The sequence below is a fragment of the Peromyscus californicus genome, unplaced genomic scaffold, assembly GCF_007827085.1.
Source record: "Peromyscus californicus insignis strain IS unplaced genomic scaffold, ASM782708v3 Scaffold_27__1_contigs__length_724164, whole genome shotgun sequence".
NCBI classification, from domain to species: Eukaryota; Metazoa; Chordata; class Mammalia; order Rodentia; family Cricetidae; genus Peromyscus; species Peromyscus californicus.
The window spans coordinates 590105-657627 of NW_026294537.1; the positions used below are offsets into that span (position 1 = coordinate 590105).

General features: G+C 37.5%; 1 protein-coding gene across 1 annotated transcript; it reads left to right on the forward strand.

Annotated features, from left to right (window-relative positions):
• The first annotated feature begins 20544 nt into the window (after nt 1-20544).
• Nucleotides 20545-52568, forward strand: LOC128120196 (zinc finger protein 431-like). The gene is made up of 6 exons (XM_052753891.1): nt 20545-20613; nt 47124-47247; nt 47421-47481; nt 48802-49360; nt 50117-51825; nt 52493-52568. The coding sequence occupies exons 1-6, from the start codon at nt 20545-20547 to the stop codon at nt 52566-52568; spliced, it is 2598 nt and encodes an 865-aa protein (XP_052609851.1).
• The last annotated feature ends 14955 nt before the right edge of the window (nt 52569-67523 follow it).

Here is a 67523-nt window from a genome sequence, read left to right on the forward strand (position 1 = left end):
AAAAGCAGTTAAATTAAAGAATCTACCAGTGCTTGGAATTCTCCTGTATTTGTTATAAAAAAAGGTCTGGAAATTGGAGAATGCTGACATATCTGAGAGCTATTAATAAAGTAATTCAGCTGATGGGCTCCTTACTGACTGGGGTGCTCTTTTGCTCTCTGCTATCCAAAGAATTACCTATAATAGTTATTGACTTAAAAGACTGTTTCTTTACCATACCCTTACAAGAAAATGATAGAGAAACATTTGCCTTCACAGTACCTAATTATAACAATTCCCATCCAGTCAAGAGATATCAAAGGAAGGTCATCCCACAGGTATTGTTAAACAGTCCTACTTTGTGCCAATACTTTGTGCAAAAAAATTGGAGATAATTTGTGTAATGTTCCCACAATCCATAATTTATCACTATATTGATGATATCCTATTAGCTGATCCAAAGTTAGACACATTAAAAAACATGTTTAAAGAAGTAAAAAAATGCTTTGCCTCACTGGGGACTACAAATAGTTCCTAAAAAATACAAAGAGGAGATTCTATTAATAACTTAGGATATAAGATAGAGCTACAAAAAATTAGACCCCAAAGGGTATAACTAAGGAGAAATTGATCTAAGACTCTTAATGATTTTCAAAAGTTGTTTGGAAACAGTTCCAACTTACTGGGCATCATGGGAATACCCAAAGATGCACTACAAAATTTAGCTGTTACTCTAGAAGGGGACAAAGAATTAAATAGTCCAAGAGAATTATAAGCCAAAGCTGAGAAGGAATTGGATCTAGTAGAACAGACAATTTGACAAGCAAATGTGGATTGTGTGGATCCAGAACTTAAATGCATGTTAAATTATACAAATGAAAAATAACAAATTGAAGAAAGAAATTCAGTCCTGTGTGAATTTATTCAACACATATCTGAATTGTTCTTTAAATATTAATACTGTTTTTGAACATTTCTTTGTGGGTGTATGCATGTCTATGTGTTTGTGTGTCTTTTTGTGTGATGTGTATGTATTTGTGTGTGTTTGTATGAATGTGTTTGTATGGTGTGTGTAGTTTATGTGATCTTTGTATGTGTTTGTGTCTGTTTGTCTTTATGTTTGTGCATGTATTTGTGTATATGTATGTTTTTGTGTTTATGTGTATAGTTTGTATTTGTTTGTTCTTTGTGTTTGAGTACTATGTATGTGTTTTTGTGTGGTGTGTATTTGTGTATGTGTGTGTGTGGAGAGAGGGGTATGTGTGATGTGTGTGTCTTTTTGATGGGTGAGTGCATATATGTGTGAGACCTGATATACAATGGCCAGTGAAATTCTTGGAGGACTTGGTTCTCTCTACCTCTGTTTCCCAGGAACAAGCTCCCTGCACTAGTACAACAACATGATTTGACCTGATCTTTCATCTCAAGATCTCATTAAAATACATGTAAATAAACTTTACAAAACAATTGTTGGCACCAAAAGACAGTGCAAATATATTGTCTTGTGTGATTGCTTTTCAAACAAACAAGAACTAACTCAGGTTTACTACTGAACCATCTTAGGACAACTTTATGAGTGGAGAGATTTTAGTGCTTAAAATTATGTTGTCTGAAGCAACAGTGGCTACAATTACCCAAATTCACTATATTCACAGGTCTATGAAGCTGTTAACACTAGTGTGAAATGTCTCTAGTCCTGAACATTAGCTAGATGCCTTCACACAGGACAAAGTTGGTAACTCTAGATGCATACAAATTATAATACCATCCTTTAGTATAGGCAAGTGATGGAGAAGTCCTTAAACTTTAAAATGTATAAAATACATGTACTAGCAAATGATCACTCTAATGTGAAGATTCTACATGATGCTAACTTGAGAGTTCCTACTTCTCTGAAACTCTCTAGGACTGTAAATAACAAGTACCAACATTAACTAATTCTTATTTAAAATTCCATTTTCTAGGATCCATCTCCTAACTGCCATGATTCAGAGTAACTCAGATGGTGTTGAGTAAGCTGGGATAAATTCTTCTTGCAATCCTCACAAGCAGCCAAATTTGGTTACCATTACTCCACACTTGTTGAATACTTGTTTTTAAATCTCCAATATCTTTCCACCATTTTGTGAATGGCACAATGGATGTGAACAGAAACCCTCAGTCTCTGTAGACTCTGTTATACAGTTCTCATTGGCTGAACCACTTTGTTTTCTAACTCTACAAGAAAGAGTGAACCCAGATCTTCTGATCTAACAGTAACATTTTACGACTGATAGGAGTACATGGTACATAACCCCAGCACTCAGAAGCTGGGAGGAAAGATGCCAACAATCAGTGGCCTCCCAAGGCTAGATAATAATACAACAACAAAAATATTCCACTCAGTATATTAAGAGCAGGCCTAAGAATTTCAAGTCCTTTGCAGCTAGAAAATCACATTTATGGTACCATTTTTTTATTCCAACTTTCTTCTCTGTTTCTGAGATTAAATTTTCTATCCAAAAGCAAATGAGGTAGTAGTTTTGTTTGATACCCTTAGGCTACAGTCCCTCCTTGTGAGAGCTTAGAATAGAAATTTAAGCTAATAAATGAAGGCAAAATATTAAGGAAACATTGCTTCCTGACTTTCTCTTTTACTTTGTTACTGTCTCATGCTAAGCTAGCTCTTTTATCCAACCCAGGACCACTTTCTTAGAGATATTGCCAACTCAGTGGAAGAGCCTTCCCACATCAATCAAAATCAACACAATATCTCTCAGAATTAGCAACCAGATATTTTGGTCTAGGCACACCCTCAATTGATGTTCCCTCAGATGACTCTTGGCTATGTCATGCTGACAGCTGAGGCTAATTAGGAAAAAGAGACAGTAATATATTGGTGTTTTAAAGATCCAAATCCAATGTATTCATTAAATTACATCAATCTCTCAAGCAGCAAAAACACAAACATGAAAATAGCAGCAACCATAAAACAAACATATGCTTGTTAATGGGAAGAGGCAAGCCTTTAAGATCAAGAAGAGGAAACTAAAACTGTATCTCCACAGAAAATACACAAACCAACAAATAAACATACAACTCATAACAGGACATTTTCTGAATAAAAAATTGTTGAAGGTCCACCATTTTTCAGAGAAACAATATCACTAGATGATGATAAAACTAACAACAAAGATGGCACCACAGGAAAAAAAAGAGATGTAAACAGATACCTACAAATATATCTTGGTCCCTTTAACAAGAATGAAAAGATTCTAATCAAACTACAAGAAATTACTGACCAGCATGCATCCTGTACACTCCATTCTCTCCATTGCCAATAATAGAAAATGGGCTGTGTGAGGAGGTTGTGGCACCAAAATTGGAGAGATTCACATCAAGTATCCTCATGTTTTAACTTTGTAGAAAATAGTTAAGACTACTTAAAGGATCTCATTCTTTTACGATAAAGAAAGAATGTCTGTTAGGAACACTTAGGTCCCATTTTTTCCTTATGATTAATGATTACCTGTAAGTATGAATCAGAGTGAGGCAGTGAAAACTTTTTAAAACACAATACAAGATAAGAGATTTCTAATGTATCAGTGTACAACTAAAGCAACTTGTTTTGCTCTAATTTTAAGTCACAAGCATTTTGAAAACAAGTTTATTGCAATTTTTACCTACTTTTGTGCATGAGATTGTTTTCCATTTCTATGTAGGATCTGGAATAGTAGAGAATTCTGAGCCTCTCAAATTGAGTATTGGTATCAGAACTCAGGTCATTCTCACCAAAAATATGTGTAGAGCCAATGGCCAAATGAATAACATGTTTTATTCAATAAATCCAAAGTCTTTCACATATTAACAACAACATAAAAAACAAAACCTAAATAAATAAAGAAGCAAATAATTCATGTTTGGGAACATGATGCATCAAAATGAAGATGTTTCTTGAGTAAATTTGCAGCATAAAATGAACATAATCTAACAGCAATGTCCAACAGTTTACAACAGGAAAGTTGATTACAAAGCTGCTTTCAAAGTGAAAACACTCAGAATGATCACTGGGATTATGAAAAGATTGTATATAGATTGACATGACTCTGTACTTATGACAAAGCTACAACAATCAAGAGTGTGTATAATTTTTGTGAAAAAATAAAGAGGATAGAGAGTAAAGCCAACAATAAGGCAGAAAATAAAGTCAACAATAAATCAGAAACCAAAGGAAACTTAACCAGGAAAAGTGTCATCTTGACCAGTGTTACCCAGCCACTTATGATTCTATATGTGTAGAAATTAAATAAGCACAAATTTCACAACTACCATAAAATCAACTCAAAATGATGCTTGCACAATTGATTCTAACACTCAAGCTACTGATATTTCCTCCAAAGACAGAAGCCCTATGTGTAGCTAGAGTTTTCCTGCCTGGCCCACAGTCAGGACAAATCTCTCTCACCCGCCAGTCCCACAGCCACTCAGACCCGACCAAGTAAACACAGAGGCTTATACTGGTTACAAACTGTATGGCCGTGGCAGGCTTCTTGCTAACTGTTCTTACAGCTTAAATTAATCCATTTCCATTAATCTATACCTTGCCACATGGCTCGTGGCTTACCGGTATCTTCACATTCTGTTTCTCATCGTGGCAGCTGGCAGCGTCTCTCTGACTCAGCCTTCCACTTCCCAGCTTTATTCTCCTCCTTGTCCCGCCTACACTTCCTGCCTAGCCAATGGCCAATCAGTGTTTTATTTATTGACTAATTAGCAACACATTTGCCATACAGAACATTCCACAGCACCTATGCTATAGAGCTCTCACTACAAAAGGAGGTGATCTCTAGTGATGTCTCTGAAGCCCCTTATCCCTCCTTGTGATTTCAAGTAAACTCAGCCCCTCAGATGCCCAATCCCAAAGCAACATAGAAGAGTAACTTAAAATCTACTTTATGTCATGTAGATTATGGCACAAGATGTGAATTTGGTTCTATCTACCTGCCCAGCCCCACACACAGCTGAGAAACCTCTACAGCTCAGAAACTCCTTTTGTCCCCTAGAACTAAACTTTGTTGAATCACAACATTGCAGCTGGTGGTAGCAGAAAGTGAGAAGCATTCTAATCATGTATTCCTGAAACACAGTCCACATCACCATCTTTCTACCGGTTTCTAAACTACTGAAAACATTTAGAAGACAAACCTGAAAGTGGAATGTAATATACAGAACTTCTAGAAACCAGACATCCAGTTTTCTAATATGTCTTCCAACTGTACACCAAAAGCTTACCTGTGTGTGTGCACTGAACAGTGATATTACAAGCATCATATCCTCCCATGCTAAGACTGTAGTCTCCCCCAACACCCATGAAATCCATTCACAGTGAGGATAAAAGGACAAAGACCACTGCCCAGGTCAGCACATGGACCAATAGAACCACAATCTGGCCCATGGTTCATCCATGTAACAACAGAAATAACAGCTCAACACATCTTCTCTGAATACCCTATACTCACCATGGCATAGCTTATGGTCTTTCTTACAACTCATTGCAGGAGAAGTAGAGGATAATCCAGGAAAGAATCTGCAAACTACCTGCCCCTCTTACTACTGATTTCAAAGCATTCTTAGAGTCCCTCCTTGGCTAGGGCCACCCAGCTGGGCCTCAGAATATTAGCAGCTCACCTACTTGGTGAACAGAGATCAAAGGACTCAGAAAAAACAGTCTTTCTAGGTCTGCCCTTCTGGCCCAGCAGACAGAGACCTAGTCTACAAAATTTCCATTTCTTGTAGACATTCTTCTACTCCCCTAGGGCATATCCTGTTTCTCACCCAAACACAGATTTTTCTGTGTGCACAATCCATTATACACCCAATGTGCAATGCACCCAACCATTTGCCTCATAGCTTGGAAATCATGTAGCCAAACAAAGGCCACATTCACACAGTAACTGTAGTTAGTGTATAACTGTTGTTAATGAAAAACAGCTCCCCTCCCCAATAAAATAAGCCATGTATTAGAAAACAATGAGTGCTCATGGTTTGGCTTGGAGGCAAGAAAGAAAATGTGGATATGATGCAGTTATGATCTTCAAAAATTATTTTGTAAAGTTGAAACAGACTTTATGGCCATGTGCTCCATAGTCTAAGGATTTGTATTAGAGCACATGAAAGATTTCTTAAACCTTTTATCTCTGTGTGTATATCTAAAACCTAAAAAGTAACATTAGGCATGGCCACACCGTTTTACCCACATCTATTTTGATTGAACTATTGTAACTATAGCAATTTGGTTTCATCACAAGGTCAGTCCTTTATCCAGATTCTTGATTGCCCTTGTCTGTGGACCCCAATACATGGCCAATCAGGACATTTATGGACCATCTGAAATTGATTACCTAATTCCACATTGCTAATCTCATCTACTGTTGAAGCAGGAAATCTCTCAATCCATAAACTGCCTCTCCTTTTCTGCACTGTTACCAGCTTCAAAATTGGTCAATGAACTCAATTCTTGCACAGGTCCCTCTTCATTTGTAACTCTACACTAAAAGCCAGAAAGATTGGAGGTCACACATTAACTAAATGGTTTATTTTTCCTTCTCACTGACCAGTCAAGGCTCAGAATGGAAGGGATTGCAGGCCTATCTTCCCAGCACTGGACAGCAGAGGCAGAATTAGGTGTTCAATGCAATTCTCAATTATGTAGCATGAGGCAAACCTAAGATAAGGAGACATTGCTCTACTCAGAAATCAATAATCAACATCATGTGAGAGAAATGGAATGAAACTAGTGATTACCTAGAAACATTGCAGAACAGAAACAAATAGAGATAAGAGCATTAATGCACTAAAAGAAAGTATTAAAAATGATACCAGTAAGTAATCTTTAAAATGATAAAAAAATGTATTTTTAAGATAAACAGGCTTAGCTATATTGATTTCAAAAAAGAATAGGTACTTTCCTATTAGAGGGAATGTCATTAATAAGCAATAGATTAATCTTGCCCATATGCATATGTTGGCTGCTGAGATCTATAACTTGACACATAGAGTTACAGTCAATGGCCTATTTTTCAAACCTCTGAGCTGACAAACCTTTTTCCTGTGACTGCATTGTATAGTCAACTACATGACTCAAATGGATAATTTTAAAACTCTGAGGTGGAACAGTCATTTAATTTAAGAATTTGAAGGTGTAGTATAGAGGACAGCGAGATCATTGCCTGGAAAGCAACAGAATAGAAGCAAGACCACTGGAGTTAGCATAAGAGAGCTTGCCTCAGAAACATTTTTCTAACAGGATGGAAATATAGCTGTTCTAGAATTAAAATTACTTCCCAGGGAGAAATTATACTTAGGATATTAATAAAGAAAAGTATCTTTAATAATAATATGCATCCATCTCTGGCAAATGCTCACAGAGGAGACATCCTTGACATATTTTGCATTCAACATATGCTGTCATCAATGAGTCTTATAGCTTCATGATCCAGATTGTACTTTGAACAATTTTAATAGAGACAGGCAACTTGTAGGTCTAGCCATTTGGGCAGATGGGTGAGTTAGACAGCAAAAATATTCCCAGAGTTGTTTCTTAAATATACCAGAAACCTGAGACAAGTCATTCTTTAGTGACATTGTGCTGGGGTGAACCTGACAGGGGATGAGAATGATAGGAAAAGTTCAAGGTAGTAAAGGTAAGAGCTAGGTTGGGGAGGTCTTGCACAAGCTATGTTGCATGTCATGTAAGCTTCTCAAGAAGAATATCATCGTGTATACTACTTCTAGGGGTGAAATGGAAGGGAATGGATGACTTCTATGAAGTCAGCAGAAACTATCATACAATGATAGACAGACTCAGGTGGAGGCTAATCAAACAATGCCATAAAGGGGAACACAGGGCATCTCAAGAACATTACTGAGTAAGCCCACCAGTGGTCTTGGGATTGATAACCACAGCTCCATGTGGGATATGAAGCAACCCCACCATAAAGGCCCTTGATCCATACCATTACCAGTTCACCCAAACATATTCCTGATTTTAGGGAAAAAGCTCTGTTTTATTGTCAATAAATCAGGCACTTAGGGAAACCTCCCAAGGACTAGGCCCCATGCTGTTACTAGCTTTCTCAAGAATGTTCCTTCTCCTTTACTGAGGGCCTAAATGAATGACTTGCTTGATCAAGCCAGTCCTTAACACAACAGTGTTTTTCTTTTCAAATAATTGTCACCTGCTGTCATATTGCCCATCTGTCAAAAATATGCTTTTCTCAAGAAGAAAATTGCAACTTTATGGAACATCAGGACATTAGATTATTTGTGACCCTGTAATGCCTCAATAAGCAGCTTGTTAGAATCTCATTCTGTGATAAAGGTTTGGGCCTAGTTGCTGGTTATATATCAGCAGTGGCTCCTTTGTAATGTTTTGGAGTCAAATGTCTGGACAATCTTGATGAACAAATATGTATCCTACTGTCCTAAACTCTTAGAGGCCTGGCTAAAATAAATCTATCTTTGGGGTGTTTTAGAGGCAGTCCTCCCTCCACTGAATTCTTTTTTTTGAGACTTACTATCTCCTGAGCACTATCAAATCCTTTAAATCACCAATTCTACTCATCAGCATGACATCTTACTAGTGGAGTGTTACCCAATGTATGAGATGGCTTTTACAACCCCTCACAAAATTAACTATAAATGGACCTTACATGTAAAAATTAAATGCAAAATACTGAACCTCCATATGGTACCAGAAGGTACTCTCCAATTTTGGCAACTTGCTTTGAATGGATACACCAAAAGCTTGTTGAAGTTCAAAGAATTTTGTTGTTGTTGTTGTTTTTTGGGGATTTTTTTTTTTTTGAGACAGAGTTTTTCTGTGAATTTTGGTGCCTACCTGGATCTCGCTTTGTAGACCAGGCTGGCCTTGAACTCACAGAGATCCACATGGCTCTGCCTCCCAAGTACTAGGATTAAAGGCTTGGGCCACCACTGCCCAGTTTATGAATCATCACTTCCCGGCTTCAAAGATGTTTTAAGCACAGCTCCGTACTTACAATTCTGTAAGTAGATACAGCCCACAGAGCAAAGTTGTTCAGAGGCCTGTACCTGGTTCCAGGGAGATTCAAGTACCACATGGGACCTTAAGGACAGGAATTTTGCAGTCAGTTTCCCACCCATATCCAGGGAGGATTCACCACATTGGATCCTACACCTCACCATCTATCTGCTCCATCCCATCTGGAGACAGCAACCCATCACTCACCATGTCATGGTTTCCAGCTTAGTCATGCTCTCTGCTCAGCTCCCTGAAGTAGCACTCACAGCACACAACGCAAAAGCAATAGCACCAGCTCCTCTTCAAAGACAAGTCTAAAGCCAGTGGCAGCAGGAATGACCCTGCACAACTCCTGACTGGCACATCACCTGGAGGACTTGATTGGCTAGTGAGACCTGAGTGACAAGAGTACATCCAATAGGGTTTCAACGTGCATAAGAAAACAGCACAATGGTTCCTGTCCCTCACTTCTACCCCAAATACTTTTTCTAGACCAGCGTAAATATGCATATCAATAGCACTTGCCCCTGACTGCAAAAGCAGACCCTGATCTCTACCTGCTCTCCATACACACTTCTCCTTCTTCCTCTTGGAGACAATGTGGCTAGCTATCTCATACAGACCAGGGGTGGAGTGATTCCCTGTCACACAGGTAGAAGGGTGTCTGGAATATTAACAACTAAAGAGACATTTAAAGACACATAAGGAGAGTGTTAGTTGTGTGACTTAACACTGACATCAGGTGAACTGAACATATTTTTTACCTAGTTGTCACAGGGATTTCAGACAACCAGCAAAGAAAAGCAGGAACTTTTTCACAAACAAGATAGTAGGTCTTTCTCCCATCAGAAAGCTGGAGGATGGCTCCATTGTTTTAGGAGTTTTATTCCTGAAATTCAGAGCAAACTGTGGGCAAATTAAATAACTATAAAGAGTAGTCTTCATGAAAAGTTGAATGCTTAAAGAATAATGGATTTAGAAAGAACACATTTATGAGCACGATTGTTAACACATCTTCCTCCATAGGCAGATGAAAAAAAAACACAACTGTATTATTGAAGCTTCTCTACATGATCAGGACTAGTAGAATAAATCTCTCCATGTATGTTGAAAGTTGATTTCGTAGATTGTCTTACAAGCATGCAGGATGGGAAGGAGATCATTTTAACTAGCCCTGCCTGCTGTCTGTCTCAGAGCTGTGACATCATTGCAGAGAATTCTATTTCTAAGCTTTATTTTATTTTATGTATATGGATGTTTGCCTTCAGGAATCTGTGCAGAGTACTTGCAGAGGCCAGAAGAGAGTTACAGGAGATGGTTAGGTATAATGGAACCTGTGTCTTATGTAACTACACCTGGTGCTGCTTTTAATTGTTAAGCTATCTACCTATGCCACTTCTTTATTTAAAATTTATTTTCATACATTTTAATTAATATGCATTAAATTACTTTCTCCCTTCCTTATCCTCTCTCCATCTCTTCCAAATTTTTCCCTTCCAATTTCTTCCCTGTTAAGCAGGTGACAATAAGTATGCACAATTATATGAATAAAACCTGCTGAGTCCATTTCTGGTGGTTGTGTTTATAATGATTCAAGGATGAACATACTGTACTGGATATGCAATTAGGGAGCTCATCCCTGCTTGACACTAATTCTCTCACCTGCAGGAGAATTCCACTATTTAATGAGGAACAGGAGTCTAATCTCCAAGTTATCTAGGTGCTATGGAAGCAAACATTATCAAGAATAGATAATATTATCAATAATAGTAAATTTGAGGTGGTCAGTACCTCTGCTAACAATTGCTGGTGCCATGGCCCTGAATTTCTGGAGCTGCTGGGAAGACTTTGGACATTGTCCTGAGCCAATCACATTCTCCTTTTGTGTGGTGGTCCTCAGACCATAACCCATTGACCATTCTCATTTTGGATAACTTTGACAACCTGAAATTCCTACCTCCACATTCAAAGTACCATGATTGCAGTCTTGAGCCACCATGTTTAGCATAGGTTGCTTCAAATGCATTTAGTAAGACATTAGAATGATGGGATCAGTTACATGAACAATTACACTTAACTATTAAAAAAACTACTTATCTCTGTGAGCCAAGGTTTCACCATCTGCAGAATAAAGAAAGTAACCTTCCCAGGTCACTGATGAATTATAACTGACTCAATAATAAAGAAAACATTTTTTTCAAAGGTGGAAGACAGCAGACATTAAGGCATGAAAGCTACATTTGATAGGAACTGTCTTCTGTTATTGAAGACTGGACCAGAACCTGTGCCCTGGCTACTCTAACTAGACAGCCTCAGCCATTCATCCTCAATAATCCAATTAAATGAACTAAGTTATCCAGTGAGTGACATGCCCACCTATAATGCAGGTACTCTGGAGGCAAGATGGACAGATCTCTCTGATGACCCAGAACAGCCTAGTCTGTAGTGTGAGTTCCAGGCCAGCCAATGACTCATAGTAATACTATTCTTTACAAATAGATAACAGAAAAGAGGGGCTGGAGAGATGGCTCAGAGGTGAAGAGCACGGGCTACTCATCTAGAGGAACTGATTTCAATTTCCAGCACCCACATGGCAAGCCACAACTGTCTGTAACTTCAATTCCAGGGGATCTAACACCTTCACACCAGTGCACATAAGATTAACTTAAATAAATTATTTTTTAAAAAAGAAAAGAGAAAAGGGGAAAAAAAAGCAAATTATTAATGAAAATTTAAAACATGATATTTACTCAAATTGACTAGTTTGGAACTACAAAGAAAATACAAGATAAATAACCCATGCTTGAGGTCTTAAGAGTTTTAGATAGAAAGCAAAAATATGTAAAACTAAATAATCTATGTAATTAATTTTTCTCATCTCTAAAACCCTCCCACATTCTCATCTGGAGGATTCAAGTCTTTTCCCACAATGAGATGCCCAATGAAAATAGAATTTCATGTGGTCACTATTTCACTAGTTGTTACAGGGAATGATAGGGTGGGGACTGAGGAGCTTTAAGGTCCAAAAGAGGACCACAAAGTTGGGGCTGTAGGAAACTGTCAGTGAGAGCTACATGTACTTGTCAAAAACCAGAAAGAGTGGAAGACGTGGAGTGAACTGATTCATCACAGCTGAGTAGATAAAGAGAGCACAATAGAAGCCAGCTTGCCCTCAGGTATACCCCAAGCATTCCTCTCTGGTCATTTGATCCTGGGCTTTCACACCCAAAACTCCTGTTCTAATGATGTTTTCATGCTCCATAGATCTTTATAAATGCATGATTTCCCCAGACTTGGAGTCACATCTGTTTGACTCTCAGGAACTCCTGACAATGTCATCTGAAGTCACCATCATTTAGAGCTCCTAACTCTAAGTTTTACAAGCACCAAGAAAGCAGACTACCATCCCATTCAGACAAGTCAGTCTTCATGCCTGCAAGTTCCTCTTCTCTCTTTACAGAAGGTATAAACTCCAGCATGGGTCCACCTGACAATTGTCCTTGTGGGCTCACATTGCTGTTCATTTTTTGGCATTGGAGATAAACTCAATCTTCTGGCTTTGATCAAGCCATCAGACACTTTAAAGACTTGTCAGTTTCTCTCATGATCATTTTTGTACTCCTCCCTAATTTTCTGGAGATTTGGGCTTAGGAACTTTTTTAAGAACCATGTCTGTGTTAGGTTTGGATGCTGTCAACCTTGTATTTCTTTTGGGTGATCAGGGCTGAGGTAAAGATGAAATCAGGATCATCCATCACACCTTACTGTTGTCATGAAATGTTCATGGGGCTGAATGGATTGTTCAACAACTGAGAGCACTGGCTACTCATTCACAGGGCCTGATTTTGATTCTCAGCACCAAAAAGACAGCTCACAACTATCTGTAACTACAGGCACTGGGGACCAGACACTCCCTTTTGTCATCTACTGGTACCTGGCATTCACTTGATATACACACAGGCAAAACTCATACACATAAATTAAGTTTCATACATTTTGAAAATAACATATACAGTGTCCAGTACAGCCAAAACTTTACTTCATAGCTGGAAAGTCCTGCAACCAAAGGCAAGTCACATTCAAATGGTAACTGTTGTTAAGCAAAAAGAGGCCATGGATTAGAACACAATAAAGGGCCTATGGGAGGGCTTACAGGCAGGAGAGATACTGAAAACAATGTAATTATAATCCCCAAACATTCTGTTAGAAAGATGAAACAGGTTTTATGGCCTTTGCTTCAGAGACTAGAGATTTGAGTTAGAACTCCCCAAGTTCTATTCACATCATTGCTCTTGGGGTATGTCGGGTATTTACACACCAACTCCACAGTTCCTCAGAATTTTCTTGAGTGTGAGCAGCAGGAAATATTAGGTAGAAAGATTTAGATTGTGGAGATAAAAAGATAGAAAATAAAGGATAGCCTCGAGAGGGCCTGGAACCTATTCCAACAATCCCTGGCTGTCTCTGCCCTAAGGCATTTATAGAAAAATGCCAAGGAGTAGAGCAAAAGACCTCCCCACAGCACAGCCAATTTCTGACATTGCATTTCTGACACCTGCACTGAGGCTGGTCGTCCTAATCATCCTCTCTATGCAGACCTGCTGGGTAAAGCCACGAGGAACCTGAAAACGGGCTTCCACAGGGGTATACATCTTAAACCTGGAAAATACAGTCATATTAGACAGCATCACACCATTTTACCCCATTTCTTCTATTCTCTTTGAACTAGTGTAGCTACAGGAATTTGGTATCATGAACATTCAGTTCATTGTCCAGATTCTTGATTGCCTTTTCTGTGGACCCAAGAAATGGCCAGTCAGAATATTTATTTATGGTCTAAAATTGATTACCTCACTACCCATTTCTCATAGCAACTACTGTCACAGAAGGAAAGCTTTCACCCTCTTTCTTGTTCCTCCCTTTCTGTGCTGTGACTACACCTGCTTTAAAGTTAGCAAGTGAACTCAATTCTTACACAAGTCCAATTCATTTATAAATTCACAATAAAATCTAGAGAAGTTGGAGAATACTTATTCACTGATCTATTTTCCTAAAGTCCAGTCAAGGCCCAGTCAGAAATGAGTTTCAGGACTGTCTTCCCAGCACTATGCCCCCGAGGCAGGAATAGGTGTTCAAAGCAATTCTTAATTTTATGGTGTGAGACAAGCCTGAGCTATAGGAATCAGTGATCTAAACAAGTGGTTCTCAACTTTTCAAATGCTGTGACTCTTCAATACATTTCCTCATGATGCAGTTATGCCCTTAAATAAAAAATTATGTTCACTGCCACTTTATAACTATATTTTTGCTACTGTTATGAATTATATAAATATCTGTGGTTCCCAATCATCTTAGGCCAGTCCTGTGATATAGCCATTTGATCTCCCAAATGGAGCCATGACCAAGGTTGAGAACCACTGCTCTAAACTGATATAAATAAATAGATAAGTAAACAGCACTTAAAAAATGGAATGAAATTCTTAAACTGAGAAACACTGAAAAATAAAAAAAAAACAGCAATGCATTTAAAGAAAATGAATTTTTTAAATGGTATCAATAATTGATGTTTGAAAATGATAAAAAATAATTGGAAGAAAACTTAGCTATACTGACTTTGAAATACAGTAGGCACCTCCATGGTAAAGTGAATACCTTTAATAAGAGATTGTATGACTTTGTAATATGTAAAGTGTTAGCCTCTGCTAACACATGGTGTTACAGCCATTGGCTTATGTCTCAAAAGTCTCAGCTGACTTAACTGTGTCAACAAGGATTGTACATATCTGCATAGGAGATTTTGCTAACTGGAAACTGAATACTTAGTAGTTCAAGTTATTCTCCCTAAACTGTACATCCACCAATTCTATCTGTTTTTATTTACATGGAAGGAATTAATACATGCAGGAAAATTACAAAGAAAGTCACTCTCCATGTCCCATCAGTCCTTCTATGTAATGAAGAACCCTGAGGCTCACTCCCTTTAATTTCAGTTGTGATCTAGCTATTGTCTAGTCTGTTTCCCCTGCTGTTTACACAATGCACTATTCCCCCTCTTCTGGTCTGAGGGGAAAAGCCATAGGCAAATACTTCATGTTCTGCAATGAACAGTGCACTATGTGACTCAAATGGCTACTTTGTGAATTAAAGTCTCCTAAAAACTGGTAAGACTTTTCCCTATCAATTCTACTCTTCAACATCACAGTTTAGCAGTGAAATGCTACTTTACATAGGTGGTACTGTTTTTGATCTCCACAGAATTAACTCCAGATGGATTCTAAATTTAAATATAAGAAGTTCAAAGTGCAGTACTTCTGGAAGCTATGGGACTATTGTTTTCTGAGTTAAGCAAAGCTGGGCTCCATAGTGACAACATAAGCACTGATGTCACTGACATTTCACAGTGATGTCAACAACAAAGTTATTTCAAAGCACAATCCCACTCCCAATGCTCTGCATAGATGCAGCCAGTGGAGTGAAGTGAAACAGGGGCTGCCAGCCAGCCCAGGAATTGCAAACACCATCCAGGACCACACAGAACCACTCTGGAGCAAGCAGGATGAGCAGAACAATGCTGGACCATGCAGGACCATGCAACAACATGCAGAACTCTACATCCAGCCACTGGCTCCCACCCAGCCAGGGGAGGATTCATCACACTGTCTCCCATGACTCAACTGATCACTCCTCCCAGTCTGGGGACAGCAGGTCCTCACTCACCATGTTGTGGTTTTCCAGCTTGCCCACCTTCTCTGCTCAGCTTCCTGCAGAAGCAATCACAACACAGCACACAAACAGCTGGCACCAGCTCCTCTTCAAAGCCACGCCTAAAGCTGGTGACTGGAAAGACCCTGCACCACTTGTGACTGGCAGGTCGCTTCGAGTGCCTCATTGGCTAGTGAGACCTGAATGACAAGAACACCTCCCATAGGGTTACACCATGCTTAAAGAAACAGCACAAGTGTTCCTGACCTTTTCTTCCACCCCAGACCCAGACCTGTTCTGAACTACAAGAGATTTGCATTTCAATAGCACCTGGCCCCTGGCTCAAATATCAGACCCTGCTCTCTTCCTGCCCTACATTGGCACTTCCCCTTTATGCTCCTGGACACCATGTGGCTAGCTAGATTGTACAGCTCTGGTTGCTCTTTGTCTCAGGGCTATGACTTCACTGTAGAAAATTTCATTCTTCCATTTTTCAAAAAATTTTTTGAGACAGGGTTTCTCTGTGTTGCATTGAAGCCTTTCCTGGAACTCACTCTGTACTCCAGACTGGCATGGTCTCTCTGTAGATCAGGTTGGCCTCAAACTCATAGAGATCCTCCTGCCTTTGCCTCTCGAGTGCTGGGATTAATGGCATATGCCACCACCACATGGCCCATTTTTCTAACTTTTAAAAAATTAAATTATATCTGTGTTTTCCATGCATGTGTCTGTGCACAGTACTTATAGAAACCAAAAAAAAAAGGCAGGAGACACCTGGAAATAGAATTACAGCAAATGGTTATGTACCATGTGGGTTTTAGAAATAAAACCTGGATCCTCTGTAACATCTCCCAGTGCTCTTAATTGCTGAGCCATCTCTCTAGCCCCTCTTTTTATTTAAAATTTATTTCCATGAATTGTTAATTCAAAAATATTATATCACATTTCTTTTCATCTCTTCATTCCATCTCTTCAAAAATCTCTACCAACTTTTTCCTTGTTAGGTATGGGTGAACAAGTATGCTGAAATACATGAATACATTTGTGCCCAGGTCACAAGACCACCAAGCAAGACCACCACAGAGTCATTATCCTATGCAAGTAAACAGAGGTTTTAATTAACAAAACAAGCAAGCTTGGTCTGCCATCCAACATCTGATACAGCAGGTGGAGGAGAACAGTCCCAAGCACTCACTTTAAGGGGTTTATATAGGAAAAGTTTACATGCAGCTTGGGATTGGATGAGGGAGCTAGGGGTAAGGTAAGCATAAGGTTAGTAACTGCTAAGAGGATTCAGAGTATCTATGGAGACATACATTTTTATTCCCTATGTCCTGCTTTTGTTGACACATTCAGAATTATTAATACAGTCCTACTTTCCTCTAAGGTCAACTTCTGGTCAATTGAGTCCATTACTCCCGATATCTTGTTTTATCAAGTCGAGGATACCGAGATTTATTATCCCAGCCTTATAAGTTCAATTTCTGATCACTTCTAAAACTGCTGGTCAGCAAATGCCTTTGGAGGAGGCGAGGGGGCATGTGCCTCTCAAGATGGCTACTGATTTTTCCTTTTCAAATACAACCTGCTGTGTCCATTTTTGTTGTGTTGGGCAAATTATTAGGAAAAACCATAAGCTGACCCCACCCAGTGGAAGTACCTGACATTCTGAACATTTCACTATACCCCTAGACAAATGTCAGCCAATCATGGTCCTGAACCCTAGAAATCCCCTCAACCCAATCACTGCTGTGATAAAAATCCCACCCTGCCTGGACACAGAGCTCTCTGATCTTACTGCTGCATTAAACAGAGAAAGAGGACAAGCTCTGAGCTTGAAAATTAAGGCTCTTTGTTCTTATATACAGGATTTGGTCTTCATGTTGTTATTTTGGGGGTCACCAAAATCTGGTCATACCAGTACAAAAAGCAGATACCAGAATAAGTATCCACTCCAGTAAGGACACAGAGTTGTCCTTTCCATGAAGGAAGTGCTAATTAAAAAGTGGAATTATCCTCTTTTTGAGAGAATTAACCTCAGGCAGGGATGAGCTCCTAATTGTTTATCCAGTACAATGTGGTCAGCTGATTATCAATATATGTACAAATAATAAAAGTGGACACAGCAGATTGTATTCATATATTTCAGGAAACTTATTCATCCATACCTAAGAAAGAAGTTAGAGGGGATTTGTGAAGGGATGGAATGAAGAGATGAAAGAAAATGTGATTTAATATCTTTTAACTAAAAATTTATAAAAATATATTTTAAATAAAAAGGAGGAGCTAGAGAGATGGCTCAGCAATTAAGAGCACTGGCTGTTGTTACAGAGGATCCAGGTTTTATTTCTAGAACCTACATGGTAGCTAACAATTTGCTGTAACACAAATTACAGGCATCCCCTGCCTTCTTCTAGCCTCTATCATTATGTGCACAGGCAAAATATCATATAACTAAATTTTTAAGTTAGAAAAAGCGAAAGAATGGAATTATTCACAGTGACATCACAAACCTGAGACAGACCAGAGACAGGGCTAGTTAAAATGAAGTCCTTCTGATCTTACATGGAGGCAGCTGTGGCCTTGTGTCAAGCCAGCCTGCTCAGAGGCAAAAGTACCCTTGTTCTGAGGTTAACAGAGATCATCATAATTCTTCATCTAAGAGCAGAATATACAGTACAGTTAAGTGACTTTTCTAGGGTGTTTTCAGTATTTGTGTTCTTTCTCTTTTGTATCTGTGAGAATTGTGGTATTGGTACAGTTATCTTTTAGATCCACCATCAAGATTGACAGGTCACCTATGCTCAAGAAAAAACTACTTTCACTCTGCCATTTACCTGATTTTCAGCTAAGACCTTGTAATACAAGATGAAAATCCCAGAAGCATTTCTTCTTATCATTTTTATAATTTATGTAAGTTTCTGCATTACTTTGAGGTAAGAATTCCTCTAAATGTCTCTGCTTTTGCATTGTGATCATGTTCAAAAAATGGCTTTGTTAACCTAGCCTGCTTAGGAATAGGGAGAACTCTACATGAATGTGTCCAGACTCCCTAAGTAAAATGAACATGTTCCATTTGTTTAGGAAAAGCATTGGAAAAGCATCCATTACTCTACTGGCCTCCTACTCATAAGAAAATTTTCTCCTTTCTTCTGTCTTGGCTATTTTGACTGCTATTCTTGGTAGTCAATCTGACTACCTCTGAAAATAAGTAAAACTCAAAGAGTTGCATAAACCTGTGAGGGGTATTTAAAAGGATTTGAAATGAAAGACCCACCTTTAATGTGGATCATTTGAGGTGATATCCTCCTTCAGCTACTTGGTGGCTGTGCACACCTTCAACTCCAGCACTCAGGAGGAAGAATCAGTTGGATTTTCTGAGCTTGAGACCAGGCTTGTCTACAGAATGAGTTCCAGGGCTACACAGGTAAATACAGTCTCAAAACACCAAAAATAAATAAATAAACAAACAAATAAATAAATAAATAAATAAATAAATAAATAAATAAATAAATAAAAGTATAAGCTTCACCTTTAATCTTGATCATACGTTCTGGAGACAGCCTACACATATAAAGGACACTGAAGGAGGAAGCTGTCTCTTTGTCTGCTTGTCCTACCTCTGGCTACCACATTCATTCCTTTACCAGCATTAGAGGCTACTTCCTTAAAATTGTGGTGTATACTGAAGACCAGCTGAGATATATAGCCTCATAAACTGAACAAATAGTGAATTCTATGAATTTCTATTAGTAGGCAGTCATTGTTGGACTACATGAACCACAGTTTGTGAGACATTTTAATAAAACACTTTCTGCCAGGCAGTGGTGGTACATGCCTCTAATCCCAGCACTTGGGAGGCAGAGGCAGGTGTATCTCTGTGAGTTCTAGGCCAGCCTGGTCTACAGAGTGAGATCTAGGACAGGCTCCAAAGCTACACAGAGAAACCCTGTATCCACTTTCTTCATATATGGAGAGATTTGTTCTACCAGTTCTGATCATGTAGAAAATCTTGAATAAAGCAATTCTATTTTTTTTTCACCTGCCCACTGAGTAAGATGTGCTGACTAATAATAGTGCTCATAAACACATTATTCCTAGTTCAAATATTCTCTAAGTATTCAACTATCCACGATGAGTATTCTTTACTACTACTCATTTGCCAAAAGTTTGCTCTGAATATCTGGAATAGAAATCCTAATGCAGTGGATCTATTATGCTGGTTGTGATCTAGTTCCTGATTTTCTTTGCTGGTTGTCTGAAGTCCCTATGACAACCAGGAAAAAAGTACCTTCAGTTCACCTAATATCAGTGTTAAGTCACACAACTAACACTATCTATGTGTGTCTTTAAATCTCTCCTTAGTTGCTAGTAGTCCAGGCACCCTTCCACCTGTGTGATAGGGAATCACTCCACCCTACACAGTATAATGGTCTGTACAAGCTAGCTAGCTACATTACGTCCAGGAGGAAGAAGAGGAAGTACCTATGGAGAGAAGGAATAGAGCAGGGTCAGCTATTAGAGGCAAGGGCAAGTGTTATTAATATGCATATCCCTGCTGATCTAGAGAAAGTCTTTGTCTGTGGTGGAAGGGAGGGACAGGAACCATTGTGCTGTGTTTTTAAGCACATTGTAACCCTATTGGAGGTGCTCTTATCACTCAGGCCTCCCTAGCCAATCAGATCCTCCAGGTGACCTGCCAGTCAGGAGTTGTGCAGGTTTCTTCCGGCCACCAGCTTCAGTCTTGGCTTTGAAGAAAGGCTGCAGCCAGCAGTTTTGTGTGTTGTGCTGTGGATGCTCCTGCAGGGATCTGAGCAGAGAGTATGGCCGAGCTGGGAAACCATGATTTGGTGAGTGAGGGGCTGCTGTCTCCAGAAGGGGTGGATCAGATGGTGAGGTGCAGGATCTAGTATGGTTGGTCCTTCTTGGATCTAGGTGGGCAACTGCCTGCAGAATCCCAGTCCTGTGAAGTCCCATGTGGTAATTAAAACTTCCTCGACCCAGGGGCAGGCCTCTGAATAACTTTGCTGTGTGGGCTGAATCTGTTCACAGAATTGAATGAAGGAGCTGTGTGTAGAAACATCTTTGTGCTGAGTGAGGGTAGCCCATGCCTTTAATCCCAGCACTGGCGAGGCAGAATCAAGCAGTTCTCTGTGAGTTCAAGGCCAGCCTGCTTTACAGAGTGAGATCCAGGTCAGGCACCAAAACTACACAGAGAAGTTTGTCTCACAAAAAACCAAGAAAAAAATAGAAGGAAAAAAGAAAAGGAGACACTTTTGCAGTGAACTTTGACATGGTTTTGGTGCACCCATGGAAAGCAGGTTGTCAAACATGGAGAGTATTTTCCAGTACCTTTTAGAGGTTCAGGACTTTGCATTTCACTTTCATGTGTAAGATCCTTTTACAGTTAATTTTGTGGAGGTTGTAAAATGCATCTCATGTGTTGGGTAGCACTCAACTACTAAGGTGTGATAAAGAAGAGTAGAATTGGTAATATAAAGGATTTATTAATCCTTTGGAGATATTAAGCCTCCCAAAATAGAATTTAGCTTAGGGAGGGCTGCCTCAAAAACAAAAACAAAAACAAAAATGAAACAAAACAAAACAAAACAAAACCCCTCAAAGATAAGTGTATTTTAGCCAGGCCTGTTAGAGATTAGGACAAGAGGGTACACATTTGTTTGGCTCCAAACCATTACAAAGAAGCCACTGCTAATTTGGAAAAAGCCACTATGCCTAACACTGTATCAAAGAATTGGACTCTAAGAAGCAGCTCATTGAGGCATTACAGGGTCAAAACCAGCCTTAAGTCCTGGCATGCCATAAAGTTCCAGTTTTCTTTTTGAGTAAAGCATTATTCTGTAGGATGGGCAATATCACATCAGGTGTCAACTAATTTGAAAAGTAAAACACTAGCCAGGTGGTGGTGGTGCACACCTTTAATCCCTGCACTCACTCAGGAGGCAGAGGCAGGTTGATCTCTGTGAGTTTGAGGCCAGCCTGGTCCACAGAGTGAGTTCCAGGACAGGCTCCAAAGATACAGAGTGAAAATCTGTCTTGGAAAACCAAACATAAAAAAAAAAAAAGAAAATAAGAATAAAAGAGAAGTAAAACACTGTTGTGTTAAGGAATTGCCTGATCAAGCAAGGCTTTCACTTAGACCATCAGGTAGGGATTATGAAAATTCTTGGGAGAGCCGGTAATAACCTTGGACCTAGGCCTAGGAAGCTTTCCCTAAGTGCCTGATGTACTGATAATAAAACAGAGCTCCTTTCTGAAAACCAGGAATATGCTTTGGAGAACTAGCAATGGTCTGGAACCAGGGCCCTTGTGGTGGGGTTGCTTCAGATCCTGAGAAACCAACTCTTTCCACCATAAGGGGCTATAGTTATCAGTCCACAGTTCACTGTGGGGCTTAGTCAGTAATGTTCTTGAGATACCTTGTTTGTTTGATTAGCCTCCTCTTTGAATCTGTCCTATTGTATGATACTTTCTGCTGACTTTCTAGAAGTTCCCCCATTTCTGTTTATTTCACCCCTGGAAGTAGTATCCAAATTCCTATTCTTCTTAAGGAGTTTAGATAATATGAGACACAGCTTGTGTAATGCCTCCCCACCCCAGCTTTTATCTTTTCTACCTTATACTTTTCCTTTCTTTCTCATCTCTTGTGACCATCACCTCAGGACTCTGTCACTGAAGAAGATCCTGCTGTTTCACATAATTGGGTTACATATGAAATAATTTTGGAAATGTCTTTGCTGTGTAAGTCTCCCCTCTGTTTAAGTGATTAGACTTGTAGTCTTCCCTCCCTATTTAAATTGCTGAAAGTGTAACCTGAAGACTTAACCTAAATGTCACAAGGATGATTAGCATATGTGGGATGCAAAATCTCTTCTAGGCTGGCTCCTCTTTTAGCATTAGCTGGGGATGAATACATACTATCCTTAAATAGATTTTTCTTTTATTATCTCTGAAGTGTGTCTACTGATTTCTCCCTCCAAAGGCATTTTAATTCTAGAACAGCTGCATGTCAATCCTGTTTAAAAAAATGTTTCTGAAACAAGCTCTCTTATGTTGACACAAGAGGCCTTGGTCCTAATCTGTTGCTCTCTATGGCAATGACTTTCCTGTACTGTATATTACACATTAAAAATCTTAAATTAATTGATTGCATCACCTCAGAGTTTCAAAATTATCTATTTGGGTCATACAGCTGCATATCTATTGCAATAAAAGGAAATGGATTTGCTTTTAGAGCATGGTTTCTACCTTCAGACCAGAATAGATGGAATAGTTTATTGTGTACACTGCTGGGGGAAACAGGGTAGGAAATTAGCTACTGGAGTCACCATTATGAAAGCAAACCTGATTAGAGCAGGGGGAGTGGTTTTGTAATTTCCCAGCATGTACTGATTGATGACTTGTGAATGAAGACAGAGCAGACTGGTTTTTGTACAATTTGGGAAGGTCAACTTGCACCAAAGGATATTGAATTTTCAATTAGGTAACTCTCCTATGCAGATATGTTCAGTCCTGCTTGACACAGTTATGTCAGCTCAGAGGTTTGAGAAAAAGGTCACTGACTGTAACTCTGTGTCAGGTTACAGATCCCTGCAGCCAACAGTATATTTGGGAAGATCAGCCTATCTGTTATTAATGATATTCCCTCTACTAGAGAACGTTGCACTCTTTTTTTAAAGTCAATATAACTAAGGTCTTTTGTTTATTTATTTATTTATTTATTATTTATTTATTTATTTATTTATTTATTGAGACAAGATTTCTCTGGAAATCACTCTATAGCCCAGACTGGCCTCAAATTTATATAGATCTGCCTGCCACTTTCTCCTGAGTGCTGGGTTTAAAGGTGTGTGCCACCACCACCTGGCGTAGCTAAATTTTTTATCTTGAAAAATACATTATCACTTTAAAATATCACTTATTGCTATTATTTTGAACATTTTTAAGAGCATTATTGCTTTTATCTATTTGTTCCTCCTCTCTAATATGTCTAGGTTATTAATTGTTTCATTCCTTTTCTCTCAAGAGCTGTTGATCATTGAATTCTGTGTAGAGCAGTGTCTTTTCTAGCCCAGGCTTGCCTCATGCTATGTAATTGAGAATTGCATTGAACACCTAAACCTGCCTCTGCTGCCCAGTGCTGGAAAGATAGTCCAGCACCTCCTTCTAGGATGAACCCAGTGAGAAGGAAAATTGGAGTAGTTACTGAGTGTCCCCCAGTCTCCCTGACTTTTTGGGGGGACATAAAGACAAAGAGGGACCTGTGCAAGAATTGAGTTCACTGAAAATCTTTGAAGCTGATGTATTGAAAGTGCTGAAAGGGAGGGACAGGACAGAGGGTGAGAGCTTTCCTGTTTCAACAGTATTTGAGAATAGCAATGTGGAGTAATGTAATCGATTTTTGATGATCCACAGATGTTCTGAGTAGCCATTTCTTGGGGTCCACAGACCAGCACCTTCAGTAATCTGAATAAAGGACTGACCCTATCATGAAACAAAATTACTGTAGTTACACTGGTTCACGCAGTATAGAAGATCTGGGTAAAATTGTGTGGCCCTGCCTAACAGGACTATTATTTTCCTTGTTTAAGATGTGTACCTCAGGAAAAAGAAATGCATTTGAGTAATCCTTCGTTTGTTTTCATACAAATCCCTAGTATCTGGAACACATGGCCATGAATTCTGTTCCAACTTTTCCAAATAATTCTTTGAGATTATGACTATGTCATGTCCACAGTCTCTTTCCTACCTATAAGCCCTACTATTGACCACTAATTATTTTCTAATTCATGGCCTGTTTTTCTTTAACAGTTATATAGTAACAATAGTTACTATTTGACTGTGACCTGTGTTTGACTGCAGGACTTCCAAGATATGAAGGAAATGATTTGCTGCACTGGACATTCAGTGTGTATTTGTACACAAAGGACTGTGTGCTTGGGAAGGGGAACAAGAATTACTCTGGGAGATTGGAAGAATTTCTAAAATACAGATTTCCCAGATTAGGGTCCTGTCTGCCCCTAAGGTGGAAGGGCAGAGCTGAGAAGACCTGTGCTGTCTGTGTCATTTGATCTCTGATAACCCAGTAGGGGAGCTGCCTCTGTCCTGAGTCTGAGATGGGTGGCCTTAGCTAATGCGGGATCTCAGGAAAGCTTAGCATTTAGGAGCACCAGTGGGAAGGAACTTGAAGGTTCTGTCAAAGGATTCTCATCTTGCTCTGCTGTAGGGAGCTGTGAGGGAGACCACAATCCATGCCATGGTGAGTGTGGGGACCACTGACCCCAAACCAATAGGAGTGGTTCTGCTAAGCTGTCAGAGCTTCTGTGACTGTGATGGGCCATGAGCCAGACTGTGGTTCTGTTTGTCACTGTGGTGATCTGGGATATGGCCCTTTTTCTCTGAGACTCTGACTGTGGGTTCAATGGGGAGTGGGAGGCTCTCCTTGCCTGGCTATGAGAGGCTGTCATACTTGTAATATTTTTGCATAATTACAGGTGAGTGGATAGAGCAGATTTTAGATCACGTGTCATAACCCATGTGGCAGGATATAGACAAATGATTCTTCTACATTGTTTTCTGATTGGGCATCAGTGGGACTGGGTTTGCCTGAAACCACAAGGGGACATGAAACCACAAGGGCACATGAGAGTTCACAGAGCCATAGCATGCAATTACCTCCATTTGCCAAGAAAGCTTTAGAGCTTGAACCCTCTCTGTTTGGAGAATAAATATTCATAGCTACAGGGTCAGAAACAGCATTTAAAGGTAACTTTGAGTTAATTTTGTTGGAGTTGTGAAGTTTGTGTTTATTTAATTTCTGTACACATAGAATATAGGTAGTTAGATAACACTGGTCATGATCCCACATTTCCTCTGTGAGCTTCCTTTGGTCTTTCGATTAAAAGTTGACTATATTTTTCTGCTTTTATTCTTGGCTTTCTCTCTCTACTTTACTCATTCACAAATATTGTACATGTTCTTGATGGTTGTAGCTTTGTGGTAAATATAGAAATCACATTGTGTCAATATGTGTACTACTTTTTCATAATCCAATGAGCCTTCTGAGAGTTACTACTTTGCATTTAGCTTTGGAATCAGGTATCCTGTTTTAAATTGTTGAGGAATTCCTTTGGATTGTATTCAACTCATGCTACAAATTTCCCATACCCAGTATCTTATTATTGATTAGTCATGTTGCTGATAAATCATTTATTAACTTCTGTATTTATTTACACTTTGTTGTTCTTGTTGTTAATCTGTGATAGACCTTTAGTTTATTGGATAGAATGTACTATGGGGCTTGGCCAGTGCCTCAGCATATGTTTTTGGAGACAATCTGTGTTCATATCCCAATATCCAAGTTGGGAGGTTCAAAGATCCACCTGTACATACTTTGAAGAAATTCATTCTTTCACATATTAACCTACATATAAATATGAGGATAAACTTGTTTTCAATAGTTCTTGTGACTAAAGCTATTAGAGCAAACTAAGATGTTTTAGATGTATAATATAAAACATATGCTCTTGACTTAATAAATTGTTATCCTGTATTTGGTTTGGAAAAGTTTTTATTTGCTCACTGATTCAGACTCACATCCAATCATCAAGCATAGGAAACAAATTGGTGTCTCCTAGAAAATATCATTTTTTTATCATAAGAGAATGAGATCTTTTTAGTAGTCAAAATTATTTTCTATAAAGTTAAAATACCAGAAAGCTTCAAGTGAATCTCTCTAATTTTGGTGAAACAGCCTTCTTCATCCAAATCATTTTTTTTTTATTATTAGCAAATGAGAGAACTGGCATGCACAATATGAGTGATAACCAGAGATTTTTTTTTAGTCTGATTTAGATTATAATCTTATAGTTCTTGTTAAAGGACCATGATATATATTTGTAGGTGTGTCTTTGTGTCTTGATTTTTTTCAGTTGAGCTATCTATGTTTTTAGTTTTATTGGCACTTAATTATATTGTTTCTCTGGAAAATTATGAGCCTTCACCAATTTTTGTATTCACAAAAATTTACTATATTATGTTATGATTACCTTGATGTTTTTTGTTTATTTGTGAAATTTGTTTACAGGGACACTTAGTTTTCTTGATCTTAGAGGCTTGTCTATCCTCATTTCTAAGCATGTCTGTGTTTCCGGTTGTTTCTATCTTCATATTTAATTTTTTTCTGCTTAAATTATTGATACAGTTAATTAATACATGGTTTGAGGTTCTAAAACCTTCTAGGTGTCATTGTCTCTTTGTCTTAATTAGCTTTTGCTGTCAACATGATGTGGCCTAAAGTCATGTGGGGGAACATCAACTGAGAGTGTTCCCAGATCAGAATTGCTGGTTACTGTGTGAATGAGAGATTGTGTTGATTGAAGATTAGTGTAGGAATGCTTTTCTGTTAAGCATGGCAATATCCATAAGCAAGTGGGCCTGGGCTGGATATGAAAGGTAGCTGAAACAAGACGGTGCCCAGGCAAGAGAAAAAGCAAATAAACAAAGTTTCCCCATGGATTTTTGACTTCAGGTGCTAGCTTGAGTTTTTATTCTAAGCTCCCACATTCATGGGATATAATTCAGTAATATCATCCAAATAAACCCTTTTATTACCTAAGATGCTTTTGGTTGGAAAATTTAATCACAGCAAGAAACAAGCAAGTTAGGACAAAACATGGGACATCAAAAGTGATTTTGTTGCAGTATAGGTCCTAGGATTGATGACTTTTAGAGAAAGGTTGAAGACATTAGGAGTTTAGATGGCAAAAGACATAGATAGCTTTACACAGAGCTTAAGTGGCTAATCTTGTAGGACTTCTAAAAAGGGAGAATTGAGAGTAATGCAGTGGAGGTCAAGGTCATAGCATTTCAGTGGGAAATGGACTCCATGAAAAATATAGCCAGAAGTCATTGCTATAATATTTTGGCTCCAAATCTTTCTAACTTTCTCCATTCCCTGAGAAACTGAGTAAGACAAAATTAAAAGCAATGGGCAGATTTCTTAGACAAAATATTGATTTTGTTGCATGTTTACTACTGATGACTCATGGATGTCTCCAGTGAAAAAGAAACAAAGAAGTGAAAAATCTGTGTTTTGCAGAGAAAATCACCAGGTAGTTTCAGATGGCAGTCCAGTGGTTAAACAGGCATCATTCTCTGACTATAATAGAATACAATTAGGACTCATTTCATTGACTTTTTCTTTTCCATCTTTGGTATTTGGTCCTAACTTAATTCTGTGAGTCATTCAACTTCCAGTTCTTGTACATCCAGACAGTGTTGGGAATGAGCTCCTTCTTATGGCCTGTGCCTCAAGTTACACCAGTCATTGGTTGGGCATTATACAAGCTTAGAGCTGCTGTTGCCCCAGTGTATCATGCAGGCAGGACAAGTGTGGTTCAAATATTTTTTGGCTTGATTGTTATCAGTCCCACCACTGGGATTCTTCTGTGGTTACAGAAGCTGGCCAGTTCAAGTTCTCTACTTGGAGTCCTCACTTGAGTCACACTTATGGCTTCCTTGAAATTTCCACTGCACTAGGTTTTCACATTGCCCCCTAAAATCTCCCCTATTCCAATCATCTCTCCATGTATTCTCTCCCTCTCTCCTTTCCTTCCTCTTCTGATCATTCCTATTCCTGCTGCGCATCCACCCCAAAAATCTATTTTATTTCCTCTTTCTAGGGAGATCTATGTATCCCTCCCTATAGCTGTCTTGCTACTTATCTTCTCTGGGTTTCTGGATTGTACTGTGATTATTCTTTACTTATCAGCTAATACCCACTCATAAATGAGTACATGTCATGTTTGTCTATTTGGTTCTCAGTTGCCTCACCTAGGATAATAAAGAACTCAGGAAACTAGACATGAACACACCAAATAATCCAATAAAAGTAAAGTACAGATCTAAACACAGAATCTTCAACTGAGGAATCCAAAATGGTGAGAAACACTTAAAGAAATATTTCACACTTAGCCATCATGGATGTGCTAATAAAATGTACTTTGAGGTTTATTTTACAACTGTCACAATGGCTAAGATCAATAACACAAGAAACATCACATGCTGGGATGGATGTAGAGGAAAAGGAACATTCCTCTTTTGCTGGGGGGAGTGGAAACTTGTCCAGCTTTAAATCAATATGGTGGTTCCTTTGAAAATTAGGAATTGACCTATCTAGAGACCCAGTTTTACTTCTCATGGTCACATATTCAAAAGATGTTCCTTCATCCTTCCACAAGGTCACTTTCTCAACTACATTAATAGCAGCTTTATTCATAAATAGCCCCAAACTGCTGTGTCTTTGCAAGTTTGCCCCTGGATTTGGTTTTCATAATTTCACAGATTCCCTTAAGATGTTTGTTATTCAGCCTGGCTGGGATATCCATAATTAATGAGAAATACAGTTGAACCCATGACCCTTATGTGTCAGCCTCCTGAGTACAAGTGCAAGGGGCAGATGATGTACCCCAATGAGTGCTGTTTTGTCAAAATATTTCAACCATGTTAATGTTAAAATGCTTAATAAAAAAGCATAAGACACACTAAATACCCTGTGTGTTTCCAAATCACCATTTTTGTCTGTCTTCATGAGATGTAATAATGTAGGATAACAAGCAATCAATTGGATATTTTTTGGGAGACCGGCTTGGGGAGGGGTTTCAGGTCCCTAAGATGTGTGGAGTTTGCAGTGCTTAGAAAGAAGGTGGAGATGGACATGATCTGAAGGTGAATCGAGATGGCTGCCAGCAGTATTTAATTGAAAAAGATACCATTTATACTCTATAATTTCATGTAGGATTAAACAGGAGTAAAGATGGCTTTGGAGCTGGTATGTGGCTTGAAATCATGGGTTGAGGAAGCTAGCCTTGACCTTGACAATAGACACCAGCCATATGTTAATGAAAGGACCACAAGTTCCTCCTGCCACAGATAAGGAAATGAATGCTTAAGTAACTAGTCACTCTTTTTCCTGAAGCTTCTGAATCAATAGAGACCCTTATCCAAATGCCTGAACATGGGATAAAATACTTCTTCTGGGGAACAGACACTATACTACAATTTCTTAATCCTACTATATAGGCCTTTTCCCCTCATAACACTCCTAAAACTGAATTTCCTGAGGTCTTACTCTTTTCCATTATACAATACCATTCTAATTTCTCTATATTTATCAACTGAACTCTTGCCTTTAATTACCTTTGACTCTGGACATGAAAAGTATACATATTGTCCTTGCAATCAGGTTTGTCTAGTAAATCTCTAACTTTCCTCTTCTTGGTGCAATTAAGAGGACACAATGGAATTCTTGGTTCAGCAGTGCCAGAGATTCTTTTTCCAAATAATTATTTTGTTTCAACAGTCTACCATTGTACACATTTTTATCATTTACCAAAGCCTGCACAAATTTCCCCAAAGGGAAAGGCATTAATACTGAGAATCATTAACAATAAAAGAAAAAAGGTACTGGAGAAATGTGGTCCATCAGCAATGGCAAAATGCTTGAACTTTGTCAAGCAGCAATGGTCCACACCAGTATTCTTAACATACCTTGACATGCGATGGATATGTATATGAAGTTCCATGCTTCTTCATATCTTCATTAATTTTATATTTGCCACTTCATCTTGAAGTACTGCCTCCCAAGGGATTATCCAGAGATACCAGATGATGTAACAGCAACGAAATTTATTAAAAAAAAACAAAAAAACAAAAAAAAATTTTTGCTTTGTGTGTATTACTGTAATAATGGGGTTTTTGTCATGTCAGATACGTAGGGACAGGAAGAAAACTTTGTGGGGTCTACTTTCAGCCCTTTTAATATGGTGATCAAGGTCAAGACCCAGCCTTTCACAAATATTTCTTACTTAGCTATCTCACTGCTCCTCAAATAAATTTAGTTGAGATACTTCATGAGTCAAATATTGCCTTCATTTTAGATTGTAAACATATTGTCATCTAGTAATAGAGAAAAATAGGACAATTTGAATAATAGATCCTATTTGCAAATGGAAGTGATATATTCCTATCTTTTTTTTTCTTTTTCCTTATCTTTGGAATGCGTTAGTTTATTCTGAGGATTAAACTTTTGTTCATAACACTTTCTCAGAACCACAAATGAAGGCCATAGAATTGTCTCAGTGGTAATGTTGTTTGCTGTTAAGCCTAATGACTTGGGTTCAGTCTCTGGAAGACTCAAATCTACAAATTTTTCCCTTATTTCCTCATTAGGGCTTTATACACACTCCCACAATGGCACATACCTAAATAAATTTTAAACCCAAATAAGTATATTGAGGTCACTCACATAGGAGAAGTAGATAATAGACATGTTTAAGTTGTCCTCTCACTGCCACATACACATGATGTCACAGGTATACACACACAGACATAGTTTAAACATGTTTAAATGGATGAAGTTTAACAAAGCAAGTAACCCAGTTACTGGGAATATATGAAATGATTTGCCAGTTTATATTATTATTACAGAATTTCAAAAGGTATTACTGTTCACCATAAAATTGATGATTTCTTTTAAAATCTAATTTTCTCCTTTAATTCTCTGATTTATAGATAGAACATTTAAAAACATATTTCAGCTGGGCTTAGAGATGCATGCCTATAATCCCAGCACTTAGGAGACAGTGACAAGCCAATATCTTTGAGTTTGAGGTTTCAGGGGAGGTTAGTTGAAATAGTGAGTTCCAAGAAAGCCATGTCCATGTAGAGGTATCCTATATCAACAATCGTCTAGCATTTTGATGATGCAGAACTGTTTTTATAAGTCTAGGAGATGTGGTGCATTCTTTAGGCCTGCTAGGTACCAGATATACAAATGGCCAAAAGACAGATATATGTGTGATTCCATATTTTGAAAAAGTTTTTCTTCATGCATATGTTATTTTCAAAAGGAATGAAGTTTAATTTATATGTTTAAGTTTTGCCAGTGTGTATATTAAGAGCATGTCAAGTACCAGAGTATGTCACAAGAGAGTGTCCGATCCCATGTGCCTGCAGTTATAGACAGTAGTGAGCTATCTTCTGGGTGCTGTGAATCAAAGTCAGGCCCTGTGAATGAGCAGCCAGCACTCTCAGGTGTTGAATCATCTAGTCAGTGACATGAACCTGTCATAACAGCAATAAGGTATGAATGGATGATTTTGATTTCACCTTTACCTCAGCTTTGAACATTCAAAAGAAATACAAGATTGATGACTTCTAAAACTTACTTAGACATGGTTCTTAAAGAAGTTTCCAAGCCCAAATCTCCACAAAGTGAGGAAAGAATAAAAAAAATCATCAGGTGTGTAATTGACAAAACAAGTCTTATAAAGTGTCTAACTGCTGGACATAGCCACAAGACATGAGTTTATCTCAAGGGCCAAAATTAAACAGCAATGTGAGCCCACAAGGATAATTGTCAGGTTTACCCATGCTGGAGTTTATGCCTCCTGTAAGGAGAGGAGAGGAAATAGCAGGCATGAAGACTAACTTGTCCTAATGGTGTCCTATTCTGCTTCCTTGCTGCCTGTAAAACTTCCTGTTGGGGCCCTGAATTGTGGTGACTCCAGATGACATCCAGCTTGTCAGAAGATCCTGTGACTTAAACAGAAGTCACTCTAAACCTGGGGCAATCTTGCATTTATGAAGAGCTATAGAGTATGAAGGAAGTGTTAAGGAGGGAGTTTTGGGTGTGAATGACTAGGATGAAATGACCAGAGAGTAGTGCTTGGGGTGTACCTGAGGACAAGAGATCTCCTATTGTGCTCTCTGTGTCCTTTCAGCTGTGGTTGATCACTGCCCCCCAGGTCTTCCACTTTTTCCTGTTTTTGACAACTACAGGTAGCTGTCAGTGACAGTTCTGTACAGGTCCACACTTTGTGGTCCACACTTGGGCTTTAAAGCTCAATCCCCACCCTGTCAATCCCTGATAAGAATAAGGGTGTTCTAAAAAGACACTTATATATTTCCCTTTTACTAACATCTAGTGAAACAGTGGATCACATGAAATTTTAATTTCACTGGGCATCTCATTGTGGGAAAAGACTTGAATCCTCCAGAAGAGAATTCAGGAGGATTTTAAAGATGGGAAAAATTAGTTTCCTGGCTTTATTAGATTACTTAATTTTGAATATCTTTTGCCTTCTATCTAAACTTCTTAGAACCCCATGGATGGGTTAGTTATCTGTAGCTGGAAGTTTCCCTGTGTCCTGCCTAGCCCATGGTCAGGACAAATCTTTCCCATTGATGTCCCCCTAGTAAACATATAAAGTCTTATATTAATTAATACTGCTCAGCCATTAGCTCAGGCCTATGACTGTCTAGCTCTTGCACTTAAGTTCAGCCCATTTCTGTTAATCTATATGTTACCACATGTTCCATGGCTTTACCTGTGTGCCATTACATGCTGCCCCCTGGATGTCAGACTGACATTTCCTCAGTCAGCCTTCCTTTTTCCAGAATTCTTCTTGTCTGCTTATCCCGCCTATACTTCCTGCCTGGCTACTGGCTAATCAGCATTTTATTAATCAACCAATCAGAGCAACACACATTCACAACATATAGAATATCCCACAGCAGTTGTCTTATATTTTCTTTATTGTTCCAAATTAGTCAATTTGAATAAATATGTTTTAATTTTTTATTAATAATGTGCTTTATTTCCTTTTCTCTTTTCTTTTTGTAAAGAATAGTATTACTATGACTTCCTGACTGGCCTGGAACTCACAATATAGACTATGCCTTTCCTAGGACATCAGAGAAATCTGTCCACCTTGCTTCCAGAGTGCCTGCAATATAGGTGGCCATGTCACTCACTGGATAACTTGGTTCATTTAATTGGCTTACTGTGGATGAATGGATGAGACTGCCTATTTAAAGTAGCAATTGTTCATGTAACTCATCCCATCATTCTAATGCCTCACTAAATGCATTTAAAGCTACCTAAGGCAAATATGGTGACTCAGGGTTGTAATCATGGTACTTAGAATGGGGAGGTAGGAATTTCAGGTTTTCAAAGTCATCCAAAATAAGAATGTTCAAAGGGGTCTGGTGGGAGGACCACCAAGCCAAGGGAAACTGTGATTGGTTCTGGAGATTGCCCATAGTCTTCCCTGTAGCTCCAGAATCTCAGGGACACAGCACCAGAAATTATTGGCTGAGGTGTTTACTAACCCAAGTTTTCTATTCTTGATAATGTTTTCTATCCTTGATAATGTTACCCATCCAAGGCAGCCTAGATTACTTTGGGGTCTCAGACCTTTGTTGCTCATTAAAGAGTTGAATTCTCTTGCATGTGGGAGAATTCACCTCAGGCAGAGATGAGCTCCCTTATTTCATTTCCAATACAATGTGCTCAGCCCTGAAACCTTAAAAACAACTGAGAGAAATGGACTCAGCAGCTCTTGTGCATGTATTTGTGCATACATATTCACACATGATTAACAAGGAAGAAATTGGAAGGGAAGAATTTGGGAAGGAATGGAGAGAGGACAAGGAAGGGGAAAATTGATGTAATTCATTTTAATTAAAATGTTAAAAATTTAAATAATGAAGTTGCCTAGAGTGATAGATTATTAGTTAAGAGCACTGGGTATTGTTACAGAGGATACAGGTTCCATTCACAGAAAACACCTGATAGCTAACCATCTCCTGTAACCCCAGTTCCAAGTGATCTGATACCTTCTTCTGGTCTCTGAAGATACTGTGCACAGATTCTTGGAGGCAAATACATATATATAAAAGAAAGCTTAAAATGCAATTCTCTACAGTGATATCATAGCCCTTAGGTAGACAGCAGGCATGACTGGCTAAAGTGCACTCTTTCCAGTCCTGCATAGAAGCAACTACGTAGGCTGGTGTGGCCTACCTCTGAATCAGCATGCTCAGGGGCAAAAGGCAGCCTTATTTTGAGGTGAAGATAGGTCGCCTAAGAGCAGCATTCACAGTGCTGATAGGTGACTTTTCCTAATTTTTTTTTGGATTTGTCTTCTCTGCTCTTTATATGTGTGAGTTAAAGGCAATGAAACAACATCCTTTAAAAATATTAATACATCTTTTATTTATTTATTTATTTATTTATTTATTTATTTATTTATTTATTTATTTATTTGGTTTTTCGAGACAGGGTTTCCCTGTGTAGCTTTGCGCCTTTCCTGGATCTCACTTGGTAGCCCAGGCTGGCCTCGAACTCACAGAGATCCACCTGGCTCTGCCTCCCAAGTGCTGGGATTAAAGGCGTTTGCCACCACCACCCGGCTAATACATCTTTTAAATGTAGATCATGATGTATTAAATAAAAGATAGATTTTCTCTATAAATCTTCATCTGTCAAAGTGGCTATACTTGCAGTCTCCTGTCCCTACTTAAATTGATCAAACTCTATCCTGAGTCTTGCTGCTAAAAGAGACATAATGATGATATTATATATAGAATGCAAAATCTGTTCTATGATGCCTCCTCTTTAAGCATTAACCAGATCTTGATACAATGTGTTAATGAAGAAATTTTTGTTTAGTAATCATTTAAGTGTGTTGAGTGAAATCTCCATGGGAGGATACATTAATTCTAAAACAACTGTACATCCACCCTTTTAGAAAATATTTCAGATACAAGTTCTCCTATGTTGACTTAGGTGGCTTTTATTCAAGCTGATTGCTCTCCAGAACAATGACCTTACTTTCTTCTTGATGAAATCAACTAAATTCTTAAATTAGTGGGCTTTTTTTTACCACTGAGTTTTAAAATTACCTTTTTGCATCCTGTAGTCAACTATCCATTACAGTCACAGAAGATGTGTGTGGAACATGGCATCTGCCTTCAAACCAGAATAAAATGAATAATATATTGTGTATATTGTGAGGGGTTAATATTGTAAGGCACTCTGCTGCTGGATTTATAATTATGGAAAAGGACCTGATTGTGGCAGGGTTAATTATTTTTTTAATTTCCCAGAATATTTTATTCCATGTCATGTGAATGAAGGTAATCAGATTGGTAGGTATACAATTTTGGGAGGTTAATGAACATCACATTTCCAAACAGGTGGCCCTCATCTGCAGATATGCCAGCTCAGAGGTTGGAGACATAGGCCACTGGCTATAGCTTTGTGTATCAGTTTATACATCTCAGCAGCTAACATTTTACATGGGGCAGATCAAGCAGGATTTTATTAATATAATTTGCTCTACCAGAGAATGTCAATTATTGATTTCACCTTTTAAATTATTCTTCAAATATATTGCTGGCCTGATTTCTTGTTTGGTTTATTCCCTAATATTCCCCAGTCATTAAGAATTTCTTTTCATTTTTCACAGGTGCTGTAGGTTATTTTTATGTTTGTTTAGAGCAGCTTCTCCTGTAGCTCAGGTTTGCCTCACATTTTGTAATTGGATTTTTTTTTGATCATTTAATCTTCCTCTGCAGCCCAGGGCTGCAAAGACAGTCCTGCCATTCTTTCCCATTTGGGTCTTGACTGGGCTATTAGAACGAAAAATATATAAGTGAATGAGAGTCATCCAAACTCTCTGGCTTTTATTGGGAATGTATAAATTAAGAGGGACTTGTGCCATCATTATGTTCACTGTCCAACTTTAAAAACAGGTGTAATCACAGCACAGAAAGGGATGGGCAAGAAAGAGAGTGAAAGCTTTCCTGCTGTAACAGAAGTTGATATAAGCAATGAGTAGTAAATTAATCAATCTTAGATGATCAATAATTGTCCTGACTGGCCACAGACCAAGCAATCAAGAATCTGGATAAGGAACTGACCATTCATGAAACCAAATTACTGTAGTTACTTTAGTTCAACCAAAATAGAAGATGTGGATACATTGTGTGGCCCTGCATAACAAGACTGCTATTTCCTGGTTTAAGATGTGTACAGCCTGAAAGAAATGGTGTGACTATTCTTTGGTGTACTGTAATGCAAATAGCTAGTTTCTTGAGCAAATGGTCATAAAGCCTACTTCAAATTTTAACATATTTTTGGAATTAAAATTGCATCATTTCCACCTTATCTTTTCTGCCTTCAAGTCCAAATGTATCAGTCTTTCCAGGCTGAGCTTTGATTAGTCACTGAGAAAGTAAATGAGACAGGGGAAGGAATGCTCTAATACAGTCCAGGCTTTTATTGGCAATGGCTATGCAGACACTCCATTGTAGGAATGTGATTTCATTGTGCACATCTTACAAGCTCGTCATAGTACAAAAAATGAGGGGTGGGAAAGAGCCTTAATATTTACCAGTTTTGTCTACATTTGGGATTTCAAATATGCAATCAGTTAATCACTTATAGGTGAGCTATAAATATCCCAAATGGCCATTTACAGGGTTCCAGAGATCAGGTTCCTTGGCCAGGAGATTGTCATGTCTCCATTGAAATGTTAGGTCTATGCCAGGACAGAGATTCTATTCTTGAGACCAAGGGCCTTTTTCTCTTAACAGGTCTTTACTTAATTTAACTTTCCTCCTTCTTAGCCCCTAGGATCACTTAGCATCAGAGATCTAACTCCCAAACACTTGAAACTGCTAAGAGTCCTAGTGACACATCTGGCTTTTAGTCAAGAAACAACTTATTACATTGCTTTGGTATCTTTTTACTTCCCTTGCTGAATTCTTCCTCCCATTCTTATTCCATATCCCTCTGCAGAGGTAACACTAACTGACATTATGGGATTGAAACAATGACTGATGTGGCTTCTTCCAGCTGAATTTTGGTTACCAGGTAGCAGTATTGGGATATCCTTCCATTGGTCCTCTTGTAAAGTTTTAACTTACAGATATAGACAGGAATAGAATTCTTTTGCTGTTGTCTGAAAAAAATTTAAACTGTCTAAAGTCCATAAGACATTCTTGATGAGCTACAATAGCACCCATCTATTGTTTCTGTATTTGGAAAGAAAAGGTATTTAGTGTCATTTGAATGCCCAGACAAGGTGGGACAGTCCTTATAATTTTTTTTCTGATTCACATGAAAGTCTATCAGATATGCTAGGCTTGTAGGCCAAAATTGGATATCCCAATGTTACAGAGGAACCTTGGGTAACTGTCCAGGCAGCCAGCTCTTTCTGTCATTTCTTACATTTTTTGGAAGTCACTTGCTTTTACTTCCTACTTATGCAGGCATTATTATTTACTTTTTAGGTCTTTGATAGAATTTAAGACTAGACAGCTATAATTTACTTTATTATGATAAAGAATAAGTTAGAAGTAAAACTTTTAGACTCACCAAGATAAGATAGATAATGGAAGGTTTTCTCTGTTTTTGTCAAATATGAAGACTAGATATTGTAACTGTAATTCTAGCTTGATAACTATTTTGTTATTTGTAACTTTTCTATGCCTTCCGTTTTGATTAGACAGAGTGGGAAATGCTGTGGGAGGAACCTTTCGTATGCTGTAAATGTGTGTTGCTATCATTGATTGATAATAAAATCTGATTTGACCTGTAGCCAGGCAAAATAAAGCCAGGTGGGAAAGTCAAACAGAGAGACAGGGAGAAGGAAGGGTGGAGTCTGGAGATACTGGCCAGCTGCCCATGACATAAGATGCCAAAGAACCAGTAAGCCACATGCCATGTGGTGATACATAGATCAGTAGAAGTGGGTTAATTAAAACATAAGAGCTCAAAGCCGGGCGGTGGTGGTGCACGCCTTTAATCCCAGCACTCGGGAGGCAGAGGCAGGCGGATCTATGTGAGTTCGAGGCCAGCCTGGGCTACCAAGTGAGTTCCAGGAAAAGGCGCAAAGCTACACAAAGAAACCCTGTCTCGAAAAAACCAAAAAAAAAAAACAAAAAACATAAGAGCTCATTAGTTATAAGCCTGAGCCATTGATCAAAGATTTGTAAGTAATATAAGCCTCTGCATCACAATTTAGGAAGCAACGGTATAATTGGGTGAACAGGACAGAAAGTTCTGCTTCCATTTACAATCTATTGAATACCTGAAATTGGAATCCCCAGGCTGTGTACCTCCAGATTGTTGCAATCTCCAGATTAATAGGGGTCATTCCAAAAACCCAGCTTTCCACTGTACCCTATCTCAGGGTCAACACATCTGATGTAGCTGGATCTGATATAAGTTATCTATGATAATTTGAAAACAAGAGACTGAATTTATGGGTATCTGTGTAACTGTGGCATAATAAAACAAATAGGATAATATTCCTTCTATTTTATTTCATGGAATAATTAATGTGGGTTATAGATCTATTTAAATTGTTTATGTGATGTTGATTGAGCTTTGGTGAGTGGTACCTAACAAGAAAATCACCCATTTATTTTAGAATTTCCAATTTGAGGGAGTAAATGTTTTTAAAGTATTTCCTTATGGTTATTTGGCTTTCCTTGTTGTCTATTGTCATGCCCACCATTTCATTTTTGATTTTACTAATTAGAATATTCTCTCTGTGTCTCTTAATTAGTTTGGATAAGGGTTTGTCTGTTTGTTGATTTTCTCAAAGAACCAGGTATGTTTCATTGATAACATTTTTCCTTGTTTCTATTTTGTTAAAGTTGACCCTCAATTTGATGCTTTCTTCCTGTCCTTTCTTTATACTCCTCTTTGGTATGCTTACTGATTTTTGTTCTAGTGCTCTCATGTGTGCTGTTTAGTTGCTACCATTAATCTCTTCATTTTTCCCCCTTTTATGTAGGCATTCAGTGCTATGAAGTTTCCTCACATCACATTCATTTTACTCTTTAAGTTTTGGTTTGTTGTGTTTTCATTTCCCCTGACTTCTAGAAAGTCTTTAATTTCATTTTTATCTCTTTCTTGTCCCATTTTCTTCAGTAGAGTTTTGTTCAGGTTCTATGAGTTTTTAGGATTTCTTTTTTATATCCAGTTCTAATCCATGGTGGCCTGATAAGATACAAGGAGTCCTTTCAATTTTCTTGTATCTGTTGAGATTTGAATTATGCCCAAGTTTGTCATCAGCTTTGGAGAAAATTTCATGTGGTACTGAAAAGAAGATATATTTTTTTTCTTTGAGTGGAATGTTCTGTGGTATATATTTGGTTTATATGGTTTATAAAATCGATTAGCTATAATATTTCTCTGTTTGGTTTTTGTCTGTATGATATATCCATTGGTGCAAGTGGGTTATTGAAGTCTACCACTATAAAGCCCTGTGTGAGAGTCAATGTGTCATTTAATCTGTGGAAGTGTTTCTTTTACAAAAGTGGATGACCTTGTGTTTGGGGCATAGATATTAATAATTGAAATGTCATATTGGTGGTTTTCCCTTGATAAATAAAAAGGCTTCTTCCCTATCACTTTTGATTAATTTTTGTTTGAAGTCCATTTTGGTAGGTAATAAAATGGCTATACAAGCCTGCTTCTTAGTTCCAATTGCTTTAAATATGTTTTCCCCAGCCTTTCCCTTTTAGTAATCTCCATCCTTGATGTTGAAGTATGTTTCTTATATGTGGTGGAAGTTTGGATATTATTTTTTAATCCATACTCTTTATATGTGTCTTCATTGGGGAATGGAGGCCATTGATATTGAGATATCAGGAATAATGATTATTAATTCCTGTTATTATGTTTTTATTGGTGGTGGTATGTGTATGAGAGTTTGTTATTTTGTGTTTTCTTTTGGTTTTGCTGATGTGAGATTATTTATTTACTGTTTTTTCATGTGTTTAGTTAGCTGGCTTGGTTTGGATTTTTTTCTGTAGGGTTGAATTTGTACATAGATATTGTTTAAATTTCACTTTTTCATAGCATACCTTATTTTCTTCATTTATTGTAATACAAAATTTTCTGGTTATATGAATATGAGATGGCATCTGTGTTTACTTAGAGCCTGCATCACATGTGTCCAAGACCTTATAGTTTTAGAATCTCCATTGAGAAGAGAGGTGTAATTCTCATAGGTCTGCCTTCATAGGTTATTTGGTCTTTTCCCTTTGCAGCTTTTAATATTTTTGTTGTTGTTGTTTTGTATGTTTAGAGATTTGGTTAATATGTGACAAGGACACATTCTTTTCTGAATCAATTTATTTGCTGTTTTGCTTGCTCCTTTGTACCTTCATCAGCTCCTACTTTAACTTTGGAAAATTTTATTATATGATTTTATTGAAAATATTTTTTGACATTTGTCCTGGTTTTTTTTTTCTCTTTCTTCTATTCTGTCATTCATAGGTTTGGTCTCTGCATAATGTCCCAGATTTTCTGGTTGTTTTGCATCAAGTAATTTTTATATTTGACATTTTTTGACTGATGTATTCAATTCTTCTATTGTATCCCCAGTTCCTGAGATTTTTCTCTTCCATCTCTTTATTCTATTGGTGAACCTTGGCATTGTACTTCCTGTTTGTATTCCTAAAATTTTTCATATCTGGCATTGCTTCAGTTTCTGTCTTCTTTGTTGTTTCTATTTCCATTTTTAGGTCTTAAGCAATTTTATTTGTTCCCTTCAACTATTTGTTTGTTAAGTTGTTTATTGGTTTACTTCAATTGTTTGTTTTTTCCTTGTTTTCTTTGAGGAATATATTGATTTCCTCTAATTGTCCTTGCTTTCATGAGTTTATTTAAGGAATTTACTCATTTTCTTTTTAAGGATGTCTATCATCTCCATATAGTTTGTTTTAAGGTCTTTTTCTTGTATTTCTGCTATGTTAGAATATTCAGGGCCTGTTGTGATAGTATTGCTGAATTCTGTTGGTGCCATGTTGCTCTGACTGTTATTATATTCCTATCCTTGGCACCTGTGTTTTGGGTGATTATAGGTCTAGGTGCTTGATTCTAACTTCATCTTGGTTGGATTGGAATTTTGTTTCTGGGTTTCTGTTTGTTCTCTGGAGTTTCAGAGTATGTGTTTATTGAGTGTTGCTTTTTGTCCTGGCCTTTTTGGCTGTTGTGTTCAAGAGAGAAGGCTTGGTGTTGTTGGAAGCTGGGGGAAAATAAATGTAGGAGAGCTGATATTAGACATCCACATGAGACATGAGAGGGAAGAGGGGACGATGCCTCTGGTGTTCTACTCCAGTGATAGGGGCAATTTTTAAAATACAGTCTAGGGTAAGAGATATTGTGTTAGATCTACAGGCATCTTAACTGGTCTTCTGGAAGGTGTAGCAAATAATTGAACAGGGGGTGTCTGCCCCAGTTCAGTGATTTGACTTTTAGATATGAAGTGAGTAGGGAAGAGTAGGTGGGGATGGTTTTTGGAATCCACAGGAGACATAGAAAGTGAGAGGAAAAGCTGCAGCTGGAATTCTATTTCAGCACTTGGGGCAACCTTGAGTATTAGGTCTTGGGTAACAGAGAGTGGGGAAAGCCTGTAGATAGGCTACCTGATCCCATACCCAATATCTTAATACTGATTCATTGGGTTCCTAGAGAACATTCATTTATTCATTTCATTATTTAGGTTTCTGTTGTGGTTAATCTGTAAAGGACTTTTAATTTACTGGATAAAAAGTACTATGTGGGCTGTGCACGTCACTCAGCAATATTCTTCTTGGGGGACTTCAGATACCAGCACCCAATTTGGGAGGCTAATAACTATCTGATATCCCCAGATCCAGGGGATCTGATATGTTCTTTGCTGTGTCACCTATACACATGGAAAATATGCTTTTTTATGCATACAAATATATACATAAAATGTGGCTAGATTCATTTGCAAAAGCCCTTATGACTTGTAAAACAGTTAGAGGAAATTGGGTTGCTTTAGGTATATAATAGAAATCATACAATATTTATTTGAAAAGCTATTATCTTTCATTTGTATTGAAAATATTCTGTTTTCTCACTCTGATTCAGACTTACATTCAATCTTCAATCATAGGAAAGAAAATTGTTTCTAAATGATCTAATAGATATCCTTTTCTTTATCAAAAGAGAATGAGATAATTTTAGTAGCCAAAACTATTTTCAACAGTGTAGAAATATCAGGCTCCAAGGAAATCTATCTAATTTAGTTGGAAGAGTCCTTCTAACCCAACCAATTTTCTATTATTGGGGGAAATAACTGGAGTGAACAGGGTGAGTGGTGGTCAGTGTTTTCTTTGATTTTGATTTTCATTAGAATGTAATATTTCTTGTTCAAGTGACAATATTGTATTTGTATATCTGCTTTCTGTCTCCTTTTATCAGTGGTACTATCTATGTTCTATGATTATTTTTATTAGCTATAATCTAGTTACATTGTTTATCTGGAAAATGAGGAACCTTCACCTATTTTTATTTTCTGGAAAACTAATACATTATGTTAGGAGTTCCTTCAATTTATTGGTTTGGTGACTTTCTGTGGAGAAACAAATTTTAGTTTCCTTTTCTTGCTTTTAGAAACCAGTATTTCTCCATTTTTTAAGCATATCTGTGTTTCTATTTGTTATTATCATCAATATTTGCATTTTTGTTATCTAGGTTATTAATGTAGTTGATACATTGTTTTTTGTCTGTCAAATCTTCTCATATATTACAGTCTTTGTGTCCTAATTACTTCCAGATGTCAACAATTCAGATTCTACAGTCACATTTGTGAACATCAGTTGAGGATGTGCCCCATGGCTGGTTGCTAAGTCTTTGAGAGATTTTGTTGATTGATGATTGATGGGTGATTGCCCTTCCACTGAGTGTGCAATATCTGTTAGAAAGTTGGCCTGCACTGGGTAACAGAGTAAACCAAGCATAAAACAGTGACCATGTAAGAGAGAAAGCCAGGAAATGAAGATTCCTCATGGTTTTTTCCTTCAGTTGCTAGATTGAATTTGTATCCTAAGCTCCATCACAATTATGGATTGTGATCTGGCAGAATGAGCCAAATAAGCACATTCTTTACCTGAGTTGCTTTTGTTTAGAGAATTGAATCAGAGCAAGAAAAAAGCAAGTTAAAACAGAATGTGCTAAACCAAAAGTGATTTTTGTCATTCAATGGACTGACAATGATGACTTTTGAAGGAATGTTGAAGATAACAAAATTTAGATGAGAAAAGCTGCACACAGTGATTAATTGGTTATTCTTGTAGTACTTGGAATATAGTACTGTTGAAGGTACTGTGAACAGTGTAGGTAGAGGACAAAAGATTTCAGTGGGAATTTGTGTGATATTTTGGCAACTAATCTTTCTTATTATGCCATGTCCCAAAGAAATTGAGTAAGGCAGAATTTTAAAAAAATAGGGCTGATTTCTTAGGTGGAATATTTACTCTCTTTGATGGCTATTACTTATGATTCATTCAGGACTACAGTGGAAAAAAATCAAAAAGTGAACTATAAATGTATGAAAAGTCTATGGGTTGTAGAGAAAAATAGGACTATTCATTTTCAGATGACAGTCAAATGCTGAACAGAGACAGGAATTTTCAGGAAGATTATCAACACTGAAAAGAAGGCCTTTACTCTACATTGGAAGCCTAGCAAGTTGCCCTAAGGGTAAGAAGCCATCCTTCTGTGCTGTCAGTTAAGAGAGGGGTTAGACAAAGTGATTCCCACTCCCAGGAAGGAACTTCATATGAGTCAAGCATGGTAGGGAACCATCAGAACTTAGAAGCCAAATTGGAGGAATCATTGATGTTGAACTGGTTCTGGAAACCAGAATGATGTAAAATTTAATATCATACATTGTTAGCCTAGGTTTTCAGGTCAGCACTGTTGTAGGCATCTGTGTTTGGTATGGTAAGATCCCCAGTGAGAAGGCTGTGAGAGTTCATTGCAGGATACTATGAGGATGAAGCCTGGGTTGCATTTTGAGACAATAAGTGTTCAGATAGTTAAGTTATGAGACATCTTTCATGGACAGCTGCATATATGGAGTGGAAGTAACCAAAGAGAGATTTGTATGGGAAGTTGTGGGATGAGAGCCCTCTAAGCCCTTTGAAAATGGAGCCCCATGTTCTGACTCAGTATTACTAGATTTAATGGTTGCCCTGCTTGGTTTCATTCTTCCCTTTTTACAATTTTTCCTCACTGTCTCAGTTCCTCTCCTGTGGAATGGGAATGGGTTTTCGGTGCCATTTATATGTTGCAAAGATTTAAATTGTTTTCTGATTTTATAAGATGACACAGTCAAGAATTTGTCTTGAATGTCAAAAGAGACTTTGGACATTTGAACAGTGTAGCTGCTGTTGCAGACAATGAGTATCATTGAGGTGACTAAATGCATATCCTTCATGGATAATCCTGAGCCTATATAACCTAGGTCAGAATCTAGTCAAGTGAATGAAAAGCTCCCACATAGTATGAGGTATTTCAACATGTGTCTCTCCTTGTCAGCTTTTTTTGGAGGGGTGTTTGTGGAACCTTAAGTAGAAGGAACCTCTCTAGATAAAATATCTGATTGGAGGGTATGATATGTGTTTTTATAGCCTCAACTCATTTCCTTTTCTATGTTTCTACTATGTTGTGTATGAAATGAATCAGGCAACTTCCTTCTTGTGCTGTCATGGCTTCACCACCATTATTTATGGTATTACTAAATCATATCAGATACAATTGAACAAATTGGTATTCAATGCTAAGCCATTTTTACTATCCTGATTTTTTTTAATTTTGCTGGGTTTTTTTTTGTTGTTTGTTTGTTTGTTTCTGGTGACAAACTTTGTCTGGGTAGCCCTGACTGTCCTAAACATATTTCTGTTCACAAGGCTGGCCTAGAATTCAGAGATTCATCTGACTCTTTCTCCAACTTGCTAAGATTAAAGTTTGGCCAACATTCCATGTGTGTGTGTGTGTGTGTATATATATATATATATATATATATATATATATATATATATATATATATATATATATATATATATATATATACTATTGGTGATGGGTCTACTGTCAACATTTTTGTATATGTCAAGCATGTGCTGTTTTGCTGAGCTTTACGCCCAGCTTGAATTTTGAAATTTGCCAGAGGATTTCATTCTGTTTCCCAGGATGGCAGTATTTGTAGATGTAATTCTAAATGGTCTTATTAAATAAGAAACAGAGAGCCAAATGCAGAATTAAAAGTGCAGAGATCAGAGAGCATTAGCCAAGAGCTAAGACCACCTTCTCACCACTCCTGCTGCTGCTGTCCTACCGCTGAGAGAGAGAGAGACCTACTTCCTCTGTGTCTGCATTTTTATTGCCTTTCTCTTCTGCCTTCTCATTGGCTCTCAACCCAACCACGCAACTTTCTTGTCACTGCCTGTCTATACAGACCTCCAGGTCTCTATGGTTGGTACTTAGTTTAAAGGTGTGTACGACCATGCTATGTCCTTGAATACACAGACTTTGCCTGCCATGTGATTGGATTAAGGGCATGTGCCACCACTGCCAGATTTCTGCTTAAAGGCTATAACCTCTGATCCCCAGGCAATTTTATTTACTAACCTACAAATAAAATCACATTTCAGCATAAATAAAATATCACCATAAGTATTCCTGACAGTAATAGTGCCTGGGACTTCTCAGTCATTAAATTACAGGTGTGTGACATTCTTTCTGCTTATTCTGTTTATTTTGATTTTTTAATAAATATGATTCTCTTTACTATATACATTGATATGTACCTCACATGTGTCTGACCCTCAAAGTAGTCAAAAGAAGGTCTTAGAATTCATGAGCTTGGAATAATGAACAGGTGTGTGATCCCCCATTTAAGTACTGGCAATTGAACCCAACTATCTGCAAGACCAGCAAGAGCTCTTAATTTCTGAGTCATTTGTCCTGCCCTGTGTTGATTGTTTATAATCAATAGTGATATTGCCAAAGTTATCATCTGCATATTTGTAACTGTTTAAATAAACAGTTCATCTTAGTAAGATTTATTAAAGTACAGTTTAAACTGCAGCAATGCAGGTTTCTGGAAGATGAATATAGAACTGGAGTGAATGCCTAATTCTTTGAAGCAAGTTCAGAAAAAAAAGTCTCTGAGTGTATCCTATCTTTGTTGTACATTTCATTGATGTTTGCAGTGCAGACAGGTTCTTCATATTTACTTTTTCTGTCCAGGAACTGATTGCATAGACTAAGCTAACTTTCAACTCAAAAGCATATATATCTGCCTCTGCTTTCTGAGTTCTGGGATTAAAGGCATGAGCCAATATACCAAGCTTACTGATCATTTTTGTACTTAGTAATTATTCATACAATTTCTCTGATGTGTACTCAGTACTGCTGATGTGTTTGATTGTCTCTCTATGTCTGTTAATAGGCATTTCTCTTGCAAGCTAATATCCCGTTCAAAGCATTCAGAAATAATATAGGTAAACCTCCTATTCTGTATCATTCTAAAATAAGTTGATGGTTATATTGTAATGTCTGGGTTATAGAGTAAGTGTGGGAAGCACCAGAATTATATGACTACATTGTCAAAGAAGCATGCATTTACAATGTTGTCAGTGTCATGCTTTTTGTTTTATACATATGTATGGCATACTTATATATGGCATATTTTAGGATGCCGTGAAATATGATGTACGTGTCAATTTCACTGAAGAGGAGTGGGCATTCCTGGATCCTTCACAGGAATATCTCATTGAAGATGATATGCTGGAGACGTATATGAACCTCACTGGTCTAGGTAAATGCAACAACTGTTCCTTAGTTATTGATGTTTTTTGGTAATTCTGATTAAGAATAAGGAAGAGTGAGGTGACTAAATCAGGCATGGTTTTAAGGATCACTGAAGATAGAAACTCAAATTTTGCCCAATTTCCTGTAATATTTCATACATTTCCTCATCCTGTATTTTAGGATACACTTGGGAAGATTTTGAATTTGAAGAACGTTGTCAAAGTTTTCAAAGTCATGAAAGGTAATTTTCATGTACAAGCTGATACAAATGTTCTCCTGAGTATATTTTAATGTATCTTGAAGTTGTAAACAAATGCAGCAGTGTAAGTAATCACAGCTCAAAATACATTCATGGCCATTAAATGTTCACTATCCATATACCTGAAAGATCATTAAGTGAATTGTATGGTAGGTCATTCTTTGTAGAAGGAATAAAATGAATCAATACCTTAACAGAAATCAGCATTTGAATCATAGATCTGTCAGAGCTATGCTGTGGAATTGTTGCTTCATTTAGTTTCATATCACTCATATTACCAAAGGTCTACACATTGAATTTGTGTTAAGTGAATGTCCAAAAACTTTCTAATAAACAAATAGTCCATGGTAAAGCCAGTGTTACTCTCTAGTTGTTCTGACTCTGCTAAGTTTAGTGAGTTGGGTTGTTAGAGTCAAGAGTTAAGGGGGGATTGTTGTGGAGAAGGCTTAAACTCTATACCACATATCTGTGAGGAACAAAATGTCAAGCTGTGTGGAGGTATTATACATATGCTTTATTTGTTATTCTTCATTTACTAGGTATATCATGTGTCACTCTGTATACAAGCCATAAGAACATAGGGATATAGAAAGAAACAATGTATCCATTTCTATCTCAGAACAATTAAAATTTCTGTAGTAGTGCCATGTTGAGTAGACAAACTTAATGTGATTCAAGTTTACATGTAATTGGTTTTCCAGCATAATTGGGAATACATCAGTAAACAAATTGAAGAAAAGCTCTGTGAGTAGTGAGAATGTGTAATCTTCTGTCTGTCCTGGTTCATTTTGCAAATGTAGTAGGATTCCCAGTATAGGAAAATGTAATTATGAAATAAGTGTGATAATGGTCTGAATTCCTCCAGTTCTTTTTATCTATGTAAAAAATCTCATTGAGAAAAAAGATTACATAAAAGTGAGTCATATAATGAAGGCTCTTAACAGCACAGGCATCTATGTGCAAAATATTTCTTAATTAAGGGGAACAGCAAAAGTGTAAGCAAAGAGACAAAGACTTATGATCTGATTCCTCTTTACATGTACAGCAAATTATAAAATTTATTCATACAGAAATAATTATGTAACCATGTATTGACTGTGGTAAAGCTTTTACATTATCAAATTATCCTTGCAGGAATGAAAGAACACATACTGGAGAGAAACCATATGAATGTAAGGAATATGATAAAGCTTTCGACCAAAACAGTGTTCTTCAAAGTGATGAAAGAACATATACTGGTGAGAAACCCTATGAATGTAAGGAATATGGTAAAGCTTTTGATGAAAACAGTGTTCTTCAAAGTGATGAAAGAACACATACTGGTGAGAAACCCTATGGATGTAAGGAATATGGTAAAGCTTTTGATGAAAATAGTGTTCTTCAAAGTGATGAAAGAACACATACTGGTGAGAAACCCTATGAATGTAAGAACTTTGGTAAAGCTTTTGATCAAAATGGTGTTCTTCAAAGTGATGAAAGAACACATACTGGAGAGAAACCCTATGAATGTAAGGAATATGGTAAAGCTTTTGAACAAAATGATGTTCTTCAAAGTGATGAAAGAACACATACTGGTGAGAAACCCTATGAATGTAAGGAATATGGTAAAGCTTTTGATCAAAACAGTGTTTTTCAAAGTGATGAAAGAACACATACTGGTGAGAAAACTTATGAATGTAAGGAATATGGTAAAGCTTTTGATCAAAATGGTGTTCTTCAAAGTGATGAAAGAACACATACTGGAGAGAAACCCTATGAATGTAAGGAATATGGTAAAGCTTTTGATCAAAACGATGTTCTTCAAAGTGATGAAAGAACACATACTGGTGAGAAACCCTATGAATGTAAGGAATATGGTAAAGCTTTTGATCAAAACAGTGTTTTTCAAAGTGATGAAAGAACACATACTGGTGAGAAAACTTATGAATGTAAGGAATATGGTAAAGCTTTTGATCAAAATGGTGTTCTTCAAAGTGATGAAAGAACACATACTGGAGAGAAACCCTATGAATGTAAGGAATATGGTAAAGCTTTTGATCAAAACGATGTTCTTCAAAGTGATAAAAGAACACATACTGGAGAGAAACCCTATGAATGTAAGGAATATGGTAAAGCTTTTGATCAAAACAGTGTTTTTCAAAGTGATGAAAGAACACATACTGGTGAGAAAACTTATGAATGTAAGGAATATGGTAAAGCTTTTGATCAAAATGGTGTTCTTCAAAGTGATGAAAAAACACATACTGGAGAGAAACTCTGTGAATGTAAGGAATATGGTAAAGCTTTTGATAAAAACAGTGTTATTCAAAGTGATGAAAGAACACATACTGGAGAGAAACCCTATGAATATAAGGAATATGATAAAGCTTTTGATCAAAACAGTGTTCTTCAAAGTGATGAAAGAACACATACTGGAGAGAAACGCTATGAGTGTAAGGAATATGGTGAAGCTTTTGATCAAAACAGTGTTCTTCAAAGTGATGAAAGAACACATACTGGTGAGAAACCCTATGAATGTAAGGAATATGGTGAAGCTTTTGATCAAAACAGTGTTCTTCAAAGTGATGAAACAACACATACTGGAGAGAAACCGTATGCATGTAACCAATGTAGTAAGGCCTTTGTACGTCACAGTCATCTTCAAAGGCATACAAGAACACATAGTGGAGAGAAACCCTATGAATGTAACCAGTGTGGTAAAACCTTTGCTCAAAACAGTGTTCTTCATAGTCATGAAAGAACACATACAGGAGAGAAACCACATGAATGTAATCAATGTAGTAAAGCCTTTTTACGTCATAGTCATCTTCAAAGGCATAAAAGAACACATATTAGAGAGAAACCCTTTGAATGTAAGGAATGTGGTAAAACCTTTGCTCAAAACAGTGTTCTTCAAAGTCATGAAAGAACACATACAGGAGAGAAACCCTATGAATGTAATCAATGTAGTAAAGCCTTTTTACGTCATAGTCATCTTCAAAGGCATAAAAGAACACATACTAGAGAGAAACCCTTTGAATGTAAGGAATGTGGTAAAACCTTTGCTCAAAACAGTGTTCTTCAAAGTCATGAAAGAACACATACAGGAGAGAAACCCTATGAATGTAATCAATGTAGTAAAGCCTTTGTACGTCATAGTCATCTTCAAAGGCATAAAAGAACACATTCTAGAGAGAAACCCTTTGAATGTAAGGAGTGTGGTAAAGCCTTTTCTCAAAACAGTGTTCTTCAAAGTCATAAAAGAACACATACTGGAGAGAAACCCTATGAATGTAATCAATGTAATAAAGCCTTTGCACATTACAGTCATCTTCAAAGGCATAAAAGAACACATACTGGAGAGAAACCCTATGAATGTAAGGAATGTGGTAAAGCCTTTTCTCAAAACAGTGTTCTTCAAAGTCATGAAAGAACACATACAGGAGAGAAATCATATGAATGTAACCAATGTAGTAAAGCCTTTGCACGTCACAGTCATCTTCAAAGGCATAAAAGAACACATACTGGAGAGAAACCCTATGAATGTAATCAGTGTGGAAAAACCTTTGCTCAAAACAGTGTTCTTCAAAGTCATGAAAGAATACATACTGGAGAAAAATCATATGAATGTAGTGTGTGTAGTAAAGCCTTTGTACGTCACAGTCATCTTCAAAGGCATAAAAGAACACATACTGGAGAGAAACCCTATGAATGTAATCAGTGTGGTAAAGCCTTTGCTGAAAACAGTGTTCTTCAAAGTCATGAAAGAACACATACTGGAGAGAAACCATACGCATGTAACCAATGTAGTAAAACCTTTGTACGTCACAGTCATCTTCGAAGGCATAAAAGAACACATACTGGAGAGAAACCCTATGAATGTAGCCAATGTGGTAAAGCCTTTGCTCAAAAGAGTGTTCTTCAAAGTCATGAAAAAACACATACAGGAGAGAAACCATATGAATGTAATCAATGTACTAAAGCCTTTACACATCATAGTCATCTTCAAAGGCATGAAAGAACACATACTGGAGATACACCCTTTGAATGTTACCAATGTGGTAAAGCCTTTGCTCAAAACAGTGATCTTCAAAGTCATGAAAGAACACATACTGGAAAGAAACCCTTTGAGTGCAATCAATGTAGTAAAGCCTTTTTACGACATAGTCATCTTCAAAGGCATACAAGAACACATACTGGAGAGAAACCCTATGAATGTCACCAGTGTGGTAAAGCCTTTTCTCAAAACAGTGTTCTTCAAAGTCATGAAAGAACACATACTGGAGAGAAACCCTATGAATGTAATCAATGTAGTAAAGCCTTTGTACGTCATAGTCATCTTCAAAGGCATAAAAGAACACATACTAGAGAAACCCTATGAATGTAATCAGTGTGGTAAAGCATTTTCTCAAAACAATGTTCTTCAAAGTCATGAAAGAACACTTACTGGAGAGAAACTCTATGAATGTAACCAATGTAATAAAGCCTTTGTACATCACAGTCCTCTTCAAAGGCCTAAAAAAACGCATACCAGAGAGAAACCTTTGAATGTTAACAATGTGGTAAAGCCTTTTCTCAAAACAGTGTTCTTCAAAGTCATGAAAGGACACATACTGAAGAGAAATCCTCTGAATGTAATCAATATAGTAAAGCCTTTATACATCACAGTCATCTTCAAAGACATGAAAGAACACATACTGGAGAGAAACTGTTTTAATGTAACCAATGTGGTAAAGCCTTTCCTTTTTACAGTTATCTTCAATTGCTTAAAAGAACACATACTGGAGAGACACCCTTTGAATGCAGCCAATGTATTAAAGCCTTTGCATTTCACACTCATCTTCATAGGCATACAAGAACACATACTGGAAAGAAATCCTATGAATGTAACCAATGTGGTAAAGTCTTTTATCAAAACTGTTCTTAAAAGTCATGAAAGAACACATACTAGAGAGAAACCATATGCATGTAATCAATGTAGTAAAGCCTTTGTGTGTCACAATCATCTTCCAAGTCATGAAAGAACACATACTGGAGAGAAACCCTATGAATGTAATCAATGTGGCAAAGCCCTTTGCACACCACAATAATCTTAAAATACATTAAAGAACACATACTGGAAAGTAATTTTACAAGAGTAATACTATTATAATGTAATTGGTATTTTAAAGTCTGTGAATATAACATTAGATTTTGAGGATCTAAAACAAACTCATACCAAAGGAAATGTGACTATAAAGGATTTTGTGAAATCTTCAGCCAACACACTTACATTCACTTACACAATTTTTTCTTGAGAGAAAAATCTCACAGGTGTCAAAGATCTCTTCAAGCATTATGATATAACTCTCTATTTGGTTTATACCTGCAAATTGACATGATCAAAAGGACTAAGGATCAAAAGAATTTAAATGATATGGTAACTCTTTTAGAATTTATACTTCTAATTTAGAATTAAAACTTCATGAATGTGTACTAATTCATTTCTGTTGCTGTGATATGACATCATGTCATTGTGAACATAAAAAAGTGTTTAATTTGCCCTTGGCTCCAGAGCAATACAGGATCAGCATGGAAGTGGCATGGATACAAGTGTCAGACATGGCAGCTAAAGTAGGAAACTGAAAATTCACATCCTTAATCTGCCACATAAATCATAAAATGTAAATTGGAAATTGCACACACTCAGGCCAACCCCCAGTGACATATTTCATCCAGCAGGACAATATTTCCTAAATTTTCCCCAGTAATACCATAGACTGAGAATGATTGATTTCGCTGATGTCAAGCCTACATGCTTGCTTTCTGTTACATGAACCAATACACGATGGAGAGAAACTCTATAAGCCTTCAGATGCCTCAAGACCTTTTTGACTAGAATTACAAGAGAAAAACATTCATAAGTAAAAATTAGTTAAAGATTTGTTTTAATTTTAATTACATATTGTCAGTCTGTACTTGCACATGTGTATTCTGCTTCAAAAGAAGGTTAGACCCTTGGAACTTCTTATAGTGGAAATTACTGCAAGTTTTCAAAACTTTGACTTTGGTCCTAGGAATGAGTTTGTTTTAAGATGTTGACCATGTCTCTAGCCCTGTAAATATTTTAGAGCTTTTTTTTAATGTCACATTGATATAAGGAAATAAGAAAGAACTAGTACAAGGAAAAACCATCTTCATGTAAACATTTGGTAAAACTTTAGACATCACAGTTGTCTTCAGTTTCAAGAAAAAGAAACTTGCAATGTCCCTTTTTCCTTGCAGTAAGTAAATTATTATACATGTTCACTAAAGACTGATAAGAAGATCACATTATGGCTTCTATTTTGCAACATTTGAGGTATATATAGAATTGACTATATGTATGGCAAATCCATTTAGTGAAGTTTATTATGTGGTCCTTATACTCCTAGTGGCTTTTGTTCATGTTCTATTGTGCTTCACTTCATGAGAAGTATTTTTCTGCTGCAATGTATATAATAATGGCCATCATCTATTTGGCCTATTTGTATTTAAATATCATGCAGCAAATGACTGTAATTTTCAAGTAAGGGTATCTATGCAAGGGTGGTTGATTTTTGTTCCTGATTTTATTTTCCATATTTTTAAATAAATTCCCTGGAAATGCTGTTTGTTATCCTGCCTACCTTAGACATCAGTAATTAGTCTGGTTGATATTTCAACTCCTATTCCTCATGTATCGGTCTCCTAAGTACAATTCTAAGTGTAGATGATGTACTCTCAACATTTTTTGTTTTGTGAAAACATTTTAACAATGTTAATGTTAAAATACTTAATAAAGAATATAAAATAAAATTAAATACCTCATGTGTGTATATGGTGATATTTTATTTGTATTAAAATGTTATTTGTATGTTAATAAATAAAGTTGCCTGGGGATCAGAGCTATCAGCAAGCCATAGGAAAGCAGGGCAGTGGTGGCATACACGTGTAATCTGCCTACGCTTGGTAGGCAAAGCTAGGTAAGTCTCTGTGTGTTCAGGGATACAGCCAGAATTGGATACACATGCCTTTAATCTCAATATCAATCATGGAAAACCTGGAGGCCTATACAGACAGGCTGTGAGGAGGCGGTCATGTGGTTGGGTTTACAACCAATGAGAAGGCAGGACAGGAACTCTATATAAAGACTTTAACACAGGGGTAGTGCTGGTTCGGAGAGGTAGGATCACTGCAGGAGGAAGGGTAAGGTTTTAGCTCTTAGCTCTGACCTCTTGGCTTTCTTCTTTGCATTGGTTCTGTGTTTCTTATTTAATAAGAAGGTTGGTTACATCTACATTTGGAGCCCAATGTGACAAAAATCCATTAAAAACCACTTGGCTTGGCTTGGCTGCAGGACCGGTTTCCAGCCTGGGTGGCCCGTCTGCCTAGCTCGGGTCCAGGCCTGACTGACCCACAGCTTGAGCTACTTGCAACTGCTACAAACAACTCAGGCCTGCCCTGCCGAACAGGGCCCCTGCCTGTAAAGCCAAGGCTTGACTCGGCTCAAGCAGCTATGCTTTCTCTCTATATATATTTCTCTCTCTCTCTCTCTCTCTCTCTCTCTCTCTCTCTCTCTTCCTCTCTCTTTCTCTCTGGATTCACACCTTGAACACCAGGTGGCTGTTTTGAAATTCCCTGGGATTCTACTGTTCTACGCAGACTTGGTAAGTCAATTAACATATCTATTTAAAAGAGAATTTTTTCTACATTAAAAAAATGGGCTTTATGTGTACATTGGAAGAAAATTGGGCTTTGTTTGAAATTTTAGGCACTCTGACAATGGAACAACTATATGAAAAGATTAATATTGATCAAATTATTCAGTTTATTACTTTTCTTATCCTCATTTTACTTTTTCAAGAGATAGTCAATTTAAGTGCCAGGATAATAGTCTTAGAAAAACTTGTTAAACTGGTAAAAAAGAATTATAGAGAAATTCAAATTCAGACAGAAGAAATAAACTGTAAAGTTGTTTCAAAATTGGATCATAAGGTTATAGAAAGAAAGCCAGTTTTCACACAGTCACCCTTAATTTATCCGATAGCCATGCAGGAGCTACCTGATGAAGAGAATGAACAAAATACTTGGGTTCCAGTTAAAATGTTAGACTTATGAGGATTTAAGGAGACAATAGCATCTTATGGCATGCACTCCCCATATGTAAAGCAAATGTTAAACAACTAGTCAACTTGTAATAGGATTCTAACAAAGGACTGGCAGGATTTGGCACAGGCTGTTCTTGAACCCAGACAAAATCTCCAGTGGAAATGTGGTTCAATAATGAGGCTAAAAATATAGAAAAACAATGGAGGGATAACGGAATACAAGTCTGCCAGGATCAGCTTATTGGAGAAGGCCAATATGCTTCAGTACAAACACAATGTCCATATGATGTCCAAACCTTAGTTCTATGTTGAACGGCAGCTTTGAATGCATGGGACAGAGTTGAAGAACCAGGAGAAAAAAACTGAGTCATTTACAAAGGTTATACAGGGCCCAAAAGAATCTTTCACAGATTTCTTACAAAGATTGACTTCAGCAGTACAAAAAATGGTCCCGAATTCAGAGGCTAGTCAGATAATAATTGAATCTTTGGCCTTTGAGAATGCAAATGCAGCATGCAAAAGAATAATCAGGCCATTAAAGGCAAGATCTGCACCTTGGGAAGATTGGATTAGAGACACAGTTAATGTTGAGGCTTATGACCATGATGATATGTGGGTAGGAAAAGCAATTTCAAAAGGTTTGAGAAATGTTAGATGTTTTGGATGTGGATAGCAAGGACATTTGAAAAGGGATTGTAAACAGGTCATTCCTAGAAATAATGTTTCTTCAAGGAACACTGGCAACAGAATGCCCCTTCCTTCTGGAGTATGCAGAAGGTGTGGTAAGGGAAAACACTGGACCAACAAATGTAGATCAGCAAGGGACAGACAGGGAAATCCTTTGCCTCGAGCTTCGGAAAACTCCCAGAGGGGCCTCAGGCAGGCCCCCACAGTAAATCCAGTTCAAACCTTTCCTGCAGTTGTAGAGGAAACCCCTACTCAAAGCAACTAAATAACCAAATGTCTATTGGAATAAATCATGTTGGTCGAGATGATGAAACAGAGAAAATAGGATATTCAGGAAAAAACATAAAGAAAATTTTTTGCAAACTTCTATTAATGAACAAAGACCAAAACTAATAATAAAAATAAATGGTGTTTTGTTGTCTGGTCTGGTAGACACAGGTGCTGACATTACCATAATTGTACCAGAATTTTGGCATCCAACTTGGCCTCTTCAGGAGGTAAATGTTCAACTGTTAGGAATTGGGACATTATCTCATGTGAAACAAAGTGCAAGATGGCTTGAATGTATAGGTCCAGAAGGACAGAAAGGAAAATTAAAACCATATATGGCTAACATAGCTATGAATCTGTGGGGTCGAGACTTGTTACAACAATGGAATACTCAGATTAATATCCCTCCAATCTCAGAAACAAATCAAAAAATATTTCTGAGAGAAATATTAGAAGATATTATTCTAATGAGTGCTCACCAGCCATCCATGTCATACAAGAACAGGGCACAACAACTGATAATCTTCCAAAAACAACAACAATTCTATCTTTAAAATGGTCAACAGACAAGCCTGTATGGGTTCAGCAATGGCCTTTAACAACAGAAAAACTTCAGGCTTTAGAAGAGCTGATGGAAGAACAGTTAAATGCTCATCATATTGAAGAATCAACCAGCCTTGGGAATTCTCCTGTATTTGTTATTAAAAAGAAATCTGGCAAATGGAGAATGGTAACAGACCTTAGAGCAATTAGCAAAGCAATTCAGCCAATGGGCTCTTTACAATCTGGAATTCCTTTGCCTACTCTGTTACCAAAAGGATGGCCTCTCATAGTTAATGATTTAAAAGATTGTTTCTTTTCAATATCCTTACAAGAAAAAGACAGACAAAGATATGTTTCACAGTGACTACTTATAATAATTCTCAACCGGTTAAAAGATTTCAATGGAGGGTTCTCCCACAGGGAATGTTGAATAGCCCAACTTTGTGCCAATATTTTGTACAACAACCAGTAGAAGTGGTATGTAAAAAATTTCCTAAATCTATAATTTATCATTATATGGATGATATTTTATTAGCTGACTCAAACGCAGATACTTTAGAAAGAATGTTTGAAGAACTAAAGAAAATTTTGCCTTGCTGGGGATTACAAATTGCTCCTGAAAAGATACAAAGAGGAGATTCTATTAATTATTTAGAATATAAAATAGAACTTCAATAAATTAGACCTCAAAAGGTGCAAATTAGGAGAGATAGACTACAGACTCTTAATGACTTTCAAAGATTATTTGGAGACATTTCTCATCTAAGTACTATTGTTGGGGTAAAATATGATGAACTGAATAATTTGTTTAAAACCTTAGAAGGTGACAAGGACTTGAATAGTCCAAGAGAATTATCACCTGAAGCTGAGAAAGAATTGGCCTTGGTAGAAAAGAAAGTACATGAAGGGCACGTAGATCGTATTGATCCAAAACTGGATTGCATTTTGGTTATTTTACCTTCTAGGCATTCTCCAACAGGAATATTAATGCAAAAGGAAGATATTATATTGCATTGGATATTTTTACCAAATAAACCAAATAAAAAATTAAAAACTTATGTGGAAAAAATCTCTGACTTGATTTGGAAAGGAAAATTGAGACTTCGTCAATTAGCAGGAATAGAACCAGCAGAAATTGTCGTACCTTTAACTAAGGAGGATATTGAAAAATTGTGGATAGAAAATGAAGCTTGGCAAAAAGCTTGTAGTAATTTTTTGGGAGAAATTAAGAGCAAATATCCCAAAAGCCATAGAATTGATCTTATAAAGAGAGCTGATTGGATCTTGCCTCAATTTGTGAGGAAAAAACTCATATCTGGAGTTCGTACATTTTATACAGATGCCAACAAACAAGGAAAGGCAGGTTACAAATCAGAAAATTTAAGTAAAGTGGTTCAAAGTCCTTATAATTCAGTTCAAAAATCAGAATTGTATGCTATTCTGTTGGTATTAATGGATTTTTCAGAACCTCTCAACATAGTAACTGACTCTCAGTATGCTGAAAGAGTAGTATTACATATTGAGACTGCAGAATTTATCCCTGATGCTTCAGAATTAACTTCACTATTTATTCAATTACAAGATACAATCAGAAAAAGGAGTCATCCTTTATATATAACTCACATCCGATCCCATACTGGTCTGCCAGGCCCTCTAGCACAAGGTAATGATGAGATTGATAAATTATTGATAGGAAATGTGCTGGAGGCCTCAGAATTTCATAAAAAACATCATGTCAATAGTAAAGTTTTAAAAAAGGATTTTTCCATAACCTGGCAACAAGCCAAAGAAATAGTAAAGAAATGTCCTACTTGTTCCTTCTACAGTCAAACACCATTACCAGCAGGATGTAACCCAAAGGGTACTCAGAGGAATGAAATCTGGCAGATGGACGTGTTTCACTTTGCAGAATTTGGAAAATTGAAATATGTACACCACATTATTGATGCTTATTCAGGATTTCAATGGGCAACTGCTTTGAGTTCCGAAAAAGCTGATTTTGTAATAACTCACTTGTAGAAGTTACGGCTGTCATGGGTATACCTGCACAAATCAAAACTGATAATGCTCCATCATATGTCTCTGTTAAAATGAAACAGTTTTTTGCATATTATAATATAAAGCATATTACAGGCATACCACATAATCCTACAGGTCAAGCAGTTATAGAAAGATCAAACAGAACACTAAAGGATATGCTAAATAAACAAAAAGGAGTAACAAAACCCCCCAGAAATAGACTACATAATGCTCTGTTAACTTTGAATTTTCTCAATGCCAATGAGAAAGGAACAACAGCTGCAGAGAGACATTGGATAATAGAAAAAAACTACAGAATTAAATCAACCTATATACTTTAAGGATGTGCTGACCTCAGAATGGAAACCAGGATATGTGTTACATTGGGAATAGGTTTTGCTTTTATTTCTACAGGAGAAGATAAGCTGTAGGTACCATCAAAATTGATAAAGGTTCGATTTGAACAAGAGAGTCCTCTTAATTAGAGGAGGTGATAGTTCATCAACTATCATGAACATCCAATTTAAACTAACTTATACTAGTAACATATGCCTTTTCATTTAATCAGATAATAACTTGCCAAAAAGGAACATCCCCAAAAAACCTTGGGGAAAGGTTTTTGTTTTTGTCTTTTAGGAAAATGAAGGTTAAGGAATTTGAAGAACACTGGACAAATGAGACAACTGAAGAAAAGGGACAAATCGTCTATCCTAAGAAACAGTGAAATGGCATATGGGTATGTTATCTAAAAAATGTTATGTCTTCCTAAATGTTTGTTTCTGCCTTTCTTTAAAGGTTTAACACTATTGGTCTTCTAATAGTCCTAGTTTAATTAAAATTTAAAGCTGACTTTGGAGGTGGAGAATGGCTCTCTCCTTCTTTAAACTCAAGAAGCATGTTGTTAAAAGGAAAATGCAAACTCCCTGTGTCATGCCAGAAGAAAAGAGCCATCTTCTGCTATGGGACAGGAGAAAAGCCAAATTAATTAAGGGACTATTCTATTACTAATTTCAACTCTTTGATTATATTCTGATTCTTTAAACTTTTCTTAAAGTATGAATTTTATATCAAAATTTACAAGATTTATATATATATATATGTATATACATTTTAAACTTTGTTAAGATATAAATGGTCATATAGAGTACTAACTAATTCTAAAAAGCCGCATATATAGTCTTTGCGTTCGAGTCTCTTATCAGTTTTTTACAGGAAATCACGGTCAGGCCTAACATCAACTGAAGTCTCCAGGAAGAAGATGGGGCCCCACAACAACAACAAGTCCACATGGACAATAATAACATCACTAAGCTGACAAACATCATCTACAGATCAGCTTTGAACTACAAAGTGCTCAGAGCAATTTTGAGAGAGCTAGCTGAGATGATCCAGTCTCAAAGACTACTTGAATAAGGATTTGAGATAAACCCTGAACTTTGGCATTTTACACAGACTGGATAATGAAGGATATAGTTACCTTTCCTAGAATTTGACAATTAACCTAAAATTTTTCTTTCAGTATAAAGATACCTTCGCCCATACCCAGCAGGAAGCAATTTCAAGAATATGACGCCCACATTCCCAAAGAGGTGGTGTGGGGTGGGTGGTTTTTTTGGTCTTTTAATGGGTTTTTTTTGTCTGGGATAATTTTCATTGATTGGGGGGGTTGATTACAAGTTGTTGTCAAGGGTTAGGAAAAGGGCTAAGCAAAGGAGATTAGATTTAAGGTTCTTATTTAAAAAGAAGAAGAAAGAAAGAAAAGAAATGAAAAAAATGTAAATACATTGGATTGGATTGTTTTATATTGTATACAAATTATGTATATTGAAATTGATATTGTTAGAAAATGCTATATGTATATTTCTAATTGTACCATTCATTTAACAATGTAATGCAATTTTCTGATCCTTGAATGTTGTTATTACCAACTATTAGGATATAAAGAAATGAAAGTTAGTAGTTAGACATTATAATAGAACTTGTAGTTATATTAGGTATGTTTTCAAGATTGAGCAGATATATTTTAGACAGGTCATCTTCAAACCCTTCAGAGATCTACAGAATATGGCATTTAAAATGTTTTAATAACTTAGAAAATTTTTCTTTTTTGTTATGATTATGAGACATGTTGGCTCCTGGCAGTACCAATCTACTTCAGAAAAAATATGGGCATTGAAAAAACTGCTATTGAAGTTAACTTTCATTGTGGCAAAAGTTAGACACTGGACAACAAAGTATCCTCGAATCAACTGCTGACAAACAGGACAGACGGGACATGAAACAAAGGACTACTAATTCTTGTCAAAACAAGTGTGGTTATGGCTTTATCAAAAGGCATCTTCTGAGGCCAGGACAATATGGCACCATCCCTGAAGTGACCTTCACACTCCAGGAAAGGTACAGTGCCCTTTTCTTTGAAGGCATCTTAACAGGCAGTGGGCCGATGGCTTCTGATGTGCAATGGGAAGGTAGTTGAAACAGTTATTCTTGAAGAGTAATTAAGCTCACACCTCTCAACAGTAGAATGGCATTTAATAGAAGTCTGTGGAGAAGAATGGGATGCTGAGAAGAAGCCACATACACATATAGCCAAGAAGAATGGACAGCTGAATTCAGAAAACATCAACAATTTCCAGAATTTAAAATCCTGAATCATGACATGACACTATTGGAATTCAGGTGTTTCTGGTATATAGACTGCTTTCACCCAATGTGAGGTTGAACTGTTGACCTTATGTACATCCTACTTCACAAATGAGTCTGTCAGATATGCTAAGCCTATAGGCTGAAGATGATGCCCCAACACTGCAGAGAAACCTCAGATGATTGTCCAGGCAGCTGGCTGTTTCTGTCAACTCACAATTTTTTGGAAGTTGCTTACATATACTTCCTGTTTTTATTTTTTTGTTAGCTAATATTATTTCCTTCTTGGGTCTCTGAGGGAGTTGAAGATTAGTTATAGTTGAAGATTAATTAGGATAGAAAGTGAATTAGATACAATAGAATAGATAATGGAATTATTTTCTCTGAATTTGTCAAATACAAATGAACTAGACATTGCTTAGGTATTTATTACTTGTATATATTGTATATAGTTATTGTACTTTTGTATATAGTTTTTCTTATGTTAGTTATAAGTTTTTTCTTTTTTTCCTTTTTATTAAAATAGAAAAGGGGAAATATGGTGATATTTTATTTGTATTAAAATGTTATTTGTATGTTAATAAATAAAGTTGCCCGGGGGTCAGAGCTATTAGCAAGCCATAAGAAAGCAGGGCAGTGGTGGCATACACTTGTAATCTGCCTATGCTTGGTAGGCAGAGCTAGGTAAGTCTCTGTGTATTCAGAGATACAGCCAGTATTGGATACACATGGCTTTAATCTCAATACTAATCATGGAAAACCTGGAGGCCTATACAGACAGGCCGTGAGGAGGTGGTCATGTGGTTGGGTTTACAACCAATGAGAAGGCAGGACAGGAACTCTATATAAAGACTTTAACACAGGGGTAGTGCTGGTTCAGAGAGGTAGGACCACTGCAGGAGGAAGGGTAAGGTTTTAGCTCTTAGCTCTGACCTCTTGGCTTTCTTCTTTGCATTGGTTCTGTGTTTCTTATTTAATAAGAAGGTTGGTTACATCTACATGAGTATGCAAAAACATTTTATTATATGTATTTCTTCATCTTTAAGGTTTTCTTTGTATTTTTCTCAGAAATTGTTTCTTTCTTTTTTGTTTAGAGCACTTTATTCTTTGTTTCAGGCTTTTCTCACACAATGTAATTGAGAATAGCTTTCATCATTTAATTCTGACTCTGCTGTTGAGGGCTGTGAAGATAGTCCTGTTGTTTCTTCTAGTCTGGGTTGTAACCAGTCAGTGAGAAAGAAAAATAGACCAATGAATGAGTGTTCTCCAAACTCTGGTATTTTTGGAAACTTACAATTGAAGAGGGACTCCCAGATATGAGGCAATGGGTTGGCTCCCCTGCATAATGAGTATGTAATAGAATGTGGTCACAAAAAAAAACCCTTTGCTTTTAATGAGGTAAAGGATATGCTCTAGGAGAGGGAAAGAATATCTACTAAAGTACAATCTTTCTTGACTAGGGCCTTCTTGGCTGGGAATAGAGAGCTGAAAGTACTGAGGTTTCTGAATCATTTGATCTATTTTCTCACAGTAATGTAGCTGCTGATATTCTGACATTCACCTGGGTGGCCCTTGCCAATGAAGTTCTCTAGGAAGGGTTAGCAATCAGTACTAGTGGCAGATAACTTGCAGGTTCTTTCCAGGATTCTCTCCTACTTCTATGGTAGTGAGTTGTAAGGAATACCACAAGCTATAGTATGGGGATTGTAGGGTGTTCAGAACAGGTCTGTTGATCTGTTATTTCTGCTAGGATGTGGATGTATTACACAATGGAATATTATATTACTCAGTGATAAAAATCAATTATATCATGAAATTTCAGGCAAATCGATGGAACTAGAAAAAAAATCATCCCGAGTGAGGTAACCCAGACTGAAAGAGGCACACATCATATGTTCTCACTCGTAAGTGGATATTGGAGTTAAAGTAAAGGATAAACAGGCTAAAATCCACAATCACAGAGAAGCTAAGTAACAAGAATGAGCCTAAGTGGGGAATGCATTGAGAACCCTAGCAAGGGAACATAGATAAGATCTGCCAGTTAAAGTGGGAGTGTTCTGGAGAGGGAAATGACTGGGGATGAGAACATGAGGGAATGGGATTGTTGCGTTGGGGGAGGGACAGGAAGTGAGAGCAAGGATAGAAGTATCTTGATAGAGGGAACAATTATGGGGTTAAGAAGAAACCTCCAGCCTGGGTGGCCCATCTGCCTAGCTCGGGTCCAGGCCTGACTGACCCATAGCTTGAGCTACTTGCAACTGCTACAAACAACTCAGGCCTGCCCTGCCGAACAGGGCCCCTGCCTGTAAAGCCAAGGCTTGACTCGGCTCAAGCAACTATGCTTTCTCTATATATATATTTCTCTCTCTCTTTTTTTTTTTTTTTTTTTTTTTGGTTTTTCGAGACAGGGTTTCTCTGTGTAGCTTTGCGCCTTTCCTGGAACTCACTTGGTAGCCCAGGCTGGCCTCGAACTCACAGAGATCCGCCTGGCTCTGCCTCCCGAGTGCTGGGATTAAAGGCGTGCGCCACCACCGCCCTCTCTCTCTCTCTTCCTCTCTCTTTCTCTCTGGATTCACACCTTGAATACCAGGTGGCTGTTTTGAAATTCCCTGGGATTCTACTGTTCTACGCAGACTTGGTAAGTCAATTAACATATCTATTTAAAAGAGAATTTTTTCTACATTAAAAAATGGGCTTTATGTGTACATTGGAAGAAAATTGGGCTTTGTTTGAAATTTTAGGCACTCTGACAGTGGAACAACTATATGAAAAGATTAATATTGATCAAATTATTCAGTTTATTACTTTTCTTATCCTCAAGTAAACAAAGAGATGTATGACAAGTTTCAAGGACAGAGACATCTAAACCCTTTGAAAATTGAGCACTATACATCTGAGACAGATTACATGATTGTAATTTTTCCTGCTGTGCTTCAGTCTTGCCTTGGTCCAATCTTCCCTGTGTCTCCATTTCTATGTGTTGTAATGTGAATGGTATTCTGTGCCAAAGATAGAACTTGTTTTTTCATTTTACAAGATGTGACTGTCAAGAAAGTGTATTGAGTATGAGAAGAGACTTTGGACATTTGAACAGTGTAGGGGCTATTACAAACTATGAAGATTATTGAAGAGACTAAATGCATTTTCTACATGGATGACCATGAGCCTATAAAGACTTGCGTCAGAATATAGTTGACTGAATGAAAAATCTCCCAGATACTATGATGTATTTTAAAATGTGTATCTCCTTGGTGCCTTTCTTTCCATTGCTCGTGAAACCTTTAGTAAGGGGAGGTTTTCTGGATGAAATTCTTCACTAGGGCTGTGATATTTGTCACTATATATTCTCAACAAATTTCCTGTTGTTTGCATCTACTGTGTTGTTATTGAAACAAATCAGCCAGCTTCCTTGTGTTGTCATGCTTTCACTGCTGTTATAGACTCTATCTCTAAATCACATAAGATAATTTAGAAGTAATTGCTATTCAGTGATACTGCAGTTTGGTAGCTTGCTCTTTTAATTTTTGTTTGTTTGTTCTTGAAGACAAGGTTTGTCTGTGTAGCCTTGGCTGTCCTGAAAGGACCTCTGTAAACCAGGCTGACCAATAGCGCAGACATTCCCCTATCTCTGGTTCCCAAGTCCTGTGATTAAAGAGTGGCCAACATTTCTGACATTTTTGTTTTTATATTATTGGATGATGGGCCTGGGATGTACATTTTCATACATGTCAAGGATAGGCTGTTGTACTGAGTTTCAACCATATTTTTTTAGGGGGAGGGGAACACCTGCGTGGGATTTTTATTATTATTATTATTTATTTTATTTAAATAAATAATTTAATTCTTCATATCAACCACAGATTCCCTTGTTCTACCCCCTCCTGGCCCCTCCCCTTCCTCCAAGCCCACCCCCCATTCCCATCTCCTCCAGGGCAAAGACTCCCCAGAGGATTGAGATCAACCTGGTAGACTCAGTCCAGGCAGGTCCAGTCCCCTCCTCCCAGGCTGAGCCAAGTGTCCCTGCATAAGCCCCAGGTTTCAAACAGCCAACTCATGCAATGAGCACAGGACCGGGTCCCACTGCCTGGATGCCTCACAAACAGATAAAGCCAATCAACTGTCTCACCTATTCAGAGGGCCTGATCCAGGTGGGGGCCCCTCAGCCATTCGTTCATAGTTCATGTGTTTCCATTCGTTTGGCTATTTGTCCCTGTGCTTTATCCAACCTTGGTCTCAACAATTCTCGCTCATATAAACCCTCCTCTTTCTTGCCAATTGGACTCCCAGAGCTCCACCCAGGGCCTGGCCATGGATCTCTGCATCCAGTTCCCTCAGTCATTGATTAGGGTTTCTAGCATGACAATTAGTGTGTTTGGCCATCCTATCACCAGGGTAGGTCAGTTAGGCCTGTCTCTCGACCATTGCCAGCAGTCTGTTGTGGAGGTATCTTTTTGGATTTCTGTGGGCCTCTCTAGCACTTTGCTTCTTCATATTCTCATGTGGTCATCATTTACCATGGTCTCCTATTCCTTGTTCTCCCTCTCTGTTCTTGATCCAGCTGGGATCTCCCACTCCCCCAAGCTCTCTTTCCCTCAACCCTTGCCCTTCATTACCCCTACTCACGTCCAGGCTGTTCATGTAGATCTCATCCATTTCTCTGTCATTGGGCGATTCCCGTAACTTTCTTGGGATCCTGTTTTCCAGATAGCCTCCCTGGTGTTGTGAGCAGCAATCCAGCCATCCTTTTTCCACATCTAGTATCCTCCTATGAGTGAGTACATACCATGATTGTCTTTCTGAGTCTGGGTTACCTCATTCAGGATGATTTTTTTCTAGATCATCCATTTGCCTGCAAACCTCATGATGTCATTGTTTTTCTCTGCTGAGTAGTCTTCCATTGTGTATATGTACCACATTTTATTTATCCATTTATCTTCAGTTGAAGGGCATCTAGGTTGTTTCCAGGTTCTGGCTATTACAAACAATGCTGATATGAACATAGTTGAACAAGTGCCCTTGTGGTATGATTGAGCATTCCTTGGGTATATGCCCAAGAGTGGTATAGGTGGATCTTGGGGGAGATTGATTCCCTATTTTCTAAGAAAGCACCATATTGATTTCCAAAGTGGTACAAGCTTGCATTCCAAACAGCAGTGGAGGAGAGTTCCCCTAGCTCCACATCCTCTCCAATATAAGGTGATTTCAGTGTTTTTGATCTTAGCCATTCTGACAGGCATACGGTGGTATCTCAGAGTTGTTTTGATTTACATTTCCCTGATAATTAGGGATGTTGAGAAATTCCTTAAATTTCTTTCAGCTATTTGAGTTTCCTCTGTTGAGAATTCTCTGTTTAGTTCTATAGCCCATTTCTTAATTTGACTGCTGGGCATTTTGATGTCTAATTTCTTGAGTTCCTTATATAATCTGGATATCAGTCCTCTGTCAGATGTGGGGTTGGTGAAGACCTTTTCCTATTCTGTAGTCTGTCGCTTTGCCTTGTTGACTATATCCTTTACTCTACAAAAGCTTCTCAGTTTCAAGAGGTCCCATTGACTGATTGTTTCTCTCAGTGTCTGAGCTACTCGTGTTATATTTAGGATGTGATCTCCTATGCCAATGCATTCAAGACTAGTTCCTACTTTCTCTTCTAGCAGGTTCAGAGTAGCTGGATTTATGTTGAGGTCTTTGATCCACTTGGACTTAAGTTTTGTGCACAGTGACAGATATGGATCTATTTGCAGCCTTCTACACATTGATATCCAGTATTCCAGCACC

What these genes read in the sequence shown, in the direction of transcription:
- LOC128120196 (XM_052753891.1), top strand. Translation starts at nt 20,545, where the DNA reads ATGGCCGAGCTGGGAAACCATGATTTGGTGAGTGAGGGGCTGCTGTCT. An exon ending in AGTTTTCAAAGTCATGAAAG is followed by an intron (nt 47,482 to 48,801) that starts GTAATTTTCATG and finishes TGTTCTTCAAAG; the next exon opens with TGATGAAAGAACACATACTG. An exon ending in AATGTAAGGAATATGGTAAA is followed by an intron (nt 49,361 to 50,116) that starts GCTTTTGATCAA and finishes CAATGTAGTAAG; the next exon opens with GCCTTTGTACGTCACAGTCA.